Here is a 67,615-nt window from a genome sequence, read left to right on the forward strand (position 1 = left end):
GCTTCACAATCTCCTATGATTTTTTTTCTTTTTTTCCCCCCAGACATCGATTTTTTAATGGAAACTTGAGACACTAAATATCTCCTTTTCCCCATGCTTTTGATCTCAGTTTGTTTTTTGATTTAGAGAATAATTGCTTTACAATGTTGTGTTCGTTTCTGCTGCACCCACATGAATCAGCTATGGGTATCCATGTGTCCCCTCCCTCTTGAGCCTTCCTCCCCCCATCCCACCCATCTGTGTCGCCACGGGGCACAGAGCTGAGCTCCCTGTGTTATACGGCAGGTACAGCTGTCCAGCATATTTAAGACAGAGGAAGCAGAGACCACGCATGATTTGACTTGAGAAAATTAAACCGGACTCTGCTCTATGAATCCCCATGCCCTGGAGCCTTCTAGTATAGAAGGGGTCACACTGCTTATAACTGATAGTCTACATGTATGTTACCTTATGTGACTTAGTGGAAGGATCACGTTTTTCTTCTTGTCCTCAGGAGCTTAGCACAGTACCTACCGCAGCTCAGCAACGCCTTCAGTTCCGTCATTCAGTCATGTCCAACTCGGCCCCAATGACCACAGGCCAGGCTTCCCTGTCCATCACCAACTTCCTGAGCTTGTTCAAACTCATGTCCATCAAGTCAGTTATGCCATCCAACTGTCAGCTTATTAATATTCATAATCAAGCTTATTGACTTGTATCAGGAAAAATAAATTTTAAAAATTAAAAAAGGAGAATAAAAAAATGTGTCAGACACTGTATGAGCTTCTTGTACATTATCTCATGTTATATTTAAATAACCATCAAAAGGTTATTATCCTAAACTTACAGAATGATTAGTTAATTTGCATGAAGTGTCTCAGGTAGTCTGGAAAGAGCAAGATTCGAATATAGATCTTCCCTGCCTCCAAATCCCAGTCTCATGACCACTGTATTCTCCAGTATAAAGAATGTGATCTCATGAGCAGTTGTTGTGTGTGTTGTTGTTTAATTGCTAAGTCATGTCTGACTCTGTCGCAACCCCATTGGCTGTAGCCTGACAGGCGCCTCTGTTCAAGGCAAGAATACTGGAGTGGGTTGCTATTTCCCTCTCCACAGGATCTTCCCAACCCGGAGATCAAACCCAGGTCTCTTACATCTCCTGCCTTGGCAGGCAGATTCTTTTCCAGCTGAGCCATGGAAGTCTAATAACAAATAAGAATAACATCACAAAATATAATTCCAGGAGAAGATAATCAAAGCCCTGATTGCCCACAACCCGTAAGTAACACCACCAGCTAGCTGAAGCAGAGACTTGTATATAGGACAACAGTTACAGTATGAAAAAGCATAAATTCAAGGCAATATAAGATGCTGAGGTGTATTAGAAGTGACTGAGCAGTGTAGATATATTCTGTTTCTGTCCCACTGTGACAGGCAAATGATAGGCAGCATCCATCAAGATAGAAAGGAAAGGCATCAAGATATGTTACAAACGTGTTTTATTTTCAGACAAGGAAGGGGCTGGCCAGGAATTCGAAGTCAGAAGTACGGGGACCTTTCTGCCTCTAACAGTTAGCTCTGTGACCTTGGGCAGTCCCTGGAGTTCCAGTTACCCATCCGTGAACTTGGGATAAATTGGAAGATTCGGGGTTGTCGACAGCCATATGCTTCTTTTCTCATGTGCATCTCCAGTAGCCCTATTGCAGGAACCATGGTCTGTGGCAGGGCATGGTGGAAGGCTTCCCTGGCCACAGCTCACCTGCATGAAATGTGTGGAGGGGTAATTGGGTTCTGGAATAGGATGCTGGTGAGGTGGCTGGTATGCTTGCTAAGATGACTCACAGGCAAATCATGGTGTGTGTGTGAGCAAGCAGAAGTGAGGACCCAGTAAAAGAAGTACTCATATATTCCATGTGAGTATATGGGTTTTCCCCCATTTATTAAATAGAGATGATATTAAATATACGTGATATACAACCCCTCAGTGCTTAAGTGTAAGCAAATCTCACATCTTGTATTTCATACTTTGTGCTTTGGTGAACTGGCTAAACATAGAAAATGTTCAAAAATAGCTTCTGGATCCACTTGAAAGGCACGAGAGGTCTGTACTTGCCTAGGGCAGTGACTAGAATACAGAAAGCTGCAAAGGAGGCTGCGTGATGGGACAGCCAGGAGACAGAAGGAACTAGATTCAGGGGTCACACCAAGGCTGAGACTCCAGTCTGAGGGTGTCTGTTTGCCTCTGTCCCTTCCCCACCTGCTTTGACTAGCAGACTCCTTCTCAGCATGGCAGAGAGGAAAAGAAAGAAATTAAAAACCACATTGTTCAGGGTCGCTTCTCATTAGCAGTTGTGAGAAAATATGTAAGAGGGGGAAAAAAAAGAAGTTGAAAGTTCTAAATATATAAGGATTGCAGGTGGTCGGAGAGTTTAGGTACCTAAGCTACGCTCAACACTGTCAGCCCAGACCCTATTTTGCAAAATGGTCACTGAGTCATCAGGTTCCATTCACAACCTCCCCCATCAGTGGAGTTCTCTGGATGTGTGTTGATTTAATGCCACCTCTTAAAGGCAGCCTATAAATCAGCTCCCCATTACGGCAGGTACTTGAAAACATATTGACGGTTAATACTGTTTGTGAATCAGAAGGGCATCTGAGAGACTTCCCTGGTGATCCAGTGGTTAAGACACCACGCTTCCATTGATGGGGGCCCAGGTTTGAGCCCTGGTTGGGGAATTAAGATCCTGCATGCCATGAAGTGTGGCAAAAAAAAAAAAAAAAAAAGACATATCATCCAAGTGAACAGAGAAAGATAAATATCATGTGCTATGGCTTATATGTGGAATCTAAAAAATGATACAAATGAATTTATTTACAAAACAGAAAGAGACTCAGAGACATAGATAATAAACTTGAGGTTACCAAAAGGGAAAGAGGGATGGGATAAATTAGGAGATAACAGATACACACTAGTGTATATAGCATAAACAAGGACCTATTGCATAGCACAGGGAACTATACTCAATCTCTTGTAACAAGCTATAAGGGAAAATAATCTTTAAAAAATATGTATATAACTGAATCCCTTTGCTGTACATCTGAATCTAACACAACACTATGAATCAACTATACATCAATAAAAGTGGTCCAGTGGTAAAGAATCCACCTGCCAGTGCAGGGAGATGCAGGAGGCGTGGGTTCCATCCCTGCGTTGGGAAGATCCCCTGGGGAAGGAAGTGGCAACCCACCCCAGTATTCTCGCCTGGAGAATTCCATGGGCAGAGGAGCCTAGCGGGTTAGTCTACAGGGTCCCAAGGAGTCAGACACGGCTGAAGCGATTTAGCGCACACGCACACTACATACAACTGTATGTTTACAGGTTGGATCGTGAGACCTAGCTCCTTGCAGCAAAGAGGGGTCCTCTCACACCATTTCTCCCAGTGTGCTTGCCTGGGCCTCCTCCTGGGGTCGCTGGATGGGCTGGCGAGGAGCATATCTTAACCCCTGTGCTCTGGGAGGAACTCATGCAAACTCTCAGTTCCCATCCCCCGAGACCACCTGCCGCTCTCCTCAATGCTTGGAAGCTCACGCCCTCTGCTTTCTACTGTTACACACCCTCCACCAGGCTGCCGCTGCTGCGGCTGCACCAACAACCATGTCAGAAAAAAGTAATCCTTTCTAAGCATCTCAGTTCCCCTGGAAGAGGGTCCTATTCCAAGGAAGAGACCCCTAGAAGGAGAAGGAAGGCCTTTCCCTGTGTGTTTCTCCTGCTTTCTGTCCACTGTGGACTTCTCTATGTCTGGGGTCACATACACGTGAGGGGCAGGATCCTGGGTTCCATAAGACCCCCTGCCGCTTTCTCTCCTGGAGCTGACATCTAGTGTGGGGTAGAGATGAGTGGGGTAAGCTGGCCATTACAGTGACATGTCCTAAGCGCTCCCATGGTCTGGGGGAGACCTAGGGACTCACGGAAGGCTTCCAGAATGAGATGATTGCTAAGCTGAGACTGAACAGTGACTAGAATTGGCCAGTCCACCCATTTTTGCCCACCTCTCTGTGACTTTTTGCACACCACCGACCCCTTGCTCATCTGGGCAGAGAAGAGGTAGCTGGGGACAGTGTCACTGAAAGGGAATTCCACCGGGGAAAGGGCCCAGGGGACACCCCAACCTGTCCTTTCACGGTTCCACTGCTCTCTTCCTTCTCCTGAAAGCAAAGGAGCTGAGTCGCACAGGTGAGACCAGAGAGTGAGCCCAGGGCTTCTGCCCACCCCATGGGCCTTACAGAAGCAGAGCAAGTTGGCAGAAGCCAGAGCGACCTCATTGGATGCAAGCTGGAAAGGCTCCGTCCCCATGCCGCCGCCCTGTGGTCACCTCTGCCCCTTGCAGCCAATCAGCCCGAGGTGCCCCTCCCCCGCAGTCGGTCCCTCCGCTCTGTGGAGCCAGTGTCACTGTCCTATTTCACACCGCAGCTCCAGGAAGCAGATGTGAGTGAGCGGGGCACACAGTCCCTGGGTGGAGAAGATCCCCTGGAGGAGGAAACCCACTCCAGTCTTCTTGCCTGGGAAATCCCACGGACAGAGGAACCTGGCGGGCTACTGTTCTTGGGGTCGCAAAGAGTCAGACATGACAGAGTGACTTTCACTTCACGTTCACTCATAACTCCTTACAGCACTTTACAGTTTACAAGGCACAGGTAGCTCTTGCTCTCTTGCAGATTGAAAAGCCAGAGGCTTTGAGAGCCTGAAGTGGCAAAGATCACACGGCAGGTAGGCGGCAGTCTGGCTGGGAACTAGCTCTGGGTGTAGTCCACGCGGAATGCACAGCTCAGCAGAGCTGGAGGTCACGTACCCTAGCAATCTATTTCAAAGGAAGAAGTTTTAGGAGGCCTTGCTGTCTAAAGCGAAAGAGGCATGTTATATATACACATATTCAATTATGAGAGCAATTATAGGGACTTGCTTGGTAGTCCAGATGACACCACCCTTATGGCAGAAAGTGAAGAAGAACAAAAGAGCCTCTTGATGAAAGCGAAAGAGGACAGTGAAAAAGTTGGCTTAAAGCTCAACATTCAGAAAACTAAGATCATGGCATCCAGTCCCATCACTTCTTGGCAAATAGATGGGGAAACAATGGAAACAGTGAGAGACTATTTTTATGGGCTCCAAAATCACTGCAGATGGTGACTGCAGTCATGAAATTAAAAGATGCTTGCTCCTCAGAAGAAAAGTTAAGGCCAACCTAGACAGTATATTAAAAAGCAGAGACATTACTTGGTCAACAAAAGTCCATCTAGTAAAAGCCGTGGTTTTTCCAGTAGTCATGTACGGATGTGAGATTTGGACTATAAAGGAAGCTGAGCACCAAAGAATAGATGCTTTTGAACTGTGATGTTGGAGAAGACTCTTGAGAGTCCCTTGGACTGCAAGGAGATCCAACCAGTCCATCCTAAAGGAAATCATTCCTGAATATTCATTGGAAGGACTGATGTTGAAGCTGAAACTCCAATACTTTGGCCACCTGATAAAAAGAACTGACTCACTGGGAAAGACCCTGATGCTGGGAAAGATTCAAGGCAGAAGGAGAAGAGGATGACAGAGGATGAGATGGTTGGATGGCATCACCAACTCGATGGACATGAGTTTGAGTAAGCTCCAGGAGTTGTTGATAGACAGGGAAGCCTGGCGTGCTGCAGTCCATGGGGTCGCAAAGAGTCTGACATGACTGAGCAACTGAGCTGAACTGAACTGGTGGTCCAGTGGCTAAGACTCCACGCTCCCAAGGCAGGGGGCCCATGTTCGATCCCTGGTCAGAGAAGTAGATCCCACAGGCTGCAGCTAAGATTTCACATGCCACAAATAAGATTCAGTGCTGTCAAATAAATATTTTTTAAAAACTTTAAAAAAGAGAGCAATTATATTTTTTTCAAATCCTTAGGAATTTGGGGGATAGAAATAGAGAAAATGTAAGGAATGGTACAGAAAGAAAATGTAATATTTGTTTGATCCTCAGTGAGAGCTGTACCCCTCACGCTTGACATACCACTGACATTCAGTAAAAATTTATTGAATGAATAACTTCATTAAAAGTGTATCACATGTAGTAGTAGAATTAATACTGTATATACAGGTATTTTGGCTGAGGCTTGACTGTTAGGAGACGTTGACAACAAGAAAGACAGTTAACAAAGTCACGAAGTAACTCTCTACGTCTGTTTTTATAGTTCAGTTTCAAAAACAGTGTACTTACATTCCTCTCTATGCTTTATCCTAATATACTTCAAGTTTGAAAGTACCAGCTGGGTTAGGCTGCCCAGTTGTAAATGACTCAAGAAATCAAATATCCTTCCTCACTGCTAATGTGTTTTTATACATTAGAGGTCACTGTTGGTCTGTAATCAATGCAGAGCTTGTTAAACAAAAAGTTATCTCCTTTGCTTGAAGCTTAAGTGTAAGCGAACAAATCAATTTGTGATTTGTTCTCCATTGCTGTCAGCATTTGGTCTCTTTTTTTCATTAGTTCCCCAACCAGGGATCAAACCCATGCCCCCTGCATTGGGAGCACGGAGTCTTAACCACTGGACTGCCAGGGAAGTCCCAGCATTTGGTCTTTTAGCTCGGATCTGTATGAAAATCTATTGTGTGAATGGTGTGTACCGTGAGTGTGAGAGACAAAGGTTGGTGGGAGGCGCCGGGCAGGAGAACAAAAATAGTTCCTACGTTGGCTACAGAGACACATGCAAACGCATACCGCATATTTTTTTTATTCCTGGGATCAGTATACTACAGTATTCTTACACAGCTATTGAGATGAAACACACGTACCCTAAAATGTGTACAGCTTCTCAGTAGGGAAAGCTCCAGAAACAGCATGAAACGTCACACCAGCTGCTGAAGAGGAAGCTGCCTGGGACTGAAACATTGCTACAACTGGGCTAATGTCTCCGATATTATGTCATTAATAAAAATCTATCATCCCATCCTTGCACATCTGAATCTCATTTGCAAAATGTGCTTTTAATTTTTGTCCCCAGACTAATCTGCATCTCCCAGGTCTTGCTGAATTCTGGGTGGAAACGAGAGACAGTTCGCTCCCCCGCTGGCCAGCAGTCCTGGAAGGCTTAGCCATTTTGTGTGGTTAAGTAAGGCAACAGAGCTACCTAAGGAAAAGACTGGAGTGTTCCAGATCATAACAAACAATCATAATTTACAGGTTAAAAAAATAATAATAAAATAAAGAGAAAAACCAAAAATTGTCATCGGACCAGGTTTTGATGCATGCAGTTAACTTGTCTTTTCTTGGCAGCTAAAACTCATCTTGTATTTAAGAACATTTTGAAATTTGTCCCTGGAATGTTTTCAATTAGAGGCATTCTCGCATGTGATGCATCAAGGGAACGCAACACTTCAAGTCAGAACGAAGGTACTCCGGGAGACAAATATGATTAATGGGATAATCTTGTCGATTATAATAGTCAGAGGCCACGCCTGCCTTCGTGCTCTCCAAGGACCGGACGACTCACTCCCATACAAACAGCTGCACATTCCTCAATACCATCATTATCCAATGCAAGGCTGCCTTCGGCCTGCTCAAATTCCTATAATATCCACATTTGGCAATTTCCTGTTGTGCAACTTCAGTTTCAGAAGTTAAGGCTTCAAGAGTTCCATGTGATTACTTGATAGAGCTTACAAACGGAATTGATTTTCTAAAGCGTCGTTAAAGGTTGCTCTGCAAGCAACCAGACAAAAGAGTACCCCAACCAGCCTTGCAGCTTTTATGTGGCTCATGGAAAACATAAAGGGCAGTCCTGTCATCTGCCAGTCAGGCCCCCAGAGTCCCCCTGAGGGGCAGGTGAATGTTTTTATTTCTGGTTTACTGGGAAGAAACGGCTACAGAGTAGTTAAGCATCTAGCCCCAGGGCTTGGCTGAATGGAGGTGGAGTTAGGATTAAGAAAGCCAGGTTCCCTGTCTCTGATTTCCATGCTCAGCCCACCAGGCGAGCCATCCCCTTCTAAGACAGTTGCTCAGCCTCACAACAAGGTCTGAGATCCACTGAGAAAAACATAAATTCCCCTGGGTCTCTGGAGCAGGGGCAAGCCATACGATATTGGATGAAATTTGATCATGACCTCTTTCTTTTTTCTTCCCGTGGTGGGAGTAAAGCCTTCGAAGGGTCCTTAGTAAATTTCTGGACACACAATACTTCCCCATTCTGTTTGTCCCATTGTTTCCCAGGTTAAGATCTCTTTCTTGCTGTTAATATTTTGGGAATACACTGACTGATCTTCACTTTTTCAACTCTACTACTACTACTAAGTCGCTTCAGTCGTGTCCGACTCTGTGTGACCCCATAGACGGCAGCCCACCAGGCTCCCCCGTCCCTGGGATTCTCCAGGCAAGAACACTGGAGTGGGTTGCCATTTCCTTCTCCAGTTTTCCTTTAAAATTGGAGGAAGTTACAGTTCAGTACACACAGGCAAAGTTGTATCCAACTCTTTGTGACCCCATGAACTGTAGCCCACCAGGCTCCTCTGTCCATGGAATTCTCTAGGCAAGAATACTGGAGTAGGTTGCCATTCCCTTCTCCAGGGAATCTTCCCAATCCGGGGATCAAACCCAGGATCTCCTGCATTGCAAGCAGATTCTTTACTACCTGAGCCACCAAGAAAGCCCTTTCACTCACAGGCAAAGGAGCCACAGAGGGCTCCTAAAACCTGTAAAATCATTCTCCTGTTCCTTTAATGCAAGATATAAAGAAGTTTCCTATCTAACATCTCTTTTCTGTTGAAAGAAATCTGATAGATTTTTCCGTCAAAACCTATTATTCTTTCTTAAGTTCAAGCTGGTTGGCTCCCCGTTAAGTATAAAAGTGATTTGTTTAGACAAAAATGAAGTTAAGGTGGCTATGAGCTCAGATGTCAGATATACATTTGTTTACCTATCTCTGTTAAAGCATATTTTAAACCATTCTGCATAGTATGTCAGGTTATAGGCTGCTCTTTAATGTGTTGGATCCGTCAATATTTGCATTTGCTCTTTGCTCAGGACTTCTAGCCTATTGACACTCCTTTGCCAATTGTCTCAGATGAACAAGTCCTAAAACTTCCCTGGCATAAAATGATAACTGGAAGGAGGTGGCCCGCTCCCTCTGGGTGGCGCTATTTTCCTCGCAAAAGCTGAAGAGATTCCCTCCCCAACTGAGGGTCAGCGAGTCTGTTTCGCTAGTAAAGCCAGAAAATTATGAAGCTGTTCATGCTAAGATATAAATAACTGATGACAGCTTAAAGTGCCCGTAAGCATTTGAGCACCTCTTGGAAGATCCAAAGCCTTAAACCATAGCAAGGATGTTAGTTGGAGCAAAGTTCAGGTGTGTAACAGGAGGAGGGATATTTGACTGGTGTGGAATGAAAGTTCTATAGTTGCTGAAATGATCGTGTATATCATTGGTTCCTAAACTTGAGTGTCTATCAGCGTCACCTGGACACCTTGTTAAGCCGCAGAGGACCGACCCCATCCCCAGAGTTCCTGATCCAGTAGGTGGAGGGTGGGGTCCAAAAACCGGCATATTTAACAAACTCCCGGATGGTGCTGCTGGTCGACGCTTTGAGTAGCGCTTCCTGTTCTGAGGATTCCGGGTTACTGTGCAGTTCCATCAAGAGCTGCTCATGAGGCTCGGAATCAAATAACTTAAGCTCTTAACAGAAAGGACTAGTACCCCAACCTGAGAAGGTGAAGTGACCCAAGAGGAGGTGGGTAGATAGATAGATGGAGATGTTGGCTGAATGGCCTTGCTTTGCAATTCTTTCTGACCTAGGCCATCCAGGAAAGGAGACTCGTGAGCTGGGGGCACTTTATCAAGGACAGCTTTGCAGGATGTTTAGACATGAGGATTGTTAGCCAGCACTCTGATTGACCTCAGCTGTCACAACGGTACACAAAGAGATGTAGCTTGGTGCCCAGGGATCAACCATCAGGGGCTTAGAGATCAATATCCACACCTTGAACTGCACTTGAAAGCAAATTAAAAGCCGGTACGGAGGGCACAGTGAACAACCCAAGGTGCAGGCAATGATTTGCAAAAATTCTTTAATTACAGTCGATAGGAAATGTCTCTTGCTTTTTTCCCCCTTCTATCCCACTTAGCTTGCTAAGTGATTTTAATGCTCTTTAAGACATCACAGATGTTCTTTGGAGGGATGGTGCAACCCTGACAATCAAAAGGCTGGACTTTTATAAATTTATACCAATTGGAACCTATGACCACATAGAAAATAAGTGAGTCAACTTATGTAACACAAGCCTGAGTAGAGAAAACAGCTACCAAAATCCAACTGGTCTTCAATCTGGGTTTCAGTGATGTCTCTCAACGTCCTTTTTATAAGGAGATTTTTATTGAGAGAGAGAATAAATATACAGGCTTCCTCCTTCCCTCACCACCTGTAGAAAAATGGAGAACGTTTTGTTTCCATTGTGTTCAGTGAAAAAAATGAAGAAGTGTGAGATTCCTTTTCAATATTTATAGGAGATCCTTTGGTATAAAATACATCAAAATTAATTTTTTGTCTCTCATGGAGTTGGAAAGCACCTCATAGGTGTTGGAGGCTTAGAAAAACATAGCTCCTTCCTGCTCCTCTCCCTTCAACTGGGAGCTTCCTAAGGAACTTGAAAGGTGCTCTTGGCTTTGACTTCTGTTTAGATATACATCTAGACTTTTGAATAAATATAAATATCTTCATTACATCTTTTTCCCCCTTTTTTCTTGCTACAGCTACTGTAGTTTCAGGCTACTCAGTGCCAAGCTGTGGGCAATTATTTTCTTAGTCAGTTAAAAGGCCTTTAGGTGAGGCAGTAATTTAGACTCTAGTTATGGTGGTTTCCCAATACAGTCCAGTAGTAGGAAAGAAAATATATCACTCCCCTGAAAGTTGATTTCTTTTTCCAGAGCTCAAGTGCCTTTTCGATACTTTAAGCCACAACTATCCCAGAATTGTACAAGTGGGTGAAAATTTTGATCAACTCCTTTTTTTATATATGTTGTTCATAGTTTAGAAAATAAATAACTTCCCTTGTCTAAACTGGAAAGTGTGCAAAGATGAATTGACATGTCAATGTGTTTGGGGTTAAAATGTTTAAGTTTCCTGAGTCTATTTAGGTGTTCAAATAAGAGTCAAGATTGCCACCATCAACTCACTCTTGTGAAAATCTGAAATGAAACCTTCTCTTCCTTGCTGATTTCTCTAAGCTAGTATTCATTTCCTTTTGGAGGAATTCGGGGCAGGGAATTGAACAGATTTAAGATTCCAGTTTCCTAAATATTAACAACAGAAATTGAGCCCATTTAACCAGACAGTTGAAGACCCATGGCCTGCCCAAAACTATGTTAGATATAGGTGGGAAATTCAAAGCCACGTAAAGAGACAAAATTAACACAAATGCAAATACCAGAGGGGACTTCCCCAGTGGTCCAGTGACTAAGACTCCGTGCTCCATGCAGGGGCCTGAGTGTGAGCCCTGGTCAGGAAACCAGACCCCGCATGCCACAGCTAAGAGTTCTCCCGCTAAAACAGCGATCGAAGATCCCGAGTTCTGTAACTAAGACCGGCACAGCCAAATAAATAAATATTTTAAAATACTTATTTAAGTTTTTTAAAGGGCAGGGAGCTGGAGTCCTTTTGGCTCAGGAAAAGCATTTTCAGGAATACACCCCCTAACCTGCCCACAATAAACATAGTGAAAGTGAGAATAACAAATACAATTTTAAAAAAAGGCCCAGGCCTTTAGCACCCTCTTCCACGTTGTTCCTCTTTGAGATTTTACACACCGAGCATTCCACGCCCCATCCTTTACTCCTTGGCACCAGAGTCAGAGCCTTCCTTCACTCTTTCTCTTTGGACCGTAGATTTAAGCCTTAAAAGAAGAAAATCCCTCTCACACTGGAATGGGAAGTCTAAGTTATCAAAGAGCTTGTTGGCCCTTCTCGTTTGCCTCTTACAAAACCTTGTGAGAGAGGTAAGACCAGTACTGGTTATTTTGTTTATAGAGGAGGAACAGGAAGGCATAGAGAGGTCACACAACTTGCCAAAAGTCACACAGCAAGACTGTAGCCAAGCCTGGAAGACAGCCTCGTTCTCATCCACAGCTGTGTGTGATCTACCCTGAAAGGCCGCCTCTAGAGCTTGTTGAAGTATTTCATTCCTTTACCTGGAAACCCTTAAGATCCGAGCCTGCTGTTGTACGCAACCTAGGGGGATGCCTTGCACCCATTCGTGCTTCCCCCCAACAAATACCTACTGAGAACTAGCCATTGCTGCGCATTTTTCCAGATGCCGCACACAGCAGTGGTCAAGAGAGACCATGACCTCTAACCTCATGACATTTACATTCTGCTGGGGAGGCAGACAACAAACAAGTCAAATACGAGGGGTTTTAGATGTTGAGAAAGCGAAAAATGAAGCGGGGAAGGAGGGGTGGGGAGCAGGAGGCTGGTGCTGGCTAGTCTGTGTGGGAGAGGGGTGGCCGGAGAGAGGACAGCGGGAGGGCGGTGTCCAGGTGAAAGCCGAGGACATGCGGGCGCTGGGCTCTGATTCATCCAGGAGAAGAGTTCCGGGCAGCACGCACACATGCTCCTGAAAGGACGGAGAGACAGCAGGTTGGCCAGGGTGACTCAGCCCAGCAAGCTGAAGAAGCAAGGACCCAGAGATAGGGTCAGAGGAGTAAGCAGGAGCAAAAGCCAGATTGGGGCGGGGGTGGGGGGCACCCCTGAATCACTAAAGACGTTGCTTTTGCTGCAGTAAAATGCGGCAGAGCCGCTGCAGAGGTTGGAGCAGTGCCTGTTCACGAATTACCAGCTGCTCCGTGGAGCGCAGGCTCCAGGGGGATGAGCAGGGTGGGAGCAGGGCATCTGGGAGGACCCCCTGCCGTATCCCGATGCGGGATGATGACAGTTGGGTCACGCCCTCACCTCCCACCTGTTCCAGGATGAAGCATGGCTGACTCAGACAGAGGTGTTAATGAGGTCAAGGTCAAGGAATCTTGTGAGCATCCTTTGGGCCGGTATTGCCAACCTGAGCTTCCAGGCAAGTCCTCTCCTGGTTCCTGCCCATCAGTACTCCTAAGGGAAGTCGTTGGGAAGGTGGCTTAGGCTAAACACCAAGCTTCTTTGCAGTGAGCTGAGCTTGTCGCCCCCAGGCTTTCTGTGCTAAGTCATGTCTGACTCTTTTGTGACCCTATGAACTGTGTAGCCTTCAAGGCTTCTCAGTCCATAGATTAGTCCAGGCAAGAAGACTGGAGTGGGTAGCCTTTCCCCCCTCCACGGGGTCTTCCTGACCGAAACCATGTCTCATATCTCCTGCATAGGCAGGCGAGTTCTTTACCACTAGCACCACCTGGGAAGCCCTTGTTTTGTAGACCTGATGTTTTAAAGCATGGAGCCTGCAAGGAGTGGGCAGTTCATTCCTTCATTCCTTGGCGGGTAAAATAGTAAAACCACTGAGATGGAGGAGGGCTAGAGATCCTGCTTCCTATCCCACTAAGGCTTCTCTGCTCTTGGTTCCCGAGAGAGGCAGATGAAGGTGTGGGCCTGGGTCGGGGCATGTGTTTCTGTGCACTTCCAGTGCACACCCTCCGGGAAGGAGATGGAGTGTTGGCAGTCAGAACAAGTCACCGGGGCCTTGCTTTCCTCATCTGTGGGGTTAAGAGATGAGGTTAAATGATCCTCGTGGTCCACCCCAGCTTTAAGCATCTATGATACTGTGAGTGTCCATGGGGAGTGAAGGAGAAAGGATTTCATTTAACTCCTGGTCAGGAACCAGGTACAAGACTGCCCTGGCAACCCAGTAGATAACACTCCACCCTTCCGATGCAGGGGGTACATGTTTGATCCCTGGTCAGGGAACTAAGATCCCACAGGCCATGTGGCTTGGCCAAAAAAAGAGAATCGAGGTAAACACTCTAGCACTGAACACTTCTGTATACCTAGAAACTACAAACATGTGTAAATCATTTTTACTCTTGGCATAAGAAGGAAATTTTAAATCCATCTGACAATCTAATCATATGATGTTTTATCAAACTCTGAGTTTAGAAAGATGTTATAAAAACCTGATTTATTGAATGTATTAGGATAGACAAGTCATGCTCCTGATTTATATACTAGGGTCAAACACAGTACCTCAAGGTCTTGGGTGGGCTTAAGTTATATCTCAGCTGTAGTTCTTTTTTTTTTTTTTAAGAGCCAAGAATATGTGGAAATACTTTGTTTTGTTTTTTATCAATCGCTGGAGCTCATGTGAGCTACTTCAAGGGCCAGCCATGCTCTGGGACTTACTTATCCTGTTGGCAGGAAAGGCAACTGCTCAGAGGTCAAACAAGGGCTCATTTCCTCCCCTACAGGCCAGCGGAGATCTTCCATTCCCAGACTGACTTTCATTCCTTTAGCTGAGCCGGAAGGCATTGTTCCCTAGTAAAACACAACACATCGGAAGATCATCACTTGAGTTGCTCCCAGATTTACTATTTGAAGACTGAGTTGTGGTCAGTGCTTGGTTAGAGGAGGAGAAGCAAGTAGACACGATGCCTCTGGCAGGGCGGAGACTGAGGAGCCAGAGGCTGGAAGCACAAAAGCGCAGGGATGCCTTCTGGAACTTCTCTGATGACCCTGTGGCTAAGATTCCTCACTCCCGATAGTGGAGGCCTGGGTTCAGCCAAGTCAGGGAACTAGATTCCACATGCCATGACCAAGAGTGTGCATGCCACAACTAAGACCCAGCACAGCCAAGTGAATGAATATTTTTAAAAAATGTACAAGGGTCCTTTCTTACCCGTATTTCCCAGGGAGAGTCCCACAAACCAGCACAACTATCGTAATTCCCTTTTGGGGCTTCAAGAACCGTATTTTCCTTGGTTAAGCAAACACAAGCATGTGTTTGGACTTACCTAAGCACACATTCCCAACTCTTTTTCTGCTGCCTTCTCGGCTGTTGAAGGATTAACATTGCTGGGTGTAGAATTGTGGGTCAGACACACTTGAAGTTCACTTAGTCTAACTTTTCACCTCAAATAGAGATTCTGGCCCACTGAGGGCCTCTCTTGATTCTTAACTCTTTCCAGTGATGGAGACCTACTGCTCCATAAGGCACTGTGCTTCTTTTATTTTCAGGAAGTTCTTCCTAATATTAAATCAAATTCTCTGTCCCTAAAGTTCGCCTGTAAAATCTGGTCTTCCACACTTGCTTTGTTTTTTAGTTTACTGGGCTATGCTGGGTTTTAACGCGGATCTTCAGTTGTGGCTTGAGAGCTCTTAGCTGCAGCATGTGGGCTGCAGGGACTGCATTCAGGCCCCCCGTTTTGGGAGCGTGGAGTTTTAGCCACTGGAACACCAGGGAGGTCTCCACAATGGCTTTGATTAGTGGATCTCAAAGTCTAACTTCAAACATCCTCCCTTGATCATCAAGGCCCTCCCCTTTATTCTTTCTTTCACTGGCCCAGTTTTAGGGAAAATCCTATGAAGTCTTGGTGAGGGCAGATCTGACAAGCCATCCCGTCTTTCAAAAGGAAAGGAAGGCTACTTCCCCGGTGGTCCAGCGGTGAGGACTCAGTGCTTTCACTGCTGTGGTGGGGAACCCAGTCATGGAACTGAGATCGCAAGCTGCACGGCATGGCCAAGAAAAGAAAAAGAAAGGAATGGAAGGCTGGAGGGGCCCAAGCTAAGCTTACTGCAGAGATTTTAGTACAGCTCTTTGGTTCCACGTGGCACATGACATTCTCCCTGGAGATATTCCCCATGCTTTAAGAGGATCATTTTTCCAGATTTGATAACTGATCACATTTTCTAATAGCTTCCAATATCTTAAAATTAACCCACAGAGTATTTTGACACAACCCCCGCCCTGAGGAAGTTACTTCCTATCCAAATTAACTACAAAATCACAAAAAACTTTAAACGGTTCTGTAAATTCACCGGGCTCTTCATGACATCTAGTGGTGAAGCCTGGAAGAGCTTACAGCTACTCAGAGGGTGGGAACATTCTTAATCTTAACAAATCTTAACATTTGTCCTTTGAATATTTTGTTTTGTAAAATTGTAAACTAAATTCATTTCCCATCAACGAAAATGATAAACTCGTCTCTATTTTATGTATCTTTACCGCTTTATACTTTTCCTATGTGGGCTTACTTTGAAATCAATGAAATTCATTTTTTCACAGATTTAGAAAAAAATCCTCCTTTTATAAAAGGTGCTTTGTGTGTGTGTGTTTAATTTTTATTTTATATTGGGGTATACTTGATTACCAGTGTTGTGTTCGTTTCAGGTGTACACCAAAATAATTCAGTTACGCATCTATCTATTCAAAAGAGGGGTTTTAGATAAGCATAAATAACTCGATTTTGATCTGGAAGCATACTACAAAAATGTTTTGCATAAATGTATTCATCTTCAAGCATGGTTTTTAGATCTGGGGTTCCTGTGAAATCAGAGTCATTTATAGCTAACCTTGGATGTATTGTTATTCACAATTAGAAGTAGATAAATTTCACAGGCAGAGAAGCTGACAAGTCTTTAAGGCTTCACACTTAGTTTTGCAGGAAGAACTGAAGTTAATTAGAAGCGATTATACGTACATTGCATGTGTGTGTGCATTTGTGTTGCGCACACACACCACCAAAGCCTTGGGAAGGCTGCATTTTTTTTTTTAATGTTTTAAAAATAAACATAATCTCCTTCCCATGTGTTGCTATAAGCCCAGTAAATCTAGGAAGCTCAGCAGGATTGAACAAGGTCATTTCTTGTCAGGACTCCAAGGGGGAGCAGGAAGCCACCGGGAGCATCAGATGCTGGCATCCTAATCCCCACTCAGCACCGGCCTGCCGGGCACAGGGACGCGCCGTGCCAGCTCCGCAGGCTGGCGGATGGCATGGACGTGAGCGCAGAGCCAGGGCCGCGGCTTCCTGCCCGTCGGCCCCTTGCAAGATGGATCTACATCCCCTGCCCTGGTAATGAAGGCAAAATTCTAGCTGAGTCTGCTCACTTCCTGATTCCGGTAAACAGGAAAGTGATGGCGAACAGCTACATCCAAGCCTCTAAAGCAATGAGGCTTCATTGATTCATTCTGGGTTCTGTGGAGTTTAAACCGTATATTTAATACAACGTATTTTAATTAAATATAATGTATTTTCAACGCAAAGGCAAAGCCCTTCACCAGTCAGCTGGTCCAGAGGCTCTGGGTGGACGCTCCGATGTTGTCCACGTCAGGGTGCTGGTGGGAGGTGATTCGCGGACGGTGGGGGCCTGTGGCTTGAGTCCTCGGTGGACACGTCTGGTATCCTGGTCATCAGGTGGGCAGGCCGCGTGCTGGAGATCACAGAAGCCTGCTCAGAGCTAAGGGGAGCCCAGAGCCTGGTCCCAGGGAAGTGGCACCTGAACTGGGGGGCGGGGGTTCCTACCACTGAGGGTGGCCCAGGAGCCTGGCTCCGCGGGAGCTGGCCTTGAGGTTGAGGCTCTGGGGGCTGGCTGGGCACTGGGTGGGTGACAAGACTGGTTGCTGAGCCTGTGTTCTCAGGAGCCTGCCTGGAGCCTGGTGTCCTGGGAGCTGGTCACCTCCAGGGTTGGCGAGGAGTTTGGGATCTTGGGGAAAATTTTGGGTGCCTGAGGCTACAGGAGTCCAAGGGCGCTGGGATACATGGGGGGCTAGGAGTCCCCTGGGAACTGGGGGACCCTGAAACTAGGAGGGCTCTGGAGCTGGTGGGCCTCGGGTGGACCAGTGGCCTGGGTCCACGGAGGAGGGAAGTCTGGCGCGTGGGAGCCGGCCTGGCTCAGGCGCACGGGTCCCTGTCCCCTGCTCCCATGGGGAGGGTCTCTCTCTCGTTGAACTGTCCAGGCCTAGGGCCAGGGACGACGGGAAGGGGCAGCTTGAATCTCTTTCCCATCCGCCTCCGTGCAGCTTTTCTTGGGTCTGTGCCTCACCTGGCGCTGTAATCCCTCACTTGGCACCCTTGACTCTTGCGAAGGTATTTTCAAGTGCGGATGGTTTCTGGGGGAGAGGCAGGGTGGCATGGTGAGCACTAGAAATTTCTATGACTGCCAGTTTGCCGACTTTCGTAGTAATAACATAACTCAATAATAAAAATACAAATAAATTTTTAAATGAAGAGTCCTATACTAAAGACATTCCTCCAACAAACTGGCTAATAAGCACATGAAGAGAGGCTAGACATCGCGAATCATCAGAGAAACGCGCATCGAAACCACTATGAGGTATCACTTCACACCTACTAGGATAACTACAATCAAAGTCTTATAATAACAAGTTTTGGTGAGGGTATGGAAACCAGCGCTTTTCCAGGTGGCACTAGTGGTAAAGAACATAGGAGACGCAGGTTTGATTCCTGGGTCTGGAAGATCCCCTGGAAGACGGCATGGCAACCCTCTCCAGTATTCTTGCCTGGAGAATTTCATGGACAGAGGGGCCTGGAAGGCTACAGCCAGGGGGTCACAAACAGCCAGACATGACTGAGTGACTGAGCACTGACGGAGAACCAAGGACCCTCATACTGTTTTTAGGGATGTAACATGACGTAGTCACTGAGGAAAAGAGCCTGGTCAAGCATAGAATTACCATATGAACCAGCAACTCCATTCCAAGGTATACACCCAAGAGAAATGAAAATATATGTCTACACATATGCTGCTGCTGCTGCTAAGTCGCTTCAGTCGTGTCCGACTCTGTGTGACCCCATAGACGGCAGCCCACCAGGCTCCCCCGTCCCTGGGATTCTCCAGGCAAGAACATTGGAGTGGGTTGCCATTTCCTTCTCCAATGCATGAACATGAAAAGTGAAAGTGAATTCATTCAGTCGTGTCCGACTCTTCGCGACCCCACGGACTGCAGCCTACGAGGCTCCTCCGTCCATGGGATTTTCCAGGTGAAAGTACTGGAGTGGGGTGCCATCGCCTTCTCCATCTACACATATACTTGTACAAAAACTTGTACATAGATGTGTATAGCAGCGTTATTTACAACAGGCAAACATGGAAGCCTCCCAAATATCCATCAGTAATGAATGCATTGGAGAAGGAAATGGCAACCCACTCCAGTGCTCTTGCCTGGAGAATCCCAGGGTTGGGGGAACCTGGTGGGCTGCCGTCTATGGGGTCGCACAGAGTCGGACACGACTGAAGCGACTTAGTAGCAGCAGCAGCAATGAATGCATAAATGAATGTGGTACAGCCACAGAGTATTATTCAGCTACAAAAAAAAGAGTATGTACTGACACATTTAGATGCAGCTTGAAAAGATGCCAAGTCAAAGAAGCCAGCCACAAAGACCACATATTACGTGCTTCCATCTACAGGAAATGCCCAGAACAGAGAAACCTATCTAATATAAAGGCAGAAAGGAAATTAGTAGTTATGAGAAGTCATTGTAATGAAGGGATGGGATGTCGATAGCTAAAGGGAATGGAGTTTCTTTTTGAGGTGATGAATATGTTCTAAAATTGGCTACAATGATGGCTGCACTTTTGTGACTATACCGAAAGCCACAGAAGTGTACAAGCTAAATGAGTGAATTGGATGGTACACGAATTATATCTTAATAAGCTGCTGTGTGTTTTAAGTATCTTTAAAAGTTTCTCCTATCCGAATCCATTCCATCACTAAGTACATGCATCTTTCCAATTTGAATATTTCCATTTTCTTGTAGTATTTTGAAACCTTATTTTTCATGAACATAAATTTTTACTCACCTAAAGGATGGTTAAAATATAGCTACGTTAAGGGACCTGACTTCAGATTCAAAACTGTTTTTTACCATGGACAAAACAATCTCAGTTTATAAAAAATTGCCTTTATCTGAAACTTCTACCCCCCAGGTAGTTCAGTTGAGCCACCCACTGGTGACAACTAAAAATGCTAGACAAAATTTTAACGAATTATTCTAAGTATCAAAAAAGATCAAAAAATCAGCAAGGCCAGTGTGCCCCAGGGGAATTTGCCCATCCTGGGGGAGAAGCCTTGTGACTGAGCTGCATTCCCGCATCCTTCGGTGGAAGTAGATGTGAAACCCGAGCATGTCAAAGGTAAGAACAATCAGAAACCAGCCCCAGACCCAGGCAAGAACTGCAAGGACATGGTCCTTGGGGGAGGAGGGGGAGGAAGGCTTGAAATAGAAGTAAATTTACGCTAGCCAAAAGATAGCTAATATACTACATTAAAAACACACCAACTAAACTTGAAAGCAAAAAAGCATAATTAGAAACTAAATTCACTCCCTAAATATAAGGTTTCAATTTAGAAGGATATTAGGATGATACAGCAGCTCTAAATTTATCCAGTAATATGACATCAAAGCTAGAAATTAAAAACTCACCACACATGTATATCTATGGCTGAGTCCCTTGGCTGTTCACCTGAAACTATCGCAACATTGTTAATCAGCTATCCCCCAATACAAAATGAAAAGTTTAAAGTTTCAAAAAATTAATTCAATAAATAAGCAAAACAGAACAAACACACACAAAAGACTGTTATACATAGCAGTAGACAGATCTACAGAACAGAATAAACTGTCCAAAAGCAGGCTTGCACAGTCCCTTAATTTCAACAAAGGATATCAAGTTATATGTCTGTAAAAACAGCTAATTCCTGAAATGGCATGGATGGACTGAAGAGTTCTGATAACAATTGCATTAGAGTACTATGAAAAATGGGCTTCCCAGGCGGCGCTAGCGGTAAAGAACCGGCTTGCAGATGCAGGAAATGCAAGACATTAGGTGGGATCCCTGGGTCAGGAAGATCCCCTGGAGGAGGGCATAGCAACCCACTCCAGTATCCCTGCCTGGAGAATCCCAAGCGCAGAGTAGCCTGGTGGGCTACAGTCCATGGGGTCACAAAGAGTCGGACACGGCTGAGCACCCACACACACGCGTTTACTAGGCTCTCTGCCAGTTGCCCTTTTTTGGGTTAAATAACCCCTTTCAAACTTGAGAGTCACCTGCAGTAAAGGCCACTTCCTCATTCCTAATGCTGTCACTGTGCTCACTCACTCCTCTGAGAGAATTGTGTGGTCAGGGAAGTAAAACTGCCCCACTATTCTAAAGTGCTTGGTCACAGGAGATCATAGGGACCCAGGGAAGGCGCTCTGTCTGCATCAATGACTGGAAAATGCAGAAAAGCAGGTTTTGACCATTTGCACATTCAATACTACCCTACAGTATCAGAAATCTTATCCCTAAGGAATGACCCATCCGAGACTCTGACAGAGGAATCATCTTTGTGAAATTAAAAACTTTCAAGAGAATAAAAGCAGTCATGAAAGAACGTGCTAGAATGACAGATGGGACAGAATTTATAATTACAATCAAAATACAGGAGAAAAAGCACCTGATTATAGGGAAAGACTAAAGCCTTTAATGGCATCTTCAAAGCTGTGCTTTATATTCCTCTTATGGAATGTTGCCATCAATCTCCACGCCTTACTAATTGTCATGTAAAACTGTGTTCAGTGGTAGACCAAGAAAGCTCATGATTCCTTTGCCGGAAGCGTTTCAGAATCCAGCTGTCTGCTAATGCTAACTTCAACCAAAAGATTATTAATATAATTAATGGTTCTAATAATTAAGCACTACAAAGGTTGTTACCACGACTTACTGGATTGACAATTGGATATCCCCACCAATTTCACTATTTCTACTTTTAATAATGACTACCCCTCTTGAATTTAAAACCATTTTAACTCCTCTTGTTTTTCCATCCTGCTTAAATCTGCTTTTAGACTCCTCTTTCCGTAATTCTATAGTATTTTTTAGTATTTCCTAGAATTTGCTGCAGAGTTTCCTTCTCCCCCTTTCTATTCTCTCTAGACACTCCCGTTCATACACCTATTCCAACTTCAGTGTCTAAATGAGTCCCAGTTCCCTAACTCTAGCCCTAAGATCTAAGACCACATTCCTGCTGAAAAGGAGTGGGATCCTACGGTCCTTGCCCCACGTCCTCAGTTGACCTTTTTGTCTGTGGAAAAACTTTAACCAAAGAGCAAGTTTAATCAGAGAAGTGAGAAAAATGCAGAAAAAAAGGAAAACAGTTGATGGAGACCAATAATAAAAGTTTAGTCCGTAAGCGTGGTCAAAGACGTTTAGTTCCTTCAAGGGCTATACACACTATTCTGAGCCATGTCCTGGGAGCTTAGAGATACTGAAATTCCCATCAAATGGAGAAATTAATGCCACGATGACCAGGCTGTAGGCATGATATAAGCTGCCACAGTTTGAGAGCTGGCTTCAAGAAACGGAGACAAAGTGACGCTGGAACTGAAGAGTGAGTGAGTGAAGTCGCTCAGTCGTGTCCGACTCTTTGCGACCCCATGGACTGTAGCCTACCAGGCTCCTCTGTCCATGGGATTTTCCAGGCAATAGTACCGGAGTAGATTGCCATTTCCTTCTCCAGGGGATCTTCCCGACCCACGGATCAAAGCCGGGTCTCCCGCTTAACTGTCCTTAATCCAGATGATGCCAGTCATATCACCAGTGACCGACTTCAGCATGACTGTCAGAGCTGACTACCGTTTCTGCTGGTAGCCCCACCTTCAGCCTATAAAATCTCATGCCCACTGTCAGTGGCAGGGGAGCTGGCCTTTGGACAGGCATTCCCCCTACCACCCCTGGTTGCTGGCGTCCAAAACAAATTTCCATTCCACCCTCCTGGCCTCTTTATTGACTTTTGAGTGGCCTGGGTTCGATTACACGCCCTATGTACCTAATAGACATTTCCACATTAAAAAAAAAAAAAAAGTCATCTCAGATACCTCACTGCTCAAGGCCATGTTGTACCCCAAGCTCTATTTCTCTTTCCTTGCCAACTTGCTGCTTTTCCTAAGAACCAGTATTCCTACCACGTGTTCAAGTCACTGAGGACTCTCCTCTCTGCTTCTTCCCTCCTCCCACAGACAGCCTGATCCCTTTCACAAGGCAATGGTTTCTTCTTGCTCTTCTAGCTTCATCTCCTCCCTCATCTAAGAAATGTCATTCTCAGTCCTTTTATGCACACAGCACGTGCTTATTCCTTGTTGTTCAGTCGCCCAGTCGTGTCTGACTCTTTGAGACCCATGGACTGCAGCACAGCAGGCCTCCCTGTGCCTCACCATCTCCTCAAATTTGCCCAAGTTCATGTCCATTGCATTGGCGATGCCCTCTTCTCCTTCTGCCCTCAGTTTCCCATCATCAGGGAGTTTTCCAACCAGTCAGCTCTTCGCATCAGGTGACCAAATACTGGAGCTTCAGCTTCACCATCAGTCTTTCCAAGGAGTATTCAGGCTTGATTTCCCTTAAGATTGACTGGTTTGATCTTGCTGTCCAAGGGACTTTGTCCAGGACCACAGTTCCTTACTTCTGCTAAATTCTCTTACCTTGTTAAAGCGCAAATTCCTACATTCTCTCAGATGTACCTCAAGCATCTCCCCTTGGAACCTGAGAATTTGTTCAGTATGTTTACTGATGACAGAGATCAAAGTAACTTAGTTTGGCACTAGGAACAAGTCCTTGCACGACTGCTCGTAAGCCTGGTAAATAAGACTACTACTAATCAGCTACTTCCTGCTCTGGTCCAGGAAGTGACCACAGGGTGCTGCAGCAGCAGAGGGGGCATACACAGTCCCTAGTGCTAACTTCTTTCCTTTTCTTGTACTGAGCCTTGTAGATAAGCAGGAACTGGACAGGTGAACAAGTTAGGTCAGAGGAACGCAGCAGTTATCAGAGCACATGCTGGTAACTGCTAGTAAGGTGCACCACGCGAGGGGAAAAGGGTGGGGGTCGGGGGATAGGGAAGGCTGGGGAGGGAGGGCCCACGGGAAGAAATCCACAAGCAAACTAGCAGCCATGTGGAGGACACGTGGTGGACGCCAGATCAGAGGCAAGGAGACAGTAAGGACCCTGCTTAGCAAAAACCAGCGCCCCAAAGCTGTGGCAGTGGGATGGAGGGGCAGGGCAGGAAAGATGCCTTATCCTTGTTCCAGATCGAAGTAACAGATATTTCATCTTCACAACAAGCCTAAAAAGTTATGTCTTGAACCATTTTCACTCAAGAGGAAACTAAAGCTCCTGAACTACTTGTTCAAAATGACACAGCTTACAAGTAGGCGGAGGAGAGTCAAACTTCAAGGACCCTGCTCCTGAGTAGCACAATGTGTATCTCAAATGCACATCCCAGTATAAGCAGTAAATCATGTTTCACAAATAAATCTGGCCTGTTCAATTTATAAAATTCATAAATAAACTTCCTCAGAGAAATACTCTGGCAGGTTTAGGGTAATAATCAGGATTTTAATATTATTCCAAGCTGTGTATTTTAGAATATACAAATTCTACAGCGATCTTATGGGCCTAGTTCCACCTTCTCCAGTTCTTATTGTGGCATGGACGAGAGTTTAAAAGTATCTTATTAGCCTGTAAAATCACTCTGCCCACTTAATCTTACCAAGGTAGGGCATATTTTTTAAAAGTACTTATCTAAAAATAAAACAATGCAGAAAACAAAGTTAACGTTTACCAGGGGGTAAAGGGGAAGGGGGTAAATGGGGAGACTGAGCTTGACATATACACACTACTGTAGATAGATAACTAATGACCTATTATACAGCACAGGTAACTCAATACTCTGTAGGGGCCTACGTGAAAAGAGTCTTAGAAAGGTGGACCTTCTCGGGCAGTCTCGTGTTGAAGACTTGGCCCTCCAGTGCAGCGGGTGTGGGTTCAATCCCTGATCTCTGGCAGGGAGCCAGGATCCCACACGCCTCTCGGGCAAAAAACCAACGTAAAACGGAAGCAATACTGTAAAAAATTCAAACAAGACTGAAAAAATGGTCCACATTAAAAAGAAATCCAAAAAAGGATGGATATATGCATAACTGATACCCTTTGCTATACACCTAAAACTAACATATTATAGATCAACTGTATGCCAATAAAATTTTTAAAAATACATTTAAAAAATTGATCTAAAAACCTGAAGTGAAAAGATGCTTGAGATGAGATCAATATTCTGCCATAGGCAATAGGCTTTAGTGAAGGAATAAAATATTTGTACGTTAAAATCCCTTACCTAACATACTATATATTACAAAATACAATGTGTTTGGCAAACTTTCTAAAATACACTTTCACTTCTAAAAATGAGGTGTTAGAGCTAAGTGAACACAGTATTCCTGTTTTCCTTTAGTATGTAGTATACGGCCTCCAGCCTTGAGACAAAGATAGCTGACAGTTTTCAACTCACAGATTTAGTAGTTTCTAGAACACAGTGCAAGCCTAGGGGAAAATTTGGTCAAAATGTACCATAAATGTCTGCCACAGGCCCAAGAGTATGATAGCCTGTCTGCTATTCCTGCCCCCAGCCTTAGGGTGACAAAGACTGTACTGAAATATTTTTGTTTCTATTATAGATAGGCTATTTCATTATTGTTTCACACCAGATAATGCATCCTGATGTAAAATATAAGTAAAATCAAGAGAACAGTTTTGTGAGTTGTTTGTGGTTTTGTTTTTTGGTGTCTGACAAACAATAAACCTATTGTCTGTTTCCTAGAAAATACTATCTATGGATGGTTTCAGTTACAATAACCAGGGTTACATCTTTTAAATGCTCTTCCTATTCATTTGAAAAATTCAGTGTTACATATACAAACGTATGTATGTATGTGTGTATACACACACAGCTATAGGAGAAACATCAGCATTTCAGAATGGTACTTTAAATTATGTCAACTAAGCATGCTTCCTGTAGTGAAACATGTTACCTGTAAACATTCACTTCTCACTGCTTACAGTTTGAATAATTATGAAATGTTTGTATTATGCAATCAACCGAGTTATAGAAAATTCACGCAAACAATACAAATCTGATGTCCAATCCTTTACAAATATGAAGTTATTTTCACTGGACTTTCAAATTGATAAGTATAAATAAAATGAGGTCAGCAATACTTAAGGTGAGGCACTTTGAACAATTACCCGAAGAGGTTTTGTTAAATGTACAAAATGTAAAACAAAACTTCTGATATTAATCTTGCCCTTAATTCCAGACATGATTAATCTGACATGGTCTCTATTAAGGAGTGTTTTATAAACTTTTATTTAGTTTACTTCTTGCCTGTTTCCATCTGATCCAAGGCAATATAATCAGGAAATACATAAGCTATGTAGACATGCCCACAGACCAGCTCATGTGCTTCCATACAAAGAAGCGAAACATTACTTAGTGACACTAGGGTTTCAGAAAGTGATTATCACAAACACTTGGACATAATTTTTTTTTTTTTTCAGAAAACATATAAATACATTGGTGTCTCAAAGGCAAATCAGTATCTTGATCATAGTTCTGGACAAACAGGCCCTCAAATTTACTATTAACTGAATCAAAATTGTCTTATATACTCTTTTCAAACACTGAATTTTTTAAATACTCAAAGAAATTAAAAAATCAAATTTTAGTTTTAAAAATAGAAAAATTAAAAAAATTAATTAATCCTTTCTAGGTTACAGTTTAAGATTTTTAAGTCATATGGAACAGATGGTCTTGCCAGCCTTTTGTGAAAGACCTTTTAAACATACACGTGGCCAATTCATTTTCAACCTTAAACCAAGTTCTCTGTATATTTACACTGCATCATTTGGTAGTTAAAATAATAAATACTTCATTAAAAGATATCAATTCCTGCTGCTTCATGAATTCACAGTACTTTATTTTTTCCTACTGTTGGATTTCAACATATATTTTCAACATACCTTTCAACATATGTTGATAAAGATGAATCAAGTTTTAAGTTTATCCAAAAGGGTATCAAATCTGTGGTCCCACTGACAGTCTTAGATGGGAACAGTTAAGTCTCATTAAACTTATTTCTGGTAGTTCATAATGTGGGTGTCTTCTATAGCCCAGATGCCCAACTGCTGTTTAACCAACCTATGAGTCTGAACACAGCTGGACTTTCTAAGTCCACTTGTCAGAATCACGTGCGGTGAGCACATGAGTGCACATACACTCCTCAGTTCCTAAAGCAGTTCTGCTCCTCTGAAGAGGGAAACGGGCTTTTGATCAATACACTAGCAGACACTGAAGTCTCTGCTAAAATCAGAAGGTGTCCAATTTTCACATAAATGGAAAGAGTAAATACTTATTTAGAACAACAAAAATTAAGCTTGGCAAAAGTAGTTACTTTTATTTACAATTCCATGTATTAAGGTTACAATAGAAACACTAGTGATACCATCTGAACAAAAGCAATGATTTATTGGTAATGGAAATGAATGAAATATTGAAAGTCTCTGGCGAGAATCAAGCAATTATCCAGGAGCTGTAGATCTGATTGCAATATGGTCTTCCAGTGTCTTTTGTACCTTTAGTGGCTTTCTCCTTTTTTGCCAACTACCTAGGAAGAACAAAAATAACTTTATATATACCTCTTATTCTTTTAGAAATATGAGTTATTTTCAAGAAACTACTATTGTTATCATTTTTAAAGCCTGTATTAAGTTTTGTATTTGCATTTCTTTGGCATGCAGTGTATCTTCATTGTTGAAGCAAACTGTGATCCTCCCTCCCCTCCCAGCCTCTAGAAATTAAAACTAAAATACATGCAGGCTATTTTTGGTATTTCACACTGTTTTAAGAAAAAGTAAAGCAACTTTTCAAAACAAGGTTGACAGTTTAGAGAAGTTAATAAAAAGATGATGCTACATGAGTGAAACATATCTGGCATACTATTTTTGGGCAATTAGATATCAAATGTCGATCACAAAATAATGTAGAATTAAGAGAGTATGCTAAACTTATGTTTTCATGCCCAAGATGACAGGTTTCTAGACTTTTCTATCAATATGTAGACATGCAATGAAAACAGATTAAAAATTGCTAATTTTGCCTAGTTTCTATTTAAAAAAATCCTGGTTACTAAAATATACACTAGAATATAAAGAATAAATCTAGCTTCAGTCAATGGTTAGAAAAATTTTCTAGGGGAAGGTTTAAAAAATGACCTAGGTTGCTATAAATGTGGCAGCATGAAACTGTAATGAATAAATCTGATTTCTAACAATAGTTCTAGAAAACAAAGCCTCTATGGGAAGGTTCTAAAACTACATTCTAATCAAACAATTTACTTTAAACCTAAAGTTCATAATAATGTATTCTCATGGCAGAAATGCCTCCAAGGAAATCTACTTGCAAGCCACTGAACATATATTTACATATAACAAAATTTCTATGTACATTTGTAAATACAAGTTTCATATTTTAAATTGACTCTGGTCTAAAAGGCAGTGTCTCAATCAAGCGAAACGCAAAGATCTTCAGTACAAATCGGGTCTAAAACAGAACTTGGGATTCTGGGAATCCCAGATTCATGGGAAAAGATGATAAAAACCCATTCTACTGAATTCCTAATCACATTTTACAAGAAATGCTGTTTTCCCCATCTTGAGGAAAAATACTTTTATTGCTTTAAAATAACTCCTCTTTAATCCAAGGAAACCACGTGTTACAAAGTCCAAAAAGCCAAAAAAGATACAGAAGACAGTCTCATCAAAGACTATGTAGACGAGAGTAAGAAGTTCAGGTTTTAAGAGCCGGGGGAGAGGGGAGTCTTCCTAAAAAGAAGGGGAGGTGGCGCTATTTGTACCGCAAATGAATTTAAGCAGATAAACACTGAAAGCATTGTTGATCATTACATCACTTGGGAACACACAAACACAGAGCTATTAGATTAAGCAAAAGAAAACAAAAACAATTAATACTAAAAATTAACATTTTAGCAGATGTGATACAGTAGAAGACACGAATCTGCATACTGTTTCACAGGCTGATAACTCTCAACTTGCCAATGTGCATTCTCTGGAAAAAAGAAGAAATTCAGCATTCCAATAAGGAGTTTCTCACCCCAACAGTAAAGCTCTTTTATTCACTTTTAAGTCTTAATATTATACCTCCGACAAACAAAAGTTTTGGTACATCAAAATTAAGTATCAAAAATATTTATTCAATAAAGAGTCCATTGATTGTCTATGTTAATATTTTAACTTAGCCTAACTTTTAGTCCGTAAGTCTTTCAACTGGCTTCAAACTCACTTGCGTTGGCAAAGCAGAGGACAGGCCCATAATTAATCAGCAAAAAGACTCTAGGGCTACAGTTCCAATGAGAAAACCCATATCTCTCAATTTCAGCCTAATCAGTATATTACACTAGCTCCAATATAAAAGAACTTAGTGAAACTGCTCATATTTGATTTCCAAAATGATTCTATTGTTTCTAAAAAATATAAACTTTAGATCAGATTAAAACATTATCCAACTATTTAAATCTGAAAATATTTATGACGATGTTAAGTTCCACTGCAATATTATTTCTCAAAATGTAGTACAAAATTAAATGAGACAGGAGAAAGTAAAAAACAAAAAGTTAGGCGAACAACCTGGTATGGTAATGAAACTAAAGCACCTAGTCGCAAGATCAGAACAAAAACTGAAAAGAAATAAAAGGCCAACTGAGAAACATTGACTAGAATGAGACTTGAAGACAGAGATGGTTGAGGCAATCTAGGTAACAAGGGGGTTGATCCAGATGACAGAAGCTGTAGAAATCTTGCCCCAGCAATGGCGAGAACGTGAGAAGGGTGAGAGCAGACAGGTGCTAGATGAGCAGAGAAGCAAGGAGGGGAGTGGAGTGAGATAAGGTCAATCTTTATATTACTTCATTTTTAAAAATCTTCCGTTTTTAGTTCATTTGAGTTGGATTAAAAAAGCTGAAAAATAAACAGACAAAAATGTTACAAAAATAGCTGATACGGTGAATGGCCAGTTAAGAAAAGTCTATTTGTATTACCGTGATAGAAAATCTGCTTTGCTTTTCACATGCACCTCATTCCTTAAGAAGCAGAAGCCCCTTCACTTTTGCTCAGTTTTGAATACTTATATTACTTTTGTATTAAAATAAAGCAAACCATGTGAAGAGCATATTTTTGCAAAGAAAACATCTACTTCCAATTAAAATGGCAAGCTTTCTTCATGCTGCAACATAAATACATTTACTACAACAACAGATAGCCTAACTATGTATTATAATCTGGGCACAATGCCTCCTATGAGCCAAAAATAGAAAAATAAAAGGTATGTTCTAGTCTCCCAAATCTGACAAGTATGACCTTCTAAAACTGTAAGAGTATGCGAGGTGGTCTAAGACTTCTATCCACAACCAAGATTCAACAGCATTAGCTTAGCTTCTGTCATCTTAATAACCTAAGGAGAATATCAATGACATTCTGAGACCTAAAATTAACCAGGAACAACTCATGCAACATAAAAGAGAAACTGAAAATGCTACACAATTCTACCATTCATTAAAATCATTTTATACAATTCTCTCCACTACACAAAGAGGTGCTGGAACTCTCCTCTCTGTGCTGATAAAACACATGCCAAATCTATATAGAAATTTTAAATTCTAATTACTGTGTCCAATGCCTTTAAAAGTCAAACTGACTATATAAGTAAAGAGAAAGTTCCACACTTGACCTGTCCTTGAATGAAGGACTTGCACCATCTCAGTTCCATGCCCAGGGCTCCTGGTTTTCCATTCTACCTAGAGTGCCCACTGTTGCCTTGAACTAAGCTTTGGTTCATATTGATTGGCATTCCAAATGTTAGGGCATTACCCTTCAGCAATATAAACTTGTTACTATCAGAGATTACGACTACACGTTAACACAGTACCACAGGGGCTACAAGGATCAGAGCACAGATCTATTATTTCCTTCACTAGAATCCAAACTCACTGATGGCTTTTAATAAGTGACTCTCAATAAGGCTAATTTCAGTTAAACATAAGCTAGCTTTTTAACTGCAGCTTTCCTACACTAAAGTTGCTGGCTTAGCACAATATGAAAACTACTAAAATATTAGCTTACTTTTGAGAAATAACACTACAGGACAATGAAGGACACAAGCAGCTCAATCTCATTCAAAAACTACTGGAAGAAAATGTAACATTAATATACATGAGAATATCATTCAAACAATTAAAATTTATCAGACATTATAAAAGCAAAGGATTAAAAAGTCCAGAACACCAAGAAGGAAGTCCATTACACTGTTACATAATTTTTGCAGCAGTTCTCAGTGTAATCCAAGCTGGGTGACCTTGAAATCCATTCAGGGAGTCTTCAAGGTCAAAAGTGCTTTCATAATAATGCTAAATAAATTGTTATCTGCCTCTTTAACTCTCACTGTCTCACAATACACAATGAAGTTTTCCAGAGGCTACATGACTTATGACAGCAAGACTGGCTGCAGAAGCAACTAGGAGAATGAGAGGACCCTACTAAGCTAGACTGTATATGATAGTTCCTCAAAATGTAAAACAATGTTCTTCTCAAAAAATTGGTTTTTGTTTTGGAAAATAAGTATTTTAATTTAAAAAATCACTTGTGCTAACACAATAATTTTATTATTTGTAAATAAATAAATATTGTTTAAATTTCCCAGTTTTAACTTCTAAGATGGTAAGTATTAGATGAATACAAGCCCACAACAATCTTTAACAGTGTAAAGGCGTCCTGGGACCATGAAGTTTTGAGAACTACTGTTCTCCAGTCATTTTTAATAAGGTAAAAAAAGTACCTAGTTAAACATATGGTATTGTAGAACAAATACAAATACTCTCAAAGAAGAAAAGAAAAATACCCCTACTATCCTAAAGACAGTCAAAGAAGGTAGTTTGGTAGTCAAAAAAGAGAGAGAATAGGCTGGAAGAGATGTGAACTGTTGTTCAGTTGCTACGTCGTGTCAGACTCTTTTGTGACCTCATGGACTGTAGCCACCAGGCTCCTCTGTCCATGGGGTTTCCCAGGCAATACTACTAGAGTGGGTTGCCATTTCTTTCTCCAGAGGATCTTCCTGAACTAGGGATTGAACCCGCATCTCTTGCATTGGCAGGTGGATTCTTTACCACTGAGCCACCAGGGAAGAGCTAGGGATAGGAGAGGGGATGTTAAAAACAAAGAGGTAGACGCATCCTGAGATGGGCAATTATTAATGCACACTAGAAAAACTGTAACTGGATGGCAGGCTGGTAAGAAGGTAAGTAAGAGCAGGGGTTTCCTGGAGGAAACATGGAAATCAAGGAGCACAAGCTGAGGTGAGAAGCAGGAAACCAGAGGAAATAACGGGATGTAGATAAACAGATCTTAGGAAAGAACTGCGCTAGAAGCAAACCACGCAAGGCACAGTTAGAGCCAAATCCAACGGCATCTGACTCTAACAAGCAAGGAGCAGAGCAGGCAGCCAGAATGTCTTCGTTGCTCACAGTTTCCCAGTGCAGCACATTTCGTATCATAAAAACGTAGATGTTTAATCTCTGCTTCTTCTGACCTGTCATTACGCGTATGTGAAACATCCCATATGACAGATCTAAGAACAAAACTGTTCCTACAGCTCCCAAAAGTTAACTACGCTGTGAGACAGGAAGACAGCAGTTGGAAAATAACGTTAAAGTATCTATTGTCAGTGTCCAGCTTCTTAAGTTCATCCACTGTTATGAAATTTATTTTCCTGCAACTGAATTAAAACTAAACTTCATCAAAAAGAATGAGTTTTCTGGGTGTTTCACGGCTTAATTCCCCAAACAGGGGTCTAAATTGGTAAACCAGGTGCCTCTTCCTCCACACACTGGCAGCCCTGGGGAAGCACTTCCTCTCTTAATAATCACCCCAAGTTCTAGACCAGCTGCCAGATGCAGCCATTGGAAATACTGCAATACCTACATCTCATGTGCTGCTGCACATCTGATCTGAGTACAGCAACTGGGTTCTGTACTGATAAAGTTCCTGATGGCAATCTATGCTCTGTGGTTGTGTATTTTAAGAGTCATCTTCAGGAATCGTTACCAGTTAGAAGTACAATGCTCTCATTTCCAAAGGCCTCATGGTAACATAAATTCTTATGCAAACCTTAGGAGTATGTGCTCAAAAACAAAAACCAAACCCAAAAAGCCACTGAACACATATGCCTGTTCAATGAAGAATTATTTGCTGAAATGTGTTCTTCAGCACAAAGACATGGTTTGAAAGCATCTCAGTGAAGCAAAGGAACCCATTCTTCTTGATTAAAATCATTGTCATTTTAAATATGTTTTCATCAGAAACAATGATAATCAAAATCTTAATATAAGGAAGCAAAGTTCTTAAAAAAGTCACAAATAATGACTTAATGTACTCCAATTTTTCACTATCCCTAACTACCTTCTACAACAAAACAATAATTTATACCTTCTTATTTGGATGCCATTCATTAATAGACACTGTGTCAATGAGACTTATTAGAGATTTCTCTTAGTAAGAAGTCTAAAAATGTGATTAGAAGACCCTACTGTTCTGTTTATCCTTGTAAGATTTCATGATATAATATGATTTTAATTTTAAAATTATTTCTTTAAGATTACTATTTTTATTTCTCCTAGATATCATTTAAACAAACTTACTCGTTTGAAGTCATTCATATTTGTTGCCTGGACTGGAGTCCCAATAAAAGTAAAATATGAAATTCTTGTTGTTTCTTCTTCACCTTGATTGGACTGAACAAATATCTATACACACAAAGAATTTTACCATTAATGATTACACTTCTTTTTCAATAAACATGCTCATTTAATCGATTTTCTTAGGTTATTAATAAAAACACCTTCCGTTCTTTATAAGGATTAATCCAAATTACATTTACACTAGGATTCCTATAGCATCGTTGATTCTACTGTCTGCTCGGCTGTTCTTACCTTGTCCAGGGGGATTGTGGCAGGATATTTACATACGTAAGCTCTGCATGATTTGGCGTGATAATGTTGAAGGGTCAAAATTAAATTATTTACAGGGAATACTGAAAGAGTATCAAACTCAAGATTACAATGGACAGAATGTTACTGAAATTTTACTAAAATTATAATTTTTACTGAGGAAAATCTTGGCAGTTATATTCTTTCTGATAATCCATCATTCATTCTATTCCTTAAAATGTTAAAAGAAAAAAAGAGCGCACTGGAAATCAGTTCCTAAAACTAGCCTGTGCTTCGCATGTTTTTTTAAGCTCGTCTCTGTATGTGTTCAGTAGCTTCAATCATGTCCAACTCTCTGCAACCCCATAGACTGTAGTCCACCAGGCTCCTCTGGCCATGGGAGTCTCCCGGCAAGAATACAGGAGTGGGCTGCCACGTCTTTCTCCAGGAGATCTTTCCAACCCAGGGATCAAACCTGTGCTTCCTGCATTGCAGGCAGATTCTTTACCCACTGAACTACCTGGGAAGCCCATACTGTGCCTTGCATGTTTTATTAAGCTTGCTTCTTTTATACTTTCTATTTAAAAATTTCCCTCAGCACGTTAGGGGACAGACGCTTTACTCATAGGTTCTTTTTCAATACACTGGATTATTTAAATTGGCTCCATTTTTAAAAATAATACTCTAGATGCTGTCTCCTTAAGAATATCGCCTCTCTTGATCTGGGCAACATTCTTTTTCCATTTTCAGATGAAAATCAGTTTTGTTGTTTTTTTTAGGCAACCACAGGTTCATCTTGAATTGAGCTTACCAATTACAAACTTCAAGTCTATTGTAAGTGGACTATTAAAGTAGTTCTCTATTTATTTGCAATGCTTTTTAAATCTAAGCACAACAGTTTATATTTACTGCTTTTAAACATTCATATACTTATTTTGATTAGACTTTCTGATCAAAACTGTCATTTCGATTTCAACTTAATCATCAAAAAAAGTGACAGGTGTGCTTTCTGTGTCTGAACTTAAGTCACTGACTAAAATGATGAGTTTAAAAGTATGATTTAATAGGACACAGTAAAAACTGTGAACCTATCACAAAGTAATTATGTTCAATGATTCTCAAAGATAGAAGAGATTACGTTAGGATCTCTGGGTTTAAAGGGCTTTTCCCAATAAACAAATGCCTTCCTCCCATCACTACATAAAGCAACAGGTGTTATTAATTGAATGCTACAAATATGTTATAAATATGTAACAAAATATTTGTAAATATGTTACAAATAAATGTGTTACAAATGAATAAAGTCAAGAAAATATTTCATAACCAGTGTTCCAGTTTGATATAACCATTTTCTTTAATTTCATCTGGGTAAAATACTTCTACTCAAAACTCAATATAATCCTTTACCTTACCACTAAGTATATTCTGTGAAATTCCACTGAAAACGTCCCAAAATGAACACAGCTATAGCGTTCTTCTAATTTGCAAAAACCGCAATCTACTGACACAAAGAAATTACGCTCCTTTGGCAAGTCTGCTCTCCAGTGACTCTGGGCTGCTCCCAGCTCACTCTCCTAAACCCCCGCTCTGATGGAAGGAGCTCTGGTTGACAGGTGGTTTAGAAGCATGTGCTGGGTTTAATACTAGAATTCAAAAAAGCAATTAGCAACTGCTAAAAAGCTGCTCATTTCATAACGTATATTAAGATAACACAAAATTATGCTTTTAAAAAGTCAATTTTTACTGATATCATGGCCACTACACGATTCAAAAGTAAACTGGATTTTAGAAACGTATCCTCACTCATTACCAGGTACGAAGGAAGAATGAGTATCTGGTTTAAGAATAAATGTTCTAGAATAAACTTTTAACAAAAGTTGGCATATACATGCCATATATGTATTTGTATCTGACAAACCTACAAATAAAAAAAATCCACCTTCCTTTTTAGGGCACACAGATGAATTATAAAGAAGAAAATTTAATTAGCTCATTAGACATTTTTATGCATTTCAAACCAAATGGACAATTAACTATTTTTAAGGATAACTTGAATCAGCTAGGACACTGAAGACAGCATGAATTGTCACCCACAACCCGTTGCATCCATCTGAATGAAACACTACTTACAGTTACACTGTTAACGTTCTGAAACTTAACATAACGAAGAGGGACAATACCATCTTCTTTAATATCATCCTCTGTTAGTTCCAGAGCTTGAGTTGGCTCACTTCTTTCTGCCTCTTCAAAATCCATAGATCGTGGTAGATTGATAAAAATTTTTACGTATTTAGGACCCTGACCTACAGAAATAAAATTAAATGCTAACATCAAACATATAATACTTTGTCCTCTTTATGATTACGTTCACTCTATACAAACAGACGTGCCCACATAGGCACATACCTACCTCTATCTTTAGAAATTTTAAGAACGTCTGAGTATTTTCATAGCCATACTCCTCCTCTCTCAATAGACATTTAGTGGTATATTCTTGGCCTGCTAAAACTACACCAAATACTACGAATACTAGATTAAAACACACATACACACACATGCACACGCATACATAGACACAGAGTTCCTGCCCTCAACTGTAAGAGACAGGCAATGAGGAATGTACAGCTCCCAGGGAGGAGGTACTGGCAAGGCAGCAGTGCAGTCTGACAGCTCATGCAGGATGACGAGAAGTTTCACAAAAGAAACACTGAGCTCAGTCTTGCAGTTGCCATCAGCTGGCACCTTATGTTATTTAGGAGAAAAGCATTATCAGTGACAATATTTAGCCAGAGGAAATTAACTACACAAATTGCCAAATTTCGTCTTAGGGATCAGGCAGTGCTCAGTGCTAAAACCACTTTGTAGAATGTCTTAGTCTCTCTAGCTTCAGACCAGTATTCTGTGACTGACTGAGGAAGCTTAGCATAGCCACATTGATTACATACTCATTTCTATGGCATTTGCTTTTACAAATACTTTGTATTTTCAAATAAATTAAAATTTTATTAGTGAAAAAATCATTAACCCATGGAAACTTAGAATAGTAAATGACTTAAGGGAATGCTATCTGATCAACAGGGCACTGTTTCTCCCAATCAACTAAGAAAGCAACAACAAATCCTAGCCCCCTCTCCCCACCTCAGGCCCCATCCACTCCCAGCAGCAAAAAAAAAAAAAAGAAACAGAAAAAAGGGGGTGGGGTAAGGACAACTCTTTATTGAACAAAATGAGAAATGCTAAATTTGCACAATCATGTTTACAGCATCATAATCTGTATAAAGAAAATGCAACTATAATTAGTGCACACATAGGAGGGTCTATGTCAGTTATTCGCCTGTTAGTTTTATCGCCTGTAATAGGAAGAATGTGAAATAAGTCTCCCCCAGTTCCCACCCTGAAAAACAGCTACCTCTAACCTAGAACTCTTAGTTGGAAGAAAGGGCTCCCTTGTTTTCAGGTGAAAATGGTAAAAAAAATTTTTAAAAATTACTTTTGGCCCAATAATCTTATATTATATGTCACTGCTTTGTTCCAAGGACAATTCCACTCTTTCCCAAAACAAGAGCTCTCTACCTCCATTTAATAACAAGTTTTAACCTAAGGGACCAGTAATAGAATGGATAAAGAAGATGGAGTATATACATATATGCAATGAAATACTCCTCAACCATAAGAAGGAATGGAATTTTGCCATTTGCAGCAACATGGGTGGACTTGGAGGATATTATGCTAAAGGGAACAAGTCGGACAGAAAAAGACAAATACTGCATGGTATCACTTACTATGTGGAATCTAAAAAATAAAACTAGTGAATCTAAGAAAAAAGAGACTCAGAAATAAAGAAAACAAACTATTTACTAGCAGGGAAGAGGGGAAGGGGACAAGTAAAATAGGGGTAAGGAATTAAAGAGGTACAAACAACTATGAGTAAAATAAGTAAGCTACAAGGATACACACAGGGAATACAGCCAGGATTTTAGAGTAACTGTAAATGGAGTATAATCCTTAAAAACTGTAAATCACTCTGTTGTCATTTACACCTGAAACTTAACATACTGCTGTACACCAACTAAACAACGATTTAAAAAAAAGAAAAGTTTTAAATATATGCCAGCAGGTCTATAGAGCAGAAAGTTACTCTACAGAAAAGCTGCCCATTACTCACCATTATCTGGTCCTTGAAATTTCATTGAATAAAGCTTAACAGGCTGATTGAATGCCACGGTAATAAGAAGCTGTGAAAAAAATAATTGTCTCATTTTTAAAGGGCTGTTAAACATCTTAAATAAGTAACACAACAGCTAAAGAGAATTAAAATAATTAAGAAGCAGAAAAAATTTAATTCACCTAACAAAACTAATGTAATACAGAGTATCAGTAAGCTGAAAGTAACTTGATTAGTTTGACATTTGAGAAATACAATAATCTATTATTTTTATAAAGGAATAACAAAAAAACTTAACAGAATTAATTAAAATTATATGTTAAGAACCTAAGGCCTCAAACTAAAAACTAGCAACAATCCACTCCCCCCGCCCAAAAAATTAAACAAAAACCCCAAATTAAAACTTAAACTATGTACTTTAACACATTAAGCTTCTTTTTCTGAAACAGTTTATCTGTGGAGGCATCTACCCATGTCACTTGGAACGTAGACACAATGCACACAGGTTATGTGGAGAGACTAGGTCTCAAGTGGACTCTACTTGATTCAAAACTCAGGAGAGCAGGACTCACAGCTCTATTAGTAACCTCCAAACTTCCATCCTAAATGAATTTGACTCACTGAATCTAGAAAGCCACCCAAGGGAACTGAAATACAAAACTGCTGAGTTGCCTCTCTCGGATTCACTCACTCAATCTTCTTTCCAGCCAAAACTTTGTCTGATGAAGGTACCTATGTGTCCATCCTGGGAGGAAGGTTTCCTCAGCAGGAAGATTTGAGGGAAGCTGTAGCCAGCCCTTCTGATACACATCACCACATTACGTTTAGGGCACCATTTACAAGGCTCACAACATGAACGGTATTTTCAAGCAATAAAATAAGATAGTTCCGGCTGGAGCAAAGGAAGATAGGATTTAGATTTATTTCAAATCACTGTGGTCTATTTGCTTAAGAAAATACTTAGACTACTCTCTTTAGCTATGTAAGTACTTTTAATACTTGACCTGTATTTGGGTGTCAGGAAATAAACATGACCCATTTAGGGACCTGAACCATAGGTGAAGAGGATATGAGAGTAGAAAGCTAGAAGTAGGTAAAGTCAGTAAGCATATGACATCCTCTTCCTGAAGCCACTGAAGAATCATTTGACTCTTTTAAGAAATCAAAATATAAATATGATTTATATTTTAGAGAAATAACTTTTGTGAACATATAAAAGGTATACCGGAATAGGGACAAAGCAGAGGCAATGGTATAGTAATTAAATAAGAAAAAAATTTTTAAGACAATAAAATTTTAAATATCAGGGAAGATGAAGACAGATGGCGTGATCAAGGCAGAACTACACCACCCTCTTCCTCTGTGACGACACTGCAGGAGAACACAGGGAAACACAGTGGGCTTACACCGGGAGTGAGGACTAGACACAAAAGGGATGCTCCTCCAATGAGGTCTCACTCAGGTGGGCAGAAAACAGGAAGGCAGCTCAAGAATGAACAAAAGGACTTAAGACTAGTGAAGACTCAACCCAGGTTTCCAGACAATCCAAGAGTTCTGTGATTCTCTGCAGTGCAGCTGGCATAAACAAACAAAGAAAGGGGGTGAGTTGACAGGGTCAGAGGACAGAGGTGAAGTTATAAAAAGGAAGAAAAAAGTGATCATCTGGGAAGGAGAGACATGAGACCATGAGATGGACACGTGTCTGGACACAAACACTGACAATCTCCACAAGCCCTGAGCGTTCAGTTACCTGTTCATCACAATCAGATTCCAGGAAGGTCATGTCTTTTCGTAAACAGTTGTCAAATCCATGCTCATCACTTTCATTAAGACATTCACAGCCAGCTTTGTTAATGAAAGGCATTAAATCCATCTGAAAATTTAAACCAAAACTTTAGGCAAAGCATTTGGATTTGGCATAATAACCTTAGTAAGAAATGCGAATATGTAATTCTCTTTTAAACTCTATAAAATTATGTTTTCAGTGTACAACACTTGTGGTTAACAACTTTTAATGGTTATATTCCACTTATCTTTTTAATAACCTGCATGTACTATATTGACTTTATTCCCTGTGCTGTAAAATACATCCTTGTGATTCTTTTTTTAAACTTTTTATTTTGTATTGGAGTAATTCTCTCTTAAGTTAAAAAATTGCTATCTCATTTAAAAGTTACTAAAACTTTTATGATAACCCTTTTGTCTAAACTTCTGATATCTACCACTAACAATTAAAGCCAAATTGAGGCTTAGCCCACTTAATAAGTATCTAAAACCAAGTCTTTAACACAAAGATTATTAAATGCTAACTTACACTTTTTTTAGTAACAGTGTTTGGCAGTGAAAAATTCGCAAATTACAATAAATATCTACAAAATATCTAAAGAAAGCCTACCTCCCTCTTCTAGTGATAATGCACTCTTTAAACCTATATCCACGAAGAGTTTAGATTAAAGATGAACTAGGGACTTTCCTGGTAGTCCAGTGGCTAAGACTCCGAGCTCCCAGTGTAGGGGGTTCCATCCTTAATCAGGGGAACTAGATCCCACACGCTGCAACTAAAGATCCTGCATGCTGCAACTAAAACCCCAGCACAAGCCAAAGAAATAAAATAAATGGTTAAAAAAAAAAAGATGAATAGCAAATAACTACTTAAAAAATTATATTATGGAAAATTCTAAACATACATCAATGGACTAACACAGTGATCCTCAGGTGCCCACCTCCTGGATACAACAATCATCAATTCACGGCCACTCTGGTTTCACCTTTACTCTGCAACCAATCTCAACCTTTTTCCTGATTATTTTCATGTAAATTTTAGACATTTTTCTCATGTTAGTCATGATAATTTCAGTGTGTTCATAAGCATTTCATAAAACATTTTTTTAAAAAAAGAATCCTCAATATCATTACCATGACTGTAACACTCATAATGTCTTAGTATCATCAATATCAATGTTCAAATTTCAACTGTCTCAAATATTTTACAGTTGAATCATTTTAGACTCAGAAGAAGAACCTAAGAAAAGTATAAACAACTGTATTTGATTGTCTCTTAAATCTCTTTCAATCCAGTCATTTGGCCTATCGATTTCTTCTATTTGGATTTTGCTAACTGCTTCCCTGTGGCGTCCTTTAACATTTTCCTGTTATGTGCTGGCTAACACTTCCAACAAACCACCACAAAGCTGCAGTGACGGGCATCCCTGCCCTGTTTCTGACTTCAGTGGGATGTCTCCAGTGCTTTCCCATTAAAATTTTATTGAATGCTCTAGGAATAAACGGATACTGCATTCTGTCACACATTTTTTCCGGGGCTTCCCTGGTGGCTCAGTGGTAAAGAACTCACCTGTCAATGCAGAAGACAAAGGTTTGACTCCTGATCTGGGAAGATCCCATATGCTGTGGGGCAGCTAAGCCTGTCTGCCACTACTGAGCCCATGCTCTCAGTGGCGGCAACCACTGAACCCACGAGCCGCAACTACTGAAGACCACGTGCTCTGGAGTCCCTGCTACAAGGCGGCAACGAGAGAAGTGTCAGGAAGCATTTAACAGGAGGCTTCCTGCGTGCTGTTTTGGATCTGTCATGAATCCTCTGTGCCTTATTAATTCCTCAATACTCAGGAATTAAAGAGGGGTGGCGAACCGCTCCTGGGGCTGAGGAACGCATGCATTTCCTTCGTTAGTTTTTCCATATGGTGATAAGTAACTATTTACGACCCTCTTCCTTTTTATGAACCACATGGTAAAAGTGATTATTTACAACCCTCTCTCTTTGATATGGACTGCCTTATGTTTCCTTGATAATTTGTAAGTCTGGACTTTTGATCTTTATCTTTGCTGAAAAGAGCTACCTTGTAAGACAGTATATATACCCACACTATGTTGAATAAAACACCTTTGCTCCATCAGAGCTTGGGTCCCCGTGTCTTTCTTTCTCTCTCTCCCCGGCTAATTTTCTGAAGAGTGAAAAGACCGTCTTGCTCACTCTCCTGCCCGGGCTTCTATGACCCTTGAGAGAGGGCACATGGTGCCTTCATGAGTGACGTGAGCCCTGTGTCGAAGACTTTATTGGTTTTCTGTGTAAACCAAAGAATATCAGCCTCTCTCTTTTACTTTCTTGTCATCGACTCTGGACCACCAGGGTCCGGTCCATTAAAGGACCTCAGCAGAGAAGCCACCGTGAGAAGCCAGGCAGCACAGCTAGAGCAGCCCCCGCCCAGTGCAGCCAGGGACAAGCCTGCGCAGCAGCGAAGACCCAGCGCAGCCAGGTGCGGATGAGCAAAAATCCTTAAGTGCTGTTCCCGCATGTTAGATCACGACTTTTCCCCTCTAGACTGCTGGATTTTGTTTACTAGTATTTTATTTAAGATTTTTACACCAATATTCCTAACTGGAACTGGCTGGTAACTTTTTTTTTGTACAAACTCTGTCAGATTCTGGGATCAATGTCATACTTCAAAAATAAATTTGGAAGTTTTCTCTTTTGATATGGCCTTAAGTAGTTGCAGTAACACTAGACTACCTGATCTTTATAGAGATTTGCTAGAATTTCCCTGTGAAGTCATCCTGGTATTTATGGAAGAGCTCTTTTACTATTTTCTCTATTTCCTCAGTGGTAACTGATCTATTTAGGAGTTCTGCTTCTAGTGGAGTTGATTTTGATAAACTATTTTTCTAGAAAAGTATCCATTTCTTTGACTAAACAAGAACTGCTTTAAAGTTTACCAAATATTGTAAATTATCAGTTGCATGTTCTATCAGTCTTCATTACTAATACTAATATATATACTAATACATGTGTATACAGTTCTGAAAGACTAAAGAAAAAATTTTTTACAGGTCAAATAATTATCAATATGGTAAAAATTCATTAGAATAGACCCTTAACTATTCACAGACTAGCCTAAATGCTTTCAAAGCCAAAATATTCTATTATATTAAATGTTATACTGCATTAGATGTTAAATGTATTACTCAGGGTAACATATTGTAACCAACTCAAAAAGAGAGGTAGAAAGAAAAGGAGCATTACAGAGCCAAGTTCTACTTCTATAGAATTATTCTGAACTCCATAAACATCTGTCTTGAAAATGTGACAAAATCTTACTTAAATGTCTACCATCCTACCATGATGCCTCTTCCATACTATATGTAGGATCAAGACCCCAAGCTTGAAGGCAACATTGCAGTCATACTTCCAATACCTTAATGATGAAAATAAACTAAATAGTTAAATTATTTTAAATTGCTTTTTAATTTATCTTGGGACACACAAAATAAGTAGCGTAGCTGAACAGTTGCATTAAAGTGCTATGTTACTCAACACTGGGACAAACTGGCATAATATTATATATTTGACATAATTGAAAATTGACATATTCTGGAAACATGCTATTGGAAATAAATATTACTACTTATGCAATCAACTTTGCCAATAATGAGGAAGGAATCATGAGAAAACAATCTCATAAATCCAGATTGTGGGACAGTGCATAAGACAGATGGTCCAGACCTGCACTGTACAATGAGACAGCCATTAGCCACATGGGTCAATTTAAAATTAATTAAAAGTAGATAAAATTGAAATTTCAGTTCCTTAGTTGCCCTTGTCACATAAAAAATGCCAAATGTGTCTAGCAGCTATTGTAGTAGACTGGTGCCGTTTTAAACTTTTCAAAAGGGCAGACATGAAAGAAAAAAGGTATAGAGAAGTTTCTAGACTAAAGAATACTAAAGAGACCGACAAAAGCAATGCATGACCCTTCCCAAATCACCGCAGACGGGGACTGCAGCCATGAAATTAAAAGATGCTTACTCCTTGGAAGAAAAGTTACGACCAACCTAGATAGCATATTGAAAAGCAGATATTACTTTGCCAAAAATGGTCCGTCTAGTCAAGGCTATGGTTTTTCCAGGGGCCATGTATGGATGGGAGAGTTGGACTGTGAAGAAAGCTGAGCGCCGAATAATTGATGCTTTTGAACTGGGGTGTTGGAGAAGACTCTTGAGAGTCCCTTAGACTGCAAGGAGATCCAACCAGTCCATCCTAAAGGAGACCAGTCCTGGGTGTTCATTGGAAGGACTGATGCTGAGGCTGAAACTCCAATACTTTGGCCACCTCATGTGAAGAGTTGACTCACTGGAAAAGACCCTGATGCTGGGAGGGATTGGGGGCAGGAGGAGAAGGGGACAACGGAGGATGTGATGGCTGGATGGCATCACTGACTCGACGGACATGAGTCTGAGTGAACTCCGCGAGTTGGTGATGGACAGGGAGGCCTGGTGTGCTGTGATTCATGGGGTCGCGGAGTTGGACACAACTGACTGACTGAACTGTACTGAACTGGGGAAAAAAAGCTATGAAGTACATTTTGGAGACAATTAAGGAAATTTTAATATAAACTGTACATTAGGGATAAGTGTGTCAATGTTAAATTTCTTAGAAGTGATAATGGCATCATGGCTATGTCAGAGAATGTCCTTATTCTTAGGAGCTACGTGCTGAAATATTTACACATGAACCATCATGATGTTTATAACTTATTTTGTAAATGATGCTGCAAAAAACAAAAGCAGATACATACATATTGAAATAGAACAAAAACAGCAAAACATTCACAACTGATGAGCGTAAGTGAATGGTATGCATGTTTGTAGTACTACAGTCAACTTTTTTCGTTTGAATATATTTCACCTATTATTTTAGGGGAGGAAGGGATGGAATCCAACAGGAGACAGATAGGAGTTACAAAAAAGCTCTTCATGCTTCAAGTTTTTGGTTAAAGAAATATCTGTCCTACCTACTATGTAAATTAGGGGCAGTCAATGATTTAGTTTGATGAATGTGACAAATTTGTAGACTAAAACCTACAGTTCAGTTCAGTCGCTCAGTCGTGTCTGGGTCTTTGCGACCCCATGAATTGCAGCACGCCAGGCCTCCCTGTCCATCACCAACTCCCGGAGTTCACTCAGACTCACGTCCATTGAGTCAGTGATGCCATCCAGCCATCTCATCCTCTGTTGTCCCCTTCTCCTCCTGCCCCCAACCCCGCCCAGCATCAGAGTCTTTTCCAATGAGTCAACTCTTCGCATGAGGTGGCCACAGTACTGGAGTTTCAGCTTTAGCATCATTCCTTCCAAAGAAATCCCAGGGTTATCTTCTTCGGAATGGACTGGTTGGATCTCCTTGCAGTCTAAGGGACTCTCAAGAGTCTTCTCCAACACCACAGTTCAAAAGCATCAATTCTTCAGCACTCAGCCTTCTTCACAGTCCAACTCTCACATCCATACATGACTACTGGAAAAACCATAGCCTTGACTAGATGGACCTTAGTCGGCAAAGTAATATCTCTGCTTTTGAATATGCTATCTAGGTTGGTCATAACTTTTCTTCCAAGGAGTAAGGTCTTTTAATTTCATGGCTGCAGTCACTATCTGCAGTGATTCTGGAGCCCAAAAAAATAAAGTCTGACACTGTTTGCACTGTTTCCCCATCTATTTGCCATGAAGTGATGGGACCAGATGCCATGATCTTCGTTTTCTGAATGTTGAGCTTTAACCCAACTTTTTCACTCTCCTCTTTCACTTTCATCAAGAGGCTTTTTAGTTCCTCTTCACTTTCTGCCATAAGGGTGGTGTCATCTGCATATTTGAGGGGATGTTAGAATACTGAAATATACTAATGAGCCTTAAGATTTAAACAAAACACATTCAAATACAAGTTTGATTTCAGAGTACCCAGCATGCAAACTTCTGAAGGGAGAGACTTGATACAGCTAGCCCCCTCATGCTATTTGAAGCCATACAAGGTACACTTAGCAAACATGGGAAAGGAAAAAATAGAAATGTTTACCATTTTTCCAATTCAGTAAACACATTAAAAACCGAAAGGTTTTTTTTTTTTTTTTTTTTTTTTACAAAAATACTGCCTTCTTGGAGAAGGAAATGGCAACCCACTCCAGTGTTCTTGCCTGGAGAATGCCAGAAACGGAGGAGCCTGGTGGGCTGCCGTCTGTGGGGTCGCACAGAGTCAGACATGACTGAAGCGACTTAGCAGCAGCAGGAACTACCTTCTTAAAGAATCTTTTTGATTCTTAACCTTTTGAGTATCCTGTTCTACATCTTTTGCAATATTTCAACTCTCCCTAGAAGAGATACCTATTTCTTTAACTCTGACTCCAGTCAAATCAGGAGTTTCATAACTGTAGGATGTGTGAAATCAGTAGTTATATAGCCTTTCAGTGTTAAAACCTAATGACAGAAAGTCTTTAGTCTAAGAAACCCAATATTATTTTATAACTGTGAATATATTTTTGCAATGTTTCTATTTAAATGTACTTTAAGACACAGGTTTCCATGCAGTTTCCATTCACGCTGTAAAAACAATGACGTTCTGAGAACACACTACCAGTTTTAAACATTGAATAACCCTGCAAGATCTATAGTTCAAAACTTTTGCAGTCTTGATTGACACCTGATGGAAAAAATAAAACTGTTTTTTACAGTTTTTCAGTGTATTCATAACATCTGGATGAAAACTAAATTTAATTTACTTCTTAAAACTTTATTTTTTCCTGCTTATTTCCAACCAAAACCCAAACCCTGATATCACACTCAGCTGATGTAAACAATAGAGCATTCCTACAGTTAAGCAGCCAGACTGTTGTGCCTTTAAGACTTCTTCATGCAAAAATCCTTAGTAATAAAGGAAAAAAATATACAGCGGTAAACACAAGTTTATAAGTCAAATGATTTCTAAAATTTTCCAAAAGGTGTCACAACCCTGACTCATACATGCTCATACTTTCTAACTGAACATTACCATTTCAAATCATTCTATCACAGTTCTAGTTTAAATAAATACTCGTTATTAAAATTTCTTACCTTGATTAATGCCGCTACCATGTTAAAGGCGCTTTTTGAGGACACAACCCTGCCACTCACACATATAAAAAGAACTGCTCCTATTTACCTGGCTACAAAGTCTCCTTATTCAACATGAATTTAGGAGCCTTACAGAAAGACTGGCAGCCCCGTGACAGCTCTGTTTTAATGCACTTGGTGTACATGCTTTCATATAGTAATTTAATTAATTTGAGGTAACACTTAGCTTTTAAAAATTCATTTTTAATCTGCCAATACATTTACTTTATAATAAGCAAAATTTAAAAATATATATACATATATATCTTTTGGTATGCAGGATTTACTAATTTGCATAAACAACTCAGTCACCATGAAGTAGCTACTTTTGAATTTTACTTTCCTTCTCAAATAGCTCTCATATGATAGATACAAATTATAACTATTCATATTATATATGAATATATATAATTCCAAACTTTCAAAAACTTTGGAATTCTTAAGTCATCAAGCTATTATTTAAAATAATTCTTAAAATTTTAAAAACATATCCAATACTAAAGTCACCTTTGGTTCCAAAGTAAAATTAATAACTAGGGTTTTTAAATAAGAGTGCCAAAAAATAGGGGGTACATTTAAAAAGAGAGAAAACTTTAAAAACTGGTAGAAAGGAAGTTCAGTATGTTAATAATCATACATTAAAATTTATGTGTCATTTTACATATTTGTCAAAAAGTGAAAAAATTTTCCAACGCAAATTCCTTCACTTTTGGGGGAAAAACAGTAAAAATGAAATGTTTAGAAGTGGCAATTAAAATAGATCAGAAAGATTAAAAACAGGTGGCAAATAAAATTAGAAGAGGGACTTCCCCGGTGGCCCAGGGGCTAAGACTCCACGCTCCCAATGCAGAGGGCCCAGGTTCACTCCCTGGTCAGGGAACTAGATCCCACTTGCCACAACTAAAGATCCTGTCAGCTGCAACTGAGACCTGGTGCAGCCAAATAAATAAGTATTAAACAAAAAGAGAGAAAAAATTTTGAAAAAAAATTAGGAGAAGAAATTTTGGGAAAAGTTTATGATGGGGACTTAAGGGTATAATGGGCTTTCCAGGTGGCGCTAGTAGTAGAGAAGCTGCCTACTAATGCCAAGAGATGCAAGAGACGCGGGTTTGATCCCTGGGTCAGGAAGATTCCCCTGGAGAAGGGAATGGCAACTCACTCCAGTACTCTTGCCTGGAGAATCCAAAGGACAGAGGAGCCTGGTGGGCTACAGTCCATAGGGTCACAAAGAGTTGGACACGATTGAAGTGACTTAGCACACATACACGTAAGGTTATAATACATATTACACAGACAAAATTCAGCCAGCTACTGAATTGATTTTTAAAGTTCTTACTGAAAAGTATTCTTAACTAGCAAAAGACAAAACATGAAAAGAGTAAATTTCATTTCAACCAAATAATAACAAACGCAAGTGACATCATTTCACTTCTAAGACCACATACATAGCCTTTCGGAATATCAGTATCCTCGTTGCTCCCAGGGTCGTTCTCTAAGTGCTGCTTGATTTTTTCCTCTAGTCCCACAGCATCAGCTCCTTGATATTGATCAATTCTCACTTTGTTTCGAAAAAACAGAAACGTAGGTGTTGCTGATATATTGTTGGTGGCAGCTGTTCCCTAGAATTGTCAAGTTAGATAGCATTACAAATTAAAACTAATCTTAAAACATGTAAAAGAACTTACTCCTAACTGTTACTTAAAAAAGAGCTAGGCCTATTCTTAAAGGTCACAACTATATTACCCATATGTCCACAATGAAGAATAGCCCCGTATTTAAAGGCTTCATTCATTCATTCAGTAGAACAATCGGTTTCCAGTACAGAAACTGCACTTTACAAAACCAGATACTTCTCTCATAAGCACAGACTATTTCTCAAATGGAGAAACCCAGAAGGGTATTGAGATCTGTCAACATAAACCCTGCTACTAGTAAAAAGCACACGTGTGAAGCAGCAGCAGTGCCTCTGTCCGTGAAACATCCTCGTCTAGTTCTGCTCTTACAGAAATGACTTCTGGTCTCCCATCAAAAACACTGCCACTGGTATCTTTTCAAATTCTGCTCCAACTCCATGATATTTTAAGACTAGCCACCAAATGAAAATTAGTTAACCACTGATTCATGGTTTAAGCTCTTCATGAGAAGTGTAAAGAAAACAAGTAAAATAAATATGTCCTTTTGCATATTCTAATGCCAGGAAGAGGTGTGACTATTTAAAAAAAAAAGCATAGTTTACAGAGATGTCTTCTCTAAGCCTCATAGGTGGGGGAAAGAAAAAGACTGACAGTGCCATTCAAAAGAAATATACAAAGTGAGCTATACATGTAATTTAAAATCTTCTAAAATCCACAAATAAAAAAGTAAAGAGAAACAAGCGAAATTCATTTTAGCAACCTGTTTTGTAAATCCAAATATGCACTTTAACATATAGTCGATATAAAAGCTAATGATATGTTTTACTTTTTTTGTGTTCATACTAAGCCTTCAAAATCCTATATGCATTTTACACTCACAGAACAACTCAATTTGGACTTGCCATATTTCAAGTGCTCATTTCAACTAACTACATGTGTTTACCATACAGGACAACACAGCTTCAGAAGACAGCACTTCCAGATTAGAGACACGGAGTACTGCTATAAGGCCAGGGCTACTGTCCAGCAGCATGTGACCAGAGTACTAAACAATGAACAGGTAACACAGAGTTTGCACCAAATCCCCGAACTGCTTACCGATGTAACATTCTAAGATTTTTGCTTTTTCAACCCAGAAATGTATCAAAGGCAAAAGCTTCAATGGAAGAAAAAAAAAAAAAAACACTACAGAGCTGTTCCTCAGTCAAGATTACGCTTTTGTAGTCTTCTGTATTGCAAGAAGCCTTCAAAACCTTTTTGGCATAACCACTCTTTCATACCTACACATATGCAAACGTAGAACTGTCACACAGTCATGCCAACTAAGTAACCAGGGCAATCTACCTAACTGTGGCTCAATCAGCAACAATCCATGTTTTCAACTTTCTGTTGAGTATGCAGCTTTGGAGCTAAGGTCATAAAATGATCAATTCAAATCAAACTCTAACCAAGAATTCTCTCCCATGGCTTTTTAACCAACCAATGTGTCAATAGTATAAGATATAATTCCAGATTTGCAAAAAAATAAAGAAATGTAAAATAGAACAGCCAAGTGACCTACTAGGTTTAACAACATACTATTAGTTTTATATCAAAAAAAATTAATATAAACAAACCCAGAAGCAATTAATATCAGACTACTTTTCTTAATACAGCCATAACAACACCTGCATTTACCACTGCAAGACAGATATCATCCTACCTCCAAATGAACAAGTACTTAGTACATAAAGAGATAAATAAAGGATGATATTAATGTGAATTTCAAGCCAATCTGTAAATTTTCAAAAAATTTTAAAAGGGCCCTCTTGCCTTACCTGACACTGATGTACATCTACTTCCAAGAAAACTGCCTGTGGATACTTATTACTCATAGAACTGAATGCTGGGGCAATCCTTAAACACGGTCCACACCTGTGAAAAAGGTAAGAGATAGTTTGTAAGTAAGATAACACCAAAGATTGTACTAATTTACACTCTAAAGATTTCAGCAATTCAAACATAAAAAGTTCTGATCATCTTGTCTTTAGATTTTCTCTTTCCACTGTATTATTTAGATAAATGCTTACAATAGTATCACACTACCTTAATGACTACAGATTTATATTAAGTCTTTAAGTCTAATAGTGTTATATTCCAGTTTTCTTCTCACTGAAAGAAATTAAAGAGCTAAATAAATATAGGAATATACTACACTTATGAACTGGAAAACAATACTGTCAAGATGTCAAGTCTCCTCAATTTTCTATTTAAAGTCAATGTAAAATTCTAACAGGTTTTTTGGGAGAAATTAACAACTTTAAATTCTAAAATTTTTAGGGAAATATCAAGGATAGCCCAGGCAGTCTGGGGTTCAAAGCTGAAGGAATTCCATTACCAGATATTAAAAACTACCAAGAAGCTTTATAAGTTAACAGTATAAAGGATAAACAAACTCACCAACTTTAAAAAAAGGTTCAAAAGTAGACCCATCCCATACACAGTAACCTAACTTTTGAAAAAGCTGACACAGTAGTACAGTGGAGAAAGAATAGTCTTTTCAATAAACATTGCTGAGTCAAAATGGATATCCACCTGGGGGTAAAAAATGACTCCTAACTCACAATGTACACAAAAATCAATTCCAGATGGATTGTGAAAGGTAAAACAACGGTTTTAGGGTAAAAAAATACAGAGAATACTTTGAAAACCTTGAGTAAGCAAAAATTTATTTCTTAAAATACTGAAAGCACTAGAGAAAAGTGAAGAACTGATATTTGGATATACTTGATAAGCCGGAAAATATTACACTTAAGACCTTTTGTTCATCAGGATAACATTTAAAGGGTGAAAAGACAAACCACAGACTAGTAAAAAAAAAAAATGTGTAAAACATATCAAACATACGACTTATACCTCTAACATGTAAAAAAGCACCTACAAATCAATAAGACTGTTATCCAAAAGAAAAAAAGGGTTCTCCTGAATAGGACAAATGAGGTTATCCAAGCAGTCAGTAAACAAAAAAAGGCTTCCTCAGTCACTAAGGAAACAAGGGATGCGCAAATTAAAACTACTCCCACTAAAACAGCTAAAACAATAAAGAAGGAAGTGCTGTCAGAACTTGGAGCAAATGACCCGTTAGTGACAGTGCAGACGGGGATAACCACTTCACGGGAAAGGAAGGAAATTGAAGTTACCTGTTAAAGTGAGATTTATGCCTACCAATGACCACATCCAGGGTACAAAACAGAATATCTGCGTATGTTTGCATATGAAAAAACATTGGTAGAAGTAACATTTCTAATAGCCAAAAACTGGATACCACCCAAGTTCCTCTCAACAACAGAATGAGTGAACTAACTGTAGTTAATCACGCACTGGAATACTATATAACAATGAAAACAACTGATGTAAAACCTCGTGCCAAAACATAAATGAACCTCACAAATAACACTGAGAAAGTAAGTATAGTCTATTATTCCACTTATGTACAGTTCAAATACAGGTAAAATAAATCAATGGTATTATAAATCAAGACAAGTCACCTTTGTTAGTGATAGGCTAAGTGCATGAGAGAGATTTCGAGAGGTTGGCAATGTTCCATTTGTCCAGAAGCTAAATAAACATGCGTGTATATTCAGTTTGTGAAAATTCTCTGAACTGTACATTTATCCTTGTGTAGTATGTATATTTCAATTAAAGTTCCAAAAAATTAAAATTAAGAAAAATCTCGGCTTATCAGTCAGGAACGCAAGGAAAAGCAGATTCTAAAGCACAAGATGTTCAAATTCACAAATGTTCAAACTCAAGCTGTGATTCTCTTTCCATTCTTAGTATTTGAATCAGCATTTTCATCTTTTGCCATCTTTAAGACTCACAGCAACAAGACAATATTAATTTCTTAAATACTAAACTTAATGCTTCTGAAAATAAATTTCTGGATCCAACAATTTTATAGGCCCTGAGACTAAATTTTAAAGGAACAAACATTTACAGTTGATGAAATCTGTCTTTAGGTTAGCAAAATACTACTGGCTTTTAATCAGTCTTAAACATTATGGATGGGAGTACACACTGGTAGATCCTTTCTGAAGGGCCATTTGGTCATTATCTGCCAACTTTAAATGACCACACCTTAAGATTCAACAACCTTACTTCTAAAATTCAATCCTATCTTAACAATCAATATCACAATAATACATATAAGGAAGTTCAATGAAACATCTGAAATAGTTTTTTTAAAACAGAAATAATCTAAACGGCAATCAACAGAAAAATATTTTTTAAAATTATAATATATAAAATAAGTTACGATATATGGTACAACACAAGGAAACAGAGCCAGTATTTTGTAATACCTATAAATGGAGTGTGATCTATAAAAACTGTGAATTACTGTATGGTACATTGTAACTTATGTAATACCATGTATCAACTATACTTCAACAACAACAAAAATTGGGATTAGGATACCAGGGGATAAGGATAATTTGTACTGTTCAAAAGAAAACTTAAGTCTCAAAAAATGTTCTCTATGACCACATTTAACACACCCCTTTCTATATGTATTTACATGTTATATATGTATACAAACACATACTTACAACTTAGGTGTGTCACACGATAAACTACTACTTCTGAAAAATGGGATTGGAAAGGAAGAGAAAGTTTAGGGGAGACTTTCAAAACGACCTATACTCCTGTATTCTTTGGTTTATACGAGTTATTTTCCTTTTATGACAGTGAATAAACTGATAGCAGGCGATTAAGTGTTCGCTGCATGTAAACTGTGGTCACAGAAGCACAAGCATCAAGCTGTGTCACAGAACACACCTGGTACACGCCCAGTATCAGTTTCTCATTCCCGAAAAAGCCTCCTTTCTGCAAAAGCATGTACTCAGAACAAGAAGGCTTATGGAAAAAACAAGATTGGTGTAAGTCATTTAAACCCATGCAACTTTGTAAACATATTCCTACGAAAAACAGTAACTGGTACTCAGGAAATACCTGAGGCAGGAGCCTCAGACCTAGAGGCTACCCCAGGGGACATTTATATTGTACGAAAACGATCAAATGGAAGTGCTTGTTGTATTACAGGTGCTGTGAGAATCAGATGCAAGGGAAGCTTGGAGCCAGCAGGGCGGCCAGCCAGGCAGGGGACAGGAGAAAGCACAAGACGAGAATGACCCCCGCTGGGGAACCAGGGCTAGGAGCTGAGGCCCAGGTTTAACTTTATTAATTTTGACCTTCTTAAACAGATCCTGAAAGGGAGCCTGCCTCTGTGGCTGAGGGCTTTTCTCCTTCCTGTTACAGGCTCCTGCCCTTCACTACCTAAGAAAAAAATTAGAATATTAACCAACACAATCTCCGTCCTTGTATGGACATCATCACTCCATTCATCAATCATGTATGAGCTAACCTGAAGCTAAACAGACTGCAAAATAATGACTATCTTGAAAATAAATGTTCCCTTTCAAAATTTAACCTTATCTCGATCCTCTGTTTAATTTAGTTTGCCGTCATACAAGTTGGAACATCTCATATGATGTCTTTAGTCAAAAATCAAAATAAGTCGCAGAATACAGAAGCACAGAAATTTACAGCAGCATACTTTCACATTATAATCACTCAAGTGAAATTACCTGCTGTTTTAATAAGGTCCTCGCTTACCACTAGCATCTAAAAATAAACTTAAACTTCCAAAATTAGCTGAGCTCACAAACAAATCATTTCATTTCTCTGGAAAACAGGAAGGGACTAGATTTCTCAAGGACCTTTCCTATCTCCAGAACATTATGCCCCCAAACATGCCTAAATTTCAGGACTGTACTTGTCTGACTTTGCAAAGCCCTTAATTTGAAGCCTTAAATAGTAGATAGTAGTAAATAGTAGATAACCTCAGTACCTTTGAACTTGCAAGAGACCAGGGACCATCTAGTCCAGAGATTTAAAAAAAGAAAAAAAGGCTATTTTTCCACCTCTGAACTCTTTGATGGAAAGCTTATCTGTTAGATCCAGTATGTAAGAACTAAACTCACAAAGCTGAAAGTTTAAAATTGACCTAACAGAACACAATTATTTGATAAGAGGCAAATGCCAGAAAGGAGAAGGAAATGGCTGCCCACTCCAGAAATCTTGCCTGGAGAATCCCATGGACAGAGAAGCCTGGCAGGCTACAGTCCATGGGGCTGCAAAGAATCGGACACAACTTAGCAACTAAACCACCACCACCACCAGACGCCAGAAAAGTTAAATGACTTCATCAAGATCAGACACTTTAGTTAGTGGCAGGGCCACAACTACAAGTTAACTCCTGGAGGCAATCCAACATCAGTTTTCTTTGAAAACACGCTGCTGCTGCTGCTGCTAAGTCGCTTCAGTCGTGTCCGACTCTGTGCGACGCCATAGACGGCAGCCCACCAGGCTCCCCCGCCCCTGGGATTCTCCAGGCAAGAACACTGGAGTGGGTTCTTCTTAGTAAGATTTGTATTTAGTCATAATACAAACAGATTCTATTTCAAGAACTTGCTATTCTTTCCCACTTGCTGAAGTAGTCAGTTCTCTATATCAAGCAGTAAAGTGTACAAATACACTCAGCTGGTACATGGGTGTGGAAAACGTACATGCTTTCTGAAGATGTATTTTAAAAGTCTACTTTCTCGGAGGCATGCCTGTTTCTAGATGTATCATATTTACTCATGGTCATAACTGGTCCTATTAGGGACACAGAGTCGCTACCGTTCACTAAGCGTGTATCATATGTTATATAATTTATAAAACCTTTAAATTCATTTAGGTTTCACAATTTCTCATCTTAAAGACAAACAATGAAGTACAGTGCTGAAATCTGATCACAAAACCCAACTCAACTGCTATTCCAAAACCTCCAAAACAGTGGCCCACACTGTGCATTTTGCTTTGTTTTGGTTGTTATTTCTAAGTTAACCGCCAAGATTAAAATTACTTACACACTCCTGAAAGACAACCAGACAGATTATATACTGCATGATACCATCTTTATAGTGTTAGAATTCAAGAGTGACAGGAGCCTGCAGGAGGATGGGGGTGGGGGGAGGATACTGAGAGATTGTGCAATGCTGGTATTCCTGCCTGGGTATTGGTTAAACAGGTGCAATCATTTCGACAACTTATCAAACTATGCACCTAAATGGTTTGTGTACATTTTCTGTATGCCTGCTATACTTCAATAAAAATATTTATTTAAAAAAAATGTCTATATATTCTCTAGGGCCTGACGAAGCCCTAGTTATCTTTCTGCCACCTATATCACTCCCTAGTATTATCTGCTTGGTCCGTATGAACTGTTGGGCCTGTATTACGGTAAAGTACCTTCAGTTCACAGCAATTTCACAATACATAATTAGTACTATTATGTAGCGTATTATTGGGACAAACTGCCACAGTCATTGTGTCTCACCACCCTAACACACACACATCCTTCTTTGCTGTTGCTGTGTTAGTCGCTCAGTCGTGTCCAACTCTCTGCGACCCCATGGACTGCTGCCCACCAGGCTCCTCTGTCCATGGGGATTCTCCAGGCAAGAATACTGGAGTGGGTTGTCATTCCCTTCTCCAGGGGATCTTTCCAACCCAGGGATCGAACCTGGGTCTCCTGCATTGCAGGCAGCTTCTTTACTGTCTGAGCCACTAGGATAGCTATTCTCAGACATTCTTCTTAGACAGTAGCTGCTGCTGCTGCTGCTGCTGAGCAGTAACACCTAACTACAAAGTAAAACCTGCTTGAAGAAAACTGAATATATGATAAACATATCTACAAAAGTTGTACACCCATTAATTCATGATAAAAATCACTCATTGCTGAGTTTTATGGGAAAGAAAACATATATCTTTTTAAACTTGGCATTAACAGTGATAACAACTGTTTATGATCACTTAAGTGTATCTGGGTATATTTAAGATGTAACAGTTTGGAAATATCAGTTATAAAAACAAGTTATCACAGTATATAATCCACATACATAATTCTATCCTCTGAACAGTGTGGTTGGGTTACATGTTATTATTCCCATTTTACAGGTAGGTAAATGAATATTAGAATGTGAGCTGAACTGTCCTCCATCAGAAAGTTTTACAGGCAGAGCATATTCAAGGCAGCATTTACTGAAAAATATTAGGCTCCATGCAATACAGAGGTAAATTTGCATCACCCTTCTGCTTAGGCTGTAAAGAACAGGATAGCACTTTACAATCCAAACAGTGCATTCAACAATGGGACCTTAAACAAGATATCTTAAATAGATCTCTTTGTGACTCAACTTTCTTTTAGTTTATAAAATGGAGATAATACCAAAGATTATTTTGAGGATTGTAGGAGTCAACAAGCGCTTAAGTCCCTTATACAGACTAACTTGAATGTATTAAGAAGTGATGATTATTTTAATTGCTTAAAAAAATACTGGAGAAGCGTGCCAGTGGGTTAAAGATAGTTTTTCCAATAAATGGTGTTGGGAAAGCTGGAGAGCCACACGGAAAAGAATGAAGTTGGACCCTTACTTTAAACCATATACAAAAGTTACTTATAAATAGATCACACACCTAAAACTTAAGAGCTAAAACTAGAAAATTTTTTGATGAAAACATAGGGAGGAATATCCATGATACTGGATTTGGCAATGACTTTTGGGATACGACACCAAAAGCACAAACAACTAAAGAAAAACACCACCGATGAGCAGGACTTCAGCACAGTTTTCCAACTCTGCTTGTGCATCAAAGGACACTATCGAAAAACTGAAGAGGCAACCAATGGGAGAGAATATCTGCACATGATGCATCTGAAAAATGGTTAAGGTCTCCAATATACAATTAACTCCCACAAATCCACAACAACAACAAAAAACAAATAACCCAGTTCAAAACGGGCAAAGGACTCCAACAGACATTTCTCCAAAGACGACAAATGGTCAATAAGCTTGTGAAAAGATGCTCAACATGATCAGTTATCAAGGAAATGCAAACCAAAACCACCAGAAACCACTTCACACCCATCTAAGATGGCTATTAAAATCTTTTTAAAAGTTGAAACGTAGAGAAATTGGAACTCTTCTGCGGAGCTGGTAGAAATGCAAACTTGTGCAGCCACTGTGGAAAATACTTCGGTGGTTTCTCAAAAAGTTATATACAGAATTACATTATAATCCAGCAATTCTGCTCATAGGTATAACCCAAAAGAACTGAGAGCAGGGACTAACAGAGATCCCTGCACACTAATGTTCACCAGTGTTATTTACTATAGCCAAAAGACAGAAGCATCCAAATGCTTCTGCCAACACGGTGGATGTACTTAATGCCACTGAACTGTACATTTTAAAAAGGCTAAAGTGGCAAATTTATGTAACATAACAATTTAAAAAAAAAGAAAAATAATATTGGAGAGACACGGAAATCCTTAAACAGAAGAGCAACTATTTGCATAGTAAAATTAATAAGATGGATAAAGCATGGAAATTGAGAATAAGGAATATGGCTTAAAATTGAAATGGAAAGGAAATTAAGAAATAGGTGCTTGAGAAAACTGTGTTCTTGGCCTAAAGAGAGTTGACAGTAACTTTTCTCACGTCAAATAAATTATGTATAATTCTGTCATTTCTCCTCCCGCTATGCTAAGAGAAAAAGAGAGCTTATCATAAAGGCACCAAAGTATAAACCCTCCCAATGACTAGAATTAGAAAACTGAACTAAAAATGAGATCTGTTGTTAAAATCACCTCTTCCTTTGGCCTAGGACTTAACAAACGTATAAGTATTTCCTCATATTAAGAATACTGTCACTATAAAACCAACAAAACTGGGAAGACACATTTTAAAATCTAATGCACTGCCCCTTTCCGATTCCATATGAGATTAGTCCCAAAATAACTCTTCTTTTCATCTCTATCTGCTTCCCTCCATCCCCTAAAATGAATCTAATCCTAATTCAACATTTATTGAATTATGTTCAAAAGGTTTGAAGCACTTTTTGCTCTGAGAGTCAAAACACTGCCTTGTTTATGTAGTCTGTTGTTGTTTAGTCGCTAATTCATGCCCAACTCTTTGCTACTCCATGGGTAGCCTGCCAGGCTCCTCTGTCCATGGGACTGCTCCGGCAAGGACACTGGAGCAGGTGCCATTTCCTCCTCCAGGGGATCTTGGACAACAAAATCTGTTACGTAAACAGTGATACTTGTAGGAGATTTCTCCAAGTTATAGTGTAAATAATCACCAGGATGGTCAAGGTGTCAAGTAGACACTTCTAATCCTTCTATTTGGGTTGGCACTGACATATGCATGGGGAGGTCAGTAAAGACACAAACTCGTTCAAACCTTGGTTCTGAATATCCACTTCCAACGCGGCACTCTCACACAGAAACACACCACACACCCAACGCGGAAGATCCATCGGCTGTGCAACCTATGAATTATGTCGAGATTTATGAAAGCCAGATAACACCTTTCAAGTTCCCTCTCCTCTTAAATCACCAAGTCAAAAATGGAGTCTATTCGGTCAAAGCCAGATGTGTGGACACCTGTCTACCTGAACTGTATATATATAAATATATCTACTATAATTGCCCTGATCAGACGCAACTTCTTACACAACGCGGCCTAAGATTACTAACCAAACGACTAACAAAACCCTTAACAAAAGTAAAAAAGTATCCTGACCCAACATCTTAATTTAAAATGCATTAGCTGAGCTGAGCCTCAGGTCTAAGCACAAGGCGGATTAGTTGCATAGCTGAAATCTTCCTTCACGTTTTCCAGACCTGCAGGTGGTGAAGGCAAACCATTCGGTAAGTTAAATCTGGGGGTGGGGGTGGGGGAAGGGGGATTCCTAAGATACAAGTGACAGCTGGACCCCGGGAAAGAAAGGGACGGATGAAAGCCAGGGGCCGCTGCAGGAAGACGCCCGCAGACAAGAAGGAAAAGAGCCGGGCCGCCTGCGAGCGCAGAGCTCGTTCAAAGGAGCGGGCGGGGACCGCGGGCCGGGGGACGCGGCCGCCCAAGCCTGCGAGCCCGCCGAAGCCGCCCCCAGGGCCACGAGCAGGGGCTTCAGTCCCAGGGGCTGAGGCCTCACCGGGCAGCGGCCTGGGGCCGGGGCCGGACACTTCTGTGGACGGAAGGAGACGGCAAGGCGGAAGGGGCCGGGAGGAGAGAGAGCGGACGGCCGCGGCGCCCCCCACCCCCCGCCCCGGGCTCGGGCCCGGCCTCACCCCCGCATGGTGAACTTGACCACGGCGAGTCTGGAGCCCGCGCCGCTCAGCTCCGGCTGGAAATCTGGGTCACTCCCGACCGGCTTTACGCCCACCATTCTCGGAGAGCCTGGGCAGGGCGGCCGCGACGCCGCCGGCTTCAAACCTGAAGGAGGAGCGGTCCCGGGGGAGGAAGCGGCGGGAGGAGCGGGAAGGCCCAGGCCCGGACTGAGGAGGCGGCGGCCGCGGCGTCTTCTCCCCGCGGCGCTCTCTCAGTGCCGAGTCACGCCAGGGAGCGGAGCGGCCGAGGGGGCGGGGCCTGGGGGAGGGGAGAGGCGAGGGACAGGCCGGCCCGCGGCACCCGGCAGCCACCGCGCGGCACGGCCGTCTGCGCATGCGCACGCTGGCGTTATTTCCGCTCCTTCCGTTTGGGCTCCCGCTGCCCAATCCTAAGGCGCGACTTGTGGCCCCACCCTCGACTGAGGACTCCCTCATTGGCTGGAGCGGCTCAGGCACGGACGACGAGCCGTCGCTTGCGCAGGGGCACGTTGCGCCTCAAGTTCTCGTCTTTCTTCGCGATGCTGAGACCTGGGTTTTTGTTTTTGTTGGGGTGTTTTTTTTTTTTTTTAATTCCACTGAAGAGTTTTCTAGAGTTTTCACCGAGGGGTGAGAAAGTGAGAAAATAACTTTCCTTCCCCACCCCCACCCCCCCGGGGTGGTTGACTGCTGCCTTAGGTCTTAAGTTCCCTCCGGAAATACTGAGTGTAGTTCTGTCTCACATTGGGGACAAACCGCAGCATTAGATAAAAAGACTTTGTGGCGACCCCATGGACTGCAGTGCGCCAGGCCTCCCTGTCCCTCACCGTCTCCAGCACGGACTTTAGGAACATGTGTTAACGCATTTTCGGTACACGGGCTTTCTCTGGGTAGTCATCCAGAAGGTATGATGCGCCTGAGAACATGGAACTTGGGCCTCAGTTGTTATTCGGTTGCTAAGTCCTTTTCTGATTCTTTGCGACCCCCTGGACTATGTAGCCTACAAGGCTTGTCCTCTGCTGTCTCGGAGTTTGCGCAAATTCATGTCCACCGAGTCAGTGATGCTGTCTAACCATGTCGTCCTCTGCCACCCGCTTCTTTTGTCCTCAGTCTTTCCCAGCATTAGAGTCTTGACCAGTGAGTCAGCTCTTGGCATCAGGTGACCAGAGTTTTGGAACTTCAGCCTCAGCATCAGCCCTTCCAATGAATATTTAGGGTTGATTTCCTGGACAGAGGAGAGCCTGGTAGGCTACAGCCCATGGGGTCGCAAAGAGGCGGACACAACTGAGCGACTTTTAACTCACTCCTTTAGGATGGGCTTCCCTGGTGATCAGATGGTAAAGAATCTACCTGCAATGTGGCAGACCCGGGTTCGATCCCTGGGTTGGGAAGATCCCCAGGAGAAGGAAGTGTGAACCCACTGCAGTATTCTTGCCTGGGAATCCCATGGACAGAGGAGCCTGGCAAGCTACAGTCCACGGGGTCGTAAAGAGTCCCACTCGACTGAGCGAGTAACATGGTTTGATCTGGATTAACTGGTTTGATCTCCTTGCAGTCCAGGGTTCTGTCCAGTCTTCTCCAGCTCACCACCCTACTTTAGGAACTCATAACCTGATGATAGAGGCAGTTACAGTAACAAAGAAGCTTGCAAAGGAAACAATGGAAAAAGGTAAGTTTGCTACTAGATGTGGCATCTTGAACCAAATCTCAGGTACTCCACCTTGAGAAAGCTTCGATGCAAATGCATAGTTGAGAATGCTGCTGCTGCTAATAATAATAATAATAGGTAAGAGTTAACAAATGTGACAGACAACATAGAAGCTCTTGGAGTGTGTTAACTCATTTAATCCACACAACAACTTTAATTTTCCAAAGTTCACACAGCTTGTGTGAAGTCAAGACAGCATTCAACTTAAGGCAGTCAAACACCAGAGCTTGTGTGTACGCGCTAAGTTGATTCAGTCCTGGGCGACTCTCTGCGACCCCATGCACTAGCCCGCCAGCCTCCTCTGTCCATGGGATCCTCCAGGCAAGGATACTGGAGTGGGTTGCCATGCCCTCCTCCAGGGGATCTTCTCAACCCAGTGATTGAACCCACGTCTCGTGTGGCTCCTGCATTGTAGGTGGGTTCTTTACTGCCAAGCCACCAAGGAAGCTCCTAATGCTAGTATGTTCTTTTAACTGTTAGGCTAGGTGACAAATAAGTGGTTTATCTTTGGTTGTAGCTGGGGTGATTAAATTGAAGAGGAAGGTGACTGGCTAAATAATTTGTATTTTGATGTGAAGGTAATGGAGTAGTCACTGCAGGACAATTTTGTGGTTACAAGTGTCCTTAGAAAAAACCCAGAGGTTAAAAAAAAAAAGGAAGAAGGATGAAAGGCAGTGAAACCAGTTTAGGAGCTTACTGCAGGTAATCCAGGAACTGAGTTACAGGGGCAGCTGCAGTCAAATGATGTATTTGAGAAACAATTAGATAAAAACAACAGATTTGAGTGACCAATTGAACCAATTTGATAAAATGAAGGAGTCTAGCATATTGCAAGTATTTCAATCTGCTGGCACTTTAAAAAAATATTTATATAGTTGTCTCAGTTTTTAGTTACAGCACATGGGATCTTCATCACATCCTGCAGAATCTTCTATTGCAACACTTGGACTCTCTAGTTGTGGCTCGAAGGCTTAGTTGCTCCAGCATGTGGGATCATAGCTCCCCAAATAGGGATCAAACCCACATTCCCCGCATTGCAAGGTGAATTCTTAACCACTGGACCGCCAGGGAGGTCACTTCTGGTTCTCTGTTACTGAGTTAAGATGCCATTAGGCTATCCTGGCGAGGTATCCATGAGAGGAAGGAGACGGCTAAAGCTACAGAATTGAGAGTCATCAGTCTGGCATACAACTGAAGTCCAAGAAATGTGAAAAGAAGCCTGAGTGTGCTGCAGAAACAGAAAATAATTTTTCCTAATTGAACACAGCCAGAGCACAGCCTTAGTAACTATATTCCTTTCTCGTGTGCTACCAGAACAGTGTGATGGCTTTGGACCCAAAGAGACAAAAGTTTCCATAATAATCCTCGACTACTTATTATTTTGTGGCCATGGACAAGCTGCTAACCTCTCTGAACTCCAGCTTCTTGTCTGTAAGAACTGAAGAATACCTACTTTCTAGGACTGAGAAAGTTTAATAGTAGATGATGTACATAAAGAGCTAGGATATAAGGTGCTCAGTAAAAGGTTTTATAAACAGTAGTATGTTAGGGCTGCCGTATCAAAATGCCACAAACTAGGTGCCTTAACAGAAATTTATCTCAGCTTTGAAATAAAGACTGGAAATGCACGATCAGGGTGTTAGCAGGTTTGGTTTCTCCTCAGGCCTCTCCTTGGTTTGTAGAGAATGCCTTCTCACTGTGTCCTCACGTGGCTTCTGCTTGTGCACCCATACACACATACATAAGCGTGTACACTTCTGACGTCCCTTCCCCTTATACGGACACCAGCTCTATTGGATTAGGGCCCACCTCATGACCTCATTTAACCTCAGTTACCTCCTTAAAAGTCCTATCTCCAAATATGGTCACATTGGGGATCAGCGCTTCAACCTGAGTTTGGAGGCACACAATTCAGTACATAACGGGAATTACCGTTATTCCCAAGGGTCACCCTGGTTTTGCCCAAGAAGCAAATAGAAAGACTCTCAACTAAGGCAGTTTTGGTAAATATTAAGTGGCGGAGAGGATTTTTGAAAACAAGGCCTAAGAAGTCTACAGATTCCCAAGAGGCAAGATAAAAAGAGGGATTGTAAAGGTTAAATCCGATAAACACATTTTGTTGTTTGTTTTCCATCTGTTTCTCCGTGCCAACTCTCAACTGTTCTTTTCACTCTGCTCTTAGTTCCAGGAAAGTGACCCACAAGAACTGGATCAATCGATTCCTTGTTGGAGCTTCTTGTTGGAGATTAAAGGATAAAACAGAGGGAGGCCCAGTTGTTAGTTCTCACAGCTCCCGTCCAGCTTTGTTGCCGCAGGCCATAGCTCCTGGCCGGAGGCTCTTCATACCATTGTCCTTTTGGAGTTCCTATGACTGTGGTGTCCCCTGGTCCCTTCAGGGCTGGAAATTGGAATCACTGCCTGTTGGTAGAACTCCTAGCCACTGAGGCTGTCCTTGGAGAAACACTCTGTTGTAAGGGATCCTCACACAATCAGGAGATGCAGGCCAGGTGACGGTTGTCCCTATTCTGATGACAAGACTGCCTTTCAGAGCTGTATGTAACTCATTCCGTTACACAGTTATGCACTGCTTAGCCCTGTCAAGGTCACAGTCAACATTATACAGAAACAGACTTTATATGTGTTCATGGAAACATTTAGCAGACACTGTTACAAAGTGATGTTCTAAAGGGTGATTTTTTTCTCACCTATATTTTCTAAATTTCTTTAATAATTATAGTCTATGAATAATAATACAAATAATAAAACAAGAAAGAGCACAATGAGAAAAAAAATCCTACACAAGAATTCTACAAAAAAGTTCCAGGTTTCTTCCATGTCCGATTAGTAAGAACTAAGAAATAACATTCACAGTTAATCGGTCTTCTGGTGTCATTTAACTAATAATGCTTAATTTCATCGGAGAAGGCAATGGCAACCCACTGCAGTACTCTTGCCTGGAGAATCCCATGGACGGAGGAGCCTGGTAGGCTGCAGTCCATGGGGTCACTAAGAGTGGGACACAACTGAGCGACTTCACTTTCACTTTTCACTTTCATGCATTGGAGAAGGAAATGGCAACCCACTCCAGAGTTCTTGCCTGGAGAATCCCCAGGACAGAGGAGCCTGGTGGGCTGCCGTCTATGGGGTCACACAGAGTCGGTCACAACTGAAGCGACTTAGCAGCAGCAGCTTAATTTCATTAAGTAAAATAAGATTTTAGTGGATGGAATTTTTCCAAAAGATGATACTATTTTTCTAAATTTCTATATGCCACCCTGAAAACCTCATTTCCTAGAATTTTCATGAAAAAAAAAAAAACCTACAGACCCAAAAACCTCTGCAAGAATGACTTGTGATTATTCTGCTCTTTCCATTCCTGAGATTAGCATGTTAAAAAATGTCAGATATGCTGCATATTATGCAGGAGACCCCGGTTTGATTCCTGGGTCGGGAAGATCCGCTGGAGAAGGGATAGGCTACCCACTCCAATACTCTTGGGCTTCCCTGGTGGCTCAGCGTGTAAAGAATCCACCTGCAGTGCGGGAGACCTGGGTTCGATCTCTGAGTTGGTAAGATCCCCTGGAGAAGGGAAAGGATACCCACTCCAGTATTCTGGCCCAGAGAATTCCATGGACTGTATAGTCCATGGGGTCACAAAGAGTCGGACATGACGGGCACGACTGAGTGACTTTCCCCTCAGAAACTAACCCTATGCCTTCCTTACATGGTAATGGGAGATGCCACTATTAGAGGCTATTCTTTCTGGGAGTCCCCACCTCAGAACTGCATTTGGCAGTGCCCGTGACCAGAGTCAGCCTTCTGCAGACAGCTGATCCAGTCTACAGTTATGTTTTGTGATGTTACCTGTTAGTATCTGTGTGTGCACGCTGATGATATGGTGATATTTGGAACTTTCTATTACACATTTTGTTTTCTCTGGTATTTTTTCTTTTTTTGGCCATGCCACATGGCTTATGGGATCTTAGTTTCCCAACTAGGGATTGAACCCAGGTCCTGGCAGTGAAAGCACCTAGTCCTACCCCCTGGACCATCAGGGAATTCCCTCCCTGATAATTTCTAATTGCCTTGTATGCTCACACTATTTACCTTTATTGTAGTGTTGTTTTATTTTTTTAACTTTCCAGCATACTGAACATTCTACAATTAAACCTTCAGCACTGTCAGGGTAAGGGGCGCCAACCCTCCCTGCAATGGAAAATCTGAGTAAAACTTGACAGTCAGCCCTTCATATGCATAGTTCTGAATCTGTGGAATCAGACAGTCAGTACAGATTTAGTGAAAGAACTTTGCATATAAGTGGGCCGTAGCAGTTCAGAACTATGTTGTTCCAGAGCCCATTGTATTTTGTCTCTCGCTTTTTTGGTTATCTCCTTCCTGGAGCCTTTTATCCTCATGTTTAGTCTAGATTGATTGCCTTATATTACCTACTACATGGCTGTCATCTGGGGTTTCCCTTCACTGATCATTTGAGTAAGTACTGCAAGTCCCTAAATCCACTGCTTTCCTTTTCTATGATGCTGCTCTTTTGGGTGTTTACTTGGGAGTAGAATTGTTGGATCATATGGTAATTCTTGGGCTTCCCAAGTGGCAAGGTGGTAAGAACCTGCCTGCCAATGCAGGGGATGCAAGAGATGCGGGTTCTATCCATAGATCGGAAGATGCCCTGAAGTAGGACATAGCAGCCCACTCCAGTATTCTTGCCTGGAGAATTCCATGAACAACAGCCTGGCGGACTACCGTCCGTGGAATCACAGAGAGTTGGACCTGAGCACTCAGCGTGGTAGTTCTAGGGTAAACTTTTTAAGGCATTACCAAGTGGCACCATGTTACATTCCCACCAGCAATGCTTACGAGTTCCAGTTTTTCCTCATCCTTCCCGGCACTTTTCCTTTTCCTTTTTTTGCGGGGGGTGGGGGGTGGGGCAGTGGACGGCCATCCTAATGACTATGAAGTGGTATCTCATTGTAGTTTTGATGTGCGTTTCCCTAAAGACTGAAGGCGTTGAGCATCTTTTCAAGGGCTTTGTGGTCATTTGTCTGTTTTCTATGGGGGAGAAATATCTATGTAGTTACTTTGCTCATTTTTGAATTGATTTTTGGGGGGATTGTAGGATATATGTATATATTGTGGCTATTAATCCCTATCATATATATGATTTGCAAATGTTTTCTCCCATCTTATAGGTTGTGTTTTCACTTTGTGAAAGTGTTCTTTGATGACAGCAGTCTTTAATTTTGATAAACTTTAATTTGTTTATTATTTCTTTGATAACCTGTACTTTTGGTGGCATATACAAGAAATCTTTCCAAATCCTGCATGATAAAGATTCCTTATATTCTCATTAAGAATTTTATCATTTTAGCTCTTACGTTTAGTTCTTTGATCCACCATCCACCATTTTTGAGGTGATCTTCAATTTGATTCTAATAATTTCAAAGCATTCCAGTATAAAAGGTAGATAACAGTTTTGCAATTTAATACATATTTGAATGTTTGTTGGGCAGGCATTATGCAATAACTGTATGATCTCTGATCTTCATTTATCTTTAAATGTAATCCTTTTGTGAAGCCAGTTTTCGAAAAGCAGGGGTAAGAAGTTAATGAAGAAGAACTTTTATTCTACAAAAAAAATTCCCATAAATTTCTCTGAGATATACTTCTTTAAATTACTAAATTTTTATTAGCAGAAATCCAGGGGTACAAAATTATTGATGAATCAGATAAACTATAAAAAATCCTCATTCAGTTCAGTTCAGTCACTCAGTCGTGTCCGACTCTTTGCGACCCCATGAATCGCAGCACGCCAGGCCTCCCTGTCCATCACCAACTCCCGGAGTTCACTCGGACTCACGTCCATCGAGTCAGTGATGCCATCCAGCCATCTCATCCTCCGTCGTCCCCTTCTCCTCCTGCCCCCAATCCCTCCCAGCATCAGAGTCTTTTCCAGTGAGTCAATTCTTCGCATGAGGTGGCCAAAGTACTGGAGCTTCAGCTTCAGCATCATTCCCTCCAAAGAAATCCCAGGGCTGATCTCCTTCAGAATGGACTGGTTGGATCTCCTTGTAGTCTAAGGGACTCTCAAGAGTCTTCTCCAACACCACAGTTCAAAAGCATCAATTCTTCGGTGCTCAGCCTTCTTCACAGT

General features: G+C 41.0%; 1 protein-coding gene across 5 annotated transcripts; it reads right to left on the reverse strand.

Moving 5' to 3' along the window:
- Window positions 1-27,239: 27,239 nt before the first annotated feature.
- TXNL1 (thioredoxin like 1) lies at window positions 27,240-59,992 on the reverse strand. Of its 5 annotated transcripts, none has more exons than XM_052660431.1 (9): window positions 59,727-59,992; window positions 50,329-50,425; window positions 48,323-48,496; window positions 39,700-39,822; window positions 37,950-38,019; window positions 35,915-36,087; window positions 33,497-33,601; window positions 28,815-28,857; window positions 27,240-27,397 (listed from the first exon to the last, which is right to left on the reverse strand). In XM_052660431.1, the coding sequence occupies exons 1-8, from the start codon at window positions 59,822-59,824 to the stop codon at window positions 28,819-28,821; spliced, it is 879 nt and encodes a 292-aa protein (XP_052516391.1). In that variant the 5' UTR covers window positions 59,825-59,992; the 3' UTR covers window positions 27,240-27,397; window positions 28,815-28,818. The 5 variants fall into 5 exon arrangements, 3 of the variants coding, with proteins under 3 accessions (XP_052516391.1, XP_052516392.1, XP_052516393.1); XM_052660432.1 differs by having other exon boundaries at window positions 28,772-28,857; XR_008201397.1 differs by lacking the exons at window positions 27,240-27,397; window positions 28,815-28,857 and adding exons at window positions 28,882-29,765; window positions 32,389-32,470.
- Between the last annotated feature and the right edge of the window lie 7,623 nt (window positions 59,993-67,615).

The sequence above is a fragment of the Budorcas taxicolor genome, chromosome 22 (assembly GCF_023091745.1).
Source record: "Budorcas taxicolor isolate Tak-1 chromosome 22, Takin1.1, whole genome shotgun sequence".
NCBI lineage: Eukaryota > Metazoa > Chordata > Mammalia > Artiodactyla > Bovidae > Budorcas > Budorcas taxicolor.

Coding starts and splice junctions, on each gene's coding strand:
- TXNL1 (XM_052660431.1), bottom strand. CDS start 59,824: ATGGTGGGCGTAAAGCCGGTCGGGAGTGACCCAGATTTCCAGCCGGAG. Junction 39,823..48,322: donor CTGATATTCCGAAAGGCTAT/GTATGTGGTCTT, acceptor TTAAATTTTCAG/ATGGATTTAATGCCTTTCAT. Junction 36,088..37,949: donor ATTTCAAGGACCAGATAATG/GTGAGTAATGGG, acceptor TTATTTCTGTAG/GTCAGGGTCCTAAATACGTA.